A 59886-nucleotide genomic window follows, 5' to 3' on the forward strand; every position below is an offset into this window, starting at 1 on the left:
ACCGAAAACCCGACACAACCCAACAACAATGAACAATCAATAATGAGTTAGTGATAATAATGATAATAATAATAATAATAATAATAGTAATAATAATAATAATAAAGGTAAGGAAATATATAACTCATCTGACAACTGTCAGACTATCTACATGTCTGACTAGGCAGACAACCAATCACTATCATCCTCGCCCACACACCAATTCTGTCTGCCTAGACAGACATGTAGATGGTCTGACAGGTGTCAGATGAGCTATGTATCCCCCTATCCCTACTATTATGACTCACTTATTATTGGTTGTTCATTGATGTTGGATTGTGCCGGGTTTTGATGTGGAAATATATTTACATCGTGGTCAGACTAACCACATGTCCTTGATCTGAGTTGTTTTGAAGTCCTGTGGAATAGACAATGGGAGAAGATAATGTAAAAGTGGCTCTGCAACAGTTTTTAACTTCTTATAGAATTACACTGAGTCCAAACTGTCAAGACGAGAAATCACCAGCCGAAACAATGTTTGGCCGACTTATTAGGACATTTTTTGATATTTTGAACCCTAAAGAAAGAATGAGGGGACTACAAAAAAATAAGGAGGGGGATTGCTCGAGTACTCGAGAATTCAAAGCAGATGCCTCAGTCTGCGCATGTGATATCCGGCCTGACGATCCACCACCACAGAGTGAAATGAGGAAAAATGGGCTGAAATCAGAAGTTAAACGAAGATCACCCAGGGAACGAAAACAAACGAAATTTCTTCAAATAAATCCAAAACTGAAGTCATACGATCAAAACTACGTTGTTTAATACATAAACAAGCCTGGTGTAGTCACGACACTTACGTGATTATTAAATTTAAATGTTTATATGTGTCTGTATTCACTCAACAGTCTACTCAAGGTCGTTGTAACTATTTCTAACCGACAAAACAATATCTAGTTTTCCTCGTGATGCGAAGTGGTCATGTTAGGATTCTAATTTATCATCACATGCGTATGCATGCTTGTAGATATTTATGTTAGAAAAGAAAACAAATATTTTTTACCCGGTCTTATATGTCAATGGCATACAAAAACTCACCTGTCGACTTTAATGCGTATACTTAATTGATAAGGCACCTACATAGTCGGTTTGCTATAAAGCCATATGAAGACGTGAGAATAATTGGTAGTAAATATATTTTCTGTTTCCAGTATTTTCGAATCAAAATAAGTGTTTTGAGAATTCAACTGGCAAAAGAAACTGCCGAGAAGTCCCATACTAGAGTGGAACGTAAGTCCATAGTCAATAGCGGAATTAAATAAGTCAAATAACGAAAATGGACTTTTGAATACATATATTTTGTATATGCAGCGAATAGAATAGAGAGAAGCGAAACGACGCTCAGTGGAGATGGTGGGTAAGCCAACCTCCCTTTAGTCAAGCCTTAATCAATATTTATAGGCACGCAAAAATAAGTTACAGACATGTGATGAGTAATGGGATTAAGAAGTGTACGCACACCTACGCGCTCATATAAAAACAGTCAAGATTGATAAGCGAATGATTAACAAGGTCAGAACGTGACTCGAGTAGAATGAACAGATTGAGCTGTCCGAAAGCTAGAATAAGGTATATGGGCTTAACATAATAACCGACACTACAAAGCTCTTAAAGTAAACTTGTTAATTAGTTGTAAAAGAGGTACACTATGCGAACTCAGAAATATAACGCAGTTGAATTACTATAGTACTTTAGTTTCAGTCACATTTCATCAATAAATTTCGCATTTAACTAGGTAGTGATACAAATTGAATCAATAAATCACTCAAATCAATCGAATGCTTTAGAAATCAGTGATTTGAGATAGCAACTTCTTTTGTTACATAATAACGATTCAGTTCCATTGATTGTCACTTCATTTTCATCATAGCACCACGTATTAAATTTAACTAGTGCAAAACCATCCAACCTTTGGATCCTTTTAATTTTAAAAAACTATAGGTTGACTCAGATAGAAGGCATCACTGAGGATTTTATAAATGTTTTCTACGAATTAGAATGTTGAGCCTCATTTCTTTGAAAACCGTTAACATTATAACCTTAGCAATATCACATGTGATCCTTACTTTAACCGACAGGCTCTTTATCAAAATTACTGACCTCTTAACAATGTGAAGTTATAATGTTTTGAATTATTTGGATTGTAGAATGAACTAGGAATCTCAGAATTAACGCAATTAAATTAAGAAGTAAGACACAAGCACAAGCGAATGTATTGTATTTGGAATTCGAAATCAAACATTCAACCAGTACGAAGGTATCATTAGTCCATTCAAACACCACATCCGCCACAGCTTAAATAGAAGTATAAGTGTTTGTAATCGGTTGTACGTCTTCTTGTTAAGTTCATCCTGAATCTGTCCGACATTGTATAAGATAAAAACTTTGTAGTATCTAGAAAGTGCTCATTAGTATTGGAATTAACAAACGAAATCGGAACAGACTCACCTGGAATTGTATACAATCAGCATGTCGGTTTTGTAATGAAATCATTAATATCTAGAATTCGAACCATAGATTTTTCAACACTATCCTCCCCCACGAAATAATGTTGGATCTTTATATCCCCAAATTATGAATAATGTAGCTTCATTTAAAACATATTTCTCACATTGTTTAGAGTAAACATTAGAACTGTTTTTGTGATAAGGGTAAACAGCAGTTGATATGAAATCATCCGAAATGTAATCAAACTCGAGGTCACTTAGTACTCGTGCTTCGCATTGAGCAGGTTTTTCACAAGGATCAAATGCATTATGAGGATAAGTAATGTATGATATGACATCAGGATTTGATTTTTCTGGAATATTCTCATGAAATTCATTAGGACTGTCATTGCAGAGCGTAGGATCGTTAGAAAAATCAGCATCTATCCAAACCACATCAGGTTTCCGATCATGATTAGGTTCATTTAACATATTTTCCTCAATATTGCAAGTAATTTCATTAGAAATATGTGAATCATTAGGAAAAGTCATACCTGGTACAATAGCATGAGAATTCTGATAAATCGGTTGATTAGGAACTGTTGTCTCACAAGAATTCTGGATTTCATCTAACTCTGAACTGCCATATGACTCTGCACTGTTTTTTGAAATCGTTGATAAAGATAAATGATCATTAGAAACATCCGAATTATTGAAATTTAAATTACAAGATTTAGTACAGCTTGAAGCAAAATGGACATTAGCTTTGCATACTGACTGAATGTGTCCTACCTTACCACATTTAAAACATTTAGCATTACGAAATACACATGAATTGCGAGCATGAAACTTTCCACATGATAAACATTTACCAAACTTCATCTCACCTTTGTGATTTGCTTTGTAATTCGTCGTTGAAACACCTTTCATATTTACACGAGAATAGGAATCACTGTTAAATGAACGCAAGTTTGATTGACCCTGAGATTGTAGTTCATCACGACGACTAAGCAAAGTATTAGAAATCTTCATCGACTGGATATCAAGTTCATTGACTGCTTCGTAGTTAATACACGCAGTTCTAGCATCTTGAAAGGAACAGTTTGGCATTTTTAACAGCTCTCTTTCCAAACTCGGTATGTTAATTCCTGCAATTAATCGATCTCTCAGTTGCACATGAAGTTGATCACCGAAATTACACTTGGCAGCTTGTTTCTGTAATTCAAGGATGAATTCCCGAGCCTTTTGGTCGTTTTGACGAACCAACTTATGAAACTTCACCCTTTCACGGCATTCAAAACTGGTGCATTTTACATGACTTAATAATAGCTCTTTAAGAGTTGCATAAGGGAGTGAGATAGGTTTTTCTGGATATGCTAAAGTTTTTAATAAGCTGTACGCTTCTCTCCCAATGAATGTGAGGAAGTGTGCCACAATTTTATCACCTTTAACATCTTTCTTGGTCATGCTCCAAATTTCGAACCTTTCCAAGTAATCCTCATAAGCTTCAGGAGTTGAATGAATATCTAACTTTTCCATTGCAGGCTCCATCGCGACGCCAATATAATGTTTTGAATTATTTGAATTGTAGAATGAACTAGGAATCTCAGAATTAACGCAATTAAATTAAGAAGTAAGACACAAGCACAAGCGAATGTATTGTATTTGGAATTCGAAATCGAGAATTCAACAACTACAAAGGTATTATTAGTTCGTTCAAACACCACAGAAGTATGTAGTTTAACTGAGTATAATAGCGTGTTATCCGAAGCTTTCTTCCAATAATGATTGTAAAGCGTAAAATATTCTTGATTATTAACTGAGCTGAACTCTACTTTCAAGATTGATAATGGGATCATGTGATTCTGTATAATTTTGAAGGAAATAAATACAGTCTCTATTTAAAGTATAGTATCATTAGTGAAACTCTCCATTATTATATTATTCAGCTTCTAGACCTCATGAGATGGTGAGCTTCAGTTGTTGCAGTATATGTCTATAAGCATAAATTACGCCATTAAAAATTTGCTTTTTTAAAAAGGTTTCTTCTTCAAGCAACTTAAACGAAATTAAAAACAATTGTAACAGTAAAACGTAGGATAATAATTTATTACCAGAATGAGTTTTGTGGAGATTTTAGTAAATTTCACAGGTTGACATAATGAGTCAGTTGAAGCTAGACCACCATTGATAACCTGGAAGCACTGGACGGCCGTCTCGTCCTAGTACGGGACTCCTCAGCAGTGCGCATCCACGAACCCGCCCCCTGCGGGATTCGAACCCAGGACCTACTGGGTTCGCGCGCAAGCACTTAACCATTAGACCACTAAGCCGGCATCCAACGGTGTTAATGTCTAAATTCAACCAATCCACGAAGTTGCGCCATCGAACACCAATGTCTTCAGTGAGCTGATATCTCACAACAGAACTGGTTGAACTCCACTGGTGACGGCTTCTCACTAGAACTCCAGGAGGTTCTCCTGAAGTCAGAGTCTCCAACCATTGGTTACGACAATCGCACGAACCCCAACCAAGTGGTCTGCATCTACCAACATGGTTCAAGCTAGGAGTTAGTGACTTCAAGGACTGATGCCACAGTTTACTAGAGTTTATTTTATCAGTCTCTTGTTGGCATTTGTTCATCCTGTGCGGGTAGCCCCGATACTGTCTTATTGGTTTATTTTCCGGGCCTGTGTGATTGGACCATACTACAGGAGAGAGATTGTATTGATCTTCTCCTAGTATTGATTAGTTCTCATAGACTTTCTCTCTAATACCAAATGACTTTCGACTACCACTGACACAATGATAGTGTGATCACAATCGAGAGTAACTCTAAATGACTATTGTTCAGAATCCAGTTTCCAAGCCCGATCTATGGCAAAAACAATATACTACGCAACACAGTTGTTTATCCATTCATCGCCAGACTTAGGCTTGTTTTCTTTAACCAATTAAAATGCCATTGCTTAAAAATTGACTGAATAAAAAAGAATAAGTATAAGTAGTCATACCTCATTTATTCGATCACAAATAATGAACAAACATTTTTTGCCTGTAATGATTTTCTAATTGACAGATAATTCTCATTTCAACATTAAAAACACGAAGTTCAGCTAAGAGATCTTTCAATGAATTTATTAACAAGCTGTATATATATATATATATATATATATATATACAAGTTTTTTGTTAAAGTACTAGTTCCGTAAGGAAATTTGAACAAGGGATAACCAAGGTGATGTAATAGAAATATTATAATACTATATTACGTAATACGGATAATAACAATAGACTTAATAAGTTAGTAACGAATCACAACGTGAATGTAGTAGGATGTTTTGTCACAATAATTGTAGGTAATTAGAGGTAATAGAGGTGCGAAATAAATGAAGTGATATCATGAGCAATTGTGGACAAAATAATGAGAATATGAGACATAAGTAAAGGGGAAACACAGTTATTATAATAATAATTAAGGCCCAGGTAACGACAACTATAGGACGTACTTCATTTGTACGCATAGTTCTAGCTTGAACTTATGGATGGTAAGAGCTTCGGCTACTTTTAGGGGTCGGATACGAAGAAATGTGGGTAGATTTAGTATATATAACCTTAAAATCAAACTGTGGATCAGTAGAATGATTACAGTCGATTAGATGTTCAAGTTGGAAACTACTAACTGATTTCCTCTTACCCTTGTAGGACCACACTGGTACATGTTCGCATATCCGAGTTGAAAGTGAGCACCGGCTACGGCTAATGTACCTTGCTCTACAAGAGCAAGCAAACTAGCAGATGCAACTGGAGGCAACCAGACCGGGAAGCTTATCTTTTATGGATACAGAAAACAAGTTCTTACTAGTGAATGTTATTCGCAGTTTTGCCGAAGTGAAGGTTCTTTTTATCTCTCTTGTTAAACGATTTTTGATTACATCAGATGTTCGATCACCTTAAAATTCCAAACTTATATAAAGATTTTTCTTCGGAATGGAACAACCGGATTCCTTGTCACAACTACTTCTCTTCATATTGTTATCAATGAAGCGGTCTCTATAGCCATTTTTTGTCAGAGTTTTCCTGAAGAATGTGAGTTCTTCATCAATGCACTCCGTACTACATATCCGATGTATTTGGTAACATAAAGAGTGAATAAGGTTTCTCTTTCTGCTTAATGGGATCCAGTTATAGAAGTTGATCCGCTGGTTATTCCATGTTTGTTTTCTGAAAATGGATCTTTTTAAGGAACCGTTACTCCTTCTCATCAGACGCACATTGAGAAAGGAAATTGACTGATCTCGCTCACTTTCTAACATGAAGTCTACGGAAGGGTGACATGTGTCGAAAGAGTGTAAGATATCCTCCAGTTCAATATTGTCGTCACAAATGTCAAGTGTGTTGTCTATGTATCTTACGTATAGATGGGATCGATTAATCATCGAACTAAGTTACTCGTTTTCCAGGTTTGCCATAAAGTAGTCTGCTGAAATTGGATCCGATGGAGACCACATTGCGATCCAATGTCTTTGTCTATATATTTCGTTGTTGAAACTGAACTGGACATTAAAGGTACAACGTAACAATAGTTCTTTCAAGTGGTCAATCGGCAGACCTAGATCTATGTTGTTGCGTTCTAGTTAAACTAATCGAGATTTAATAGTATCGATACAATTAAATGCATGACGTTTGAACGTTTCTGGATTAGGATGAATATAGCTTGATAATAAATTCGTTGAAAAGAGGTCTCTTCTCTGAACTTCATGTTTTTTATATACTTAATTGGCTGTCCACTGTGCATCTTTGTAATCTGATTAATTCAAATCAAAATAGCGTAAACTGGTTTGATTGGATGTGAAAATTTATATTGTTACATTTGAACTCTGTCTGACTGTTTTATCCGAGTTTTCATAAAAATTTGTAATTTCTGAAAAAAGCAGACCTCAGTTCTATTCGACTGCCCTACTATATTCCTGGCTGTGATTAGATAGTGGGATAAGAAGTTTAGTTGAATTTATTTTCGATCAAATAGAAATATAACTGAAGTCGTTAGGTATCGTAACAAGAGAAATACTATGCACGTCACTAAACTGGGGAAAAACTGATAACTGTTTTTAATAAGTGAACTTGAAAGCTAATAAAATGTTTAATGCTCAAGTAGTATTTCCGTGATTTATTTTAACACCGAGTTTAATCTTGTAATAATCGTTATGTACGTGTAAACATATAAGCATATAATTGTGATAAGATAATGAATATGGTATGTAATAATCACACTAAACGTCAAAGATCGGTGAATGAATAAACATTTACGCTTTCTTAAGTTAATAATAATTTCTAAGAAAGAAGCAAATAATATTTATGATTAGGTGATTTTGCTAACCATAATTCTTAATATAATATGACAGTAGTCCAGTTTAGTTTAATGAGTAGTTGTTGCGTAATTTTGCAAATACATTAAAAGTAAAAATTGTTTTGAACTATTATACATTGTCCATTTTATGTAGTTGAACAGTTTCTAATTAAGATAAAAATCTTCTCTGTGTATGCAGTAATATAAATCAGTTATTGTGCTTGGGAACTGAGCGGTAAGTTATTTCATATAATGTCAATAGTGAATGTTTTGTAAATATGCAATAGGACAAAATCATTATCTTGATTTTTCTACGTCATTTGTAAATGAGATCGCATACGTTACTTATTTAAAAAGTATGGGATCATTTTTCAAATAATCAGCTTTATTTGTTAAATATATTAGAAGGACACTAACAAATTCCATGTACATATTCATCATACCTGAATATGTTAATGTTAAACCTTAAACAGCTTAACGTTACAAAAACGGCCATTTTTGACGAGCATTTGAAATATTAGTTGTATTAAGTATAAATTAACAGGCGTACATCTCTGATAAAATAAATTTTTATGTCGATTTTACTGCTAAATACGAATAAGGTCAATTGTATCAACTGACATTTAGCTATACCAATGTTTCATTTCGATGTAATAAATAAAGTCCTGAATTTGTTTAGCTGAACAATGTAAAAACCATTTAAAAAATTCTTATCAGTTTAGGGGTTGTGAAGATTGTTTAGTTTTTGATTGAGATCATGAACCGATTGATGTTAAACCACCATTGAAAACCTGGAAGCACTGGATGGCCGTTTCGTCCTATTATCTTCACAATCCCTAAACTGATAATTACCATGTGCTCACTAGTGACTAGTTTCGTGAGGAAATTCTCGGAGTTCTAGTGAGAAGCCGTTACCAGATAGAAACAGGTGTCTACCTCAGTGCGATGGAGGATGGTCGCGCAATTTCGTGGATCAGTTGAAGTTAGACATTAACACCAATGGATGCCGGCTCAGTGGTTCGGCAGGCTGGGCGTTTGCGCGGGAGACTGGTGGCCCTGGGTTCGAACCCCGTGGGTGGGGTCGTGGATGCGCACCATCGAGGAGTCCCACAATAGGACAAAACCGCCGTCCAGTGCTCGTAGGTTTCCAATGGTGGTCTAACATCAATCGGTTCATGATCTCAATCAGGAAGAAATTCTTATTAAAATTTGCATGTACTAATGTTAGTACAGTGTTCATTAGGTGATATAGACATTTGAAAACCCATAAAAAGATATAATCACATTATTAATACTATTCCCTATTAACTATATAGAGCCCCAGAGTGAATATTGATATGATGGGAAGAAAAATCAATTTTCGATTGATTTACTGATTATGATTCTTACTCAACATGAATTCCATTTTCATTCAATATAATGATTACTCAATGTAGTAATTGTTTTTCTTTTCTCTTATGATATTTTATTATGTAATAACATACGATATTCTTGTATTAAATTGACATGAACTATACTCAGTAAGTGATTCGTTATAACTCTAAGTATTTTTTCATATATGTGAATTACATTCTAATTATTAATCAGAACTGAGTGTAAAATCAATATTTAAGTGAGTTTATTTTCGACTAGAATCGTCGTCGTATTTTGGGTGGTCAATAAATCTTCACTTATACCAGTCTTTGTGTTCTTACTTTCGCGTCGTGTGAATTGCAGAGGTTCCTCGTTCCGAGTATATGTGATAAGCGTTTCCAAAATAACAATCAGAGACGATCAGATACAAAAAGTAGCATTAAAAGAGCCAAGACATTAAGCATTCAAACGGCAAGTTATAACAAACATCAACTCTGAGATGCAGGTACATCTAGCTGACGAGTCCAAAATAGGACTAAACGTACGTCCTCCATTCCACTGCTAGCCACTATCTATGTTTGCTTAGAATGCTTGTGAATTATGGTAATATCGAGGCAATCCTCACAGGATTCACATATGTCAATAAGAGACTGATCAATAGAAGTGCTAAACATCAATGTGAATTTATATAGCTTATTCACTAGGGCTTGATTAGAATTTATCGGTGTTAGTTCAGCTGACTTTCCTCGTGGAAATAATGCTATTGTACCGATGAACTGATCTTAGTACATAATTTCCAACTTATTGTACAGTAAATCAACGTTGATGCTAACTTAAACTTATTCATACTACTTTTCAGTAAGCATTTGAGGGTCAAACAACATTTTTTTGTTAATTTTGACTGAATTGTATCACGTAGGAAAGAAATTGGTAAAGAGTAGAATGATTGTTTCATTTAATTCACAGTTATTATAATGACATATACCAGGACATTAAATATTGCTTATCGATGAACACATACAAATTAGCTTTAGCGAAGACAACAAAAATTTCGTTACTGCATAACTGAACTTTTTCTTATGCTATCGTACGTGAAGCGCACACGGCCTAGTGAATTTCTAACCGAAATAATACGAAACGCACTAGATGAAACTGTTAAACTAGTTCACTGATAACTAACGCTAAACACAGTGATGGCCGAGCTGTCATTGAAAATAAAGAAAACGTATGTGGAATGCGAGTGATGGAAATTTATTGATACAATTTACAACAAATAGAAAAAAACGAGTTTAAATCAAATTATGCGCGGCCTTAAAAAGGGTCTTTACTCGGTCTATTCACATTTCCGTTTGTCATGAACAGTCACCTCATAGAAAGAAAGAAAAAAGATTTTCCATCAGTAAATTAAATATGAACATAACACTTTTTGTGTGACATGAAGTTGGTTTTGTAGGTCCCGTCAAAACCAATAACATCAAGAAAACGCATGTCAAATTAATCGGACCAGTATTTGCGAAGAAGTACGAAATACAATCTTCTTCATCAATCACATACTCACAAAACCCACCAAGTGGCATGATGTGCGGTTTCAATTTGGTGTACTCAACTACCATTCACAATATAAATAGGAACACTGCTTACCTGGAAGGCTAGCCTGCGAGAACAATTTGTGGCGCATGTTAAAAACATCTTGCGAATTCAGGCGCTTTCCACACGACTGGTAAACGAATTATACAATACTGAATGCTGCTGTCTCCAAAATCATTAGAGGTCGCACTGTCTCACATTCCGCGTCACTTAACCAGTGCATTTAAAAATTGCTGTCGTACTCCAGGGAATTGCACCCATGATTATGATGCACAGTCCCATAAACAAGTGTCCGTTGACCTTCAATAAACTTAAGGTAGATGAAGGCCGGACATTGAATGTTCGATGCAGATTTTCATGAAAAACATAATAGCACTATTTAACTTACCTCCATCTAATCGACTGTGCGGATCCGCTAGGTATTCTATGGCCATTTCTCCAACATACAAATTTAATATACGGCTTCTGATTCTTATAGAAATGAGAATAATAAAATGCATAATGACAGACGTCGCCCTTTCATAGGCTGTGATGGTACTCTTTAACGCTTCAACTGATTGGAATGCTACCAGATACAACGTATTGAAGAACACATTATCCGTGCCTGTAACAACATACGAAATGATAGAGGTTGCACATTGTACGTTGTTAACGTTCATAATTTGGAGAAAATGTGATCTATCGAGAAGTATTTACCTTTCTTTATCCATTTTTACGAATAAATAACGAATTATTACCAATTTAAAACTGATCATTTAATTAGACGAAACAGAATGAAAAAATTTTCAAAATGGTGTCAAGTCTGTTTTGCATTCTCTGTTTTTATTCACTACCCTTCGACTCTTTTGCGTATTGCTTTATACTACTTATTAATATTCAGTAAATAGTTATATCCCAAGCAATTTTTACGCTTATGTTGTAACGCAAGTTTGTCGTTTAATATTCTGAAATATTTACATATAATTATAACATTTATTGTATTTATCATTATAATTATTTTATTTCAATCATTGTAGCAGTTATTCACAGTTTTTCGTATTCGTCTAACCATTGTTTAAACTCAACGGTTTCCATATTGTTTGGTCCTGGTTCTGTTTTTGCTTGTTGATAAACTGTTACCAATTTCAGACACAGCTAACAGTTGTCTTTTGCACTATCGTATGTTGTAATTATTCTTTATGTTACTATTGCAGGCACCATTTCAGACAAAAAGATACAGTGAAAAAGGTTTGTGACTAAATTTTGCGTATTATTCAATAAAGAACCGTTGTTTTAGACAAATCGTTGTTTTGTGAACTTCGATTTTGCTCGTATCTCAATTAGGTGATTTAGACGCTTCGATAGACTCAACAAATGGGATGAAAAAACTTCATTAAAACAAGACACAAAGACCACAGTGCATTGAATGATACTCTAAGTAATGGGTTCAAAGTAAAGCAACTATATTTTAGGAAGCGTACAACACATAACAAGTTTGTGAATCATAGAAAACTTGCAAGTAGGAGAATACAAATATACAATGGCTAAAGTATTCTATACTTATACAGCAAAACTATAAACAGTAACTTCAGATGGGACCGTTTTGAAAGTTCAGTTTTGCCTAACATTTATCATAATGTAGCAGAAGATTTTGAATAAATAATTTTAAACATATTACGAAGCTTAAACCTAGCTTCTTTACGTTTCATTCATAGTGTAGATAATAGTAGAGGATTTATGTTCACTAAAACAAAGGCGGGGCTGAAAACTATATTTTTTAAATACTGATGATATGTTATCTTTAGTATTGATCATACAGTCTCCCAGCAAATATATGAACTATTAATTTTATGGATTTCTGATGTAGAACAATTCCGGTCATAAATGTTGAAGTTTATCACAACGAGGACGTTGACACAAAAGATGTTATTGATCTACACGGTGTATTCAAGTCGGTCTAAAAAAGAGGTTATACAGAATTAACATGTGATAGTGGGAAAAAAATCGATAAAGAGAAAAAAAAATTGATGGAAATATGATAACGGCAATATTGAATTATCAGAAGAGATTCAAGGTCATAATACTACCTGATGATAAAATATATAGAGAGTGGTAAACGTTTCTATTGAGTATGTTCTCACTAGCAATTTTTCCCTAACAGTTCCGATAAGATGATTCTAATGCCATTTTGTGATAGATCATATAATCCGTTACACATATATACAGCTTCTGATAAACGATGGTTTTTTATACAACATTCTATTTGATAAATATTATTTTAAACAAATTTAACACTGTCTTAGAGGATAAGAATGATAATTTTCAAAACCTGTTTGAGAAATTCTACTTACAGATAAGTTTATTTCACTCTTTAATATTGATTGTAAAGATTATATTCGTAGTATACAAATAATCCCAACGTTACATCAAGTGATCTTCTTTGGGCCTCTTCAAGGTAATGATCAAAATTACTTAATATTACTTTCAATATTTTAAGTAGTATGAATTATAACTCATCATGGTGGTAATTACCGAAAACTCGGACATGGCCAAATAAGACAGTACTACTTTATAAGTATCCTTTAAGGCGAAAACCCAAATTCAACATGTAAGGGGAAGATAATGATAAGGTGAAAAGCAGGTTGAGCTCATATGCAGAACTAGCTTGATGTGAAACCCCTAAAATTCCCAAGTAAAGAGGACAAACGTTCCACGGTTGGTCGAGGCATGATTTTTGTACAGCTGATTGACCAAAAGCCTTTAGCTAGAAGGTACCCAGAAAAACTGGAGTGACCACCATTCATGTTGAACAGTTACGAAACTATTTACTTTTGTGGATTATTCATCTCTTCTTCACGAATTATCTGTGTTTATTAAACATTTTATCGCTAGGTTACAATGTTCAGTATATAATAAATAAATCCCTTTGTACTATTTAAACTTATGTTAATTTAATGTCGGTTATTTATCTACTCTGAAGAAGTCGCGTACGTTAAGTGACGTAACGTCGAAATACAATTTTTCTCCTTATTTCGATATAATAAAAATGTATTTATTGATAACTCTCTACCCAATTCTCAGTTTATTTGAAACTATCAAATGTTCAATAAAATTGCCTGTTTGAATTCATCGACATATGAATTTGGAAGCATTTTCGAATCACCCACAGTACATTAAATCAGATAGTTTGAATATTCAAGTCTGATTAGAAAATTGTTACCAAATAATCACAAATTTGTTAAGTGATGAAAAACAAATGGGATAAATGAAATAGAAAATATCCACCCTGTCTTTTGTTGAGAATGTCCTATGTATTTCCTACACACAGGTTTAAACATGTGAGTAAGATCATAAAAAAGGTTTCACTACCATTTAGACTCCATGGATTAGGAATCGGAGTTAAGATTTATAAGTAGTCAAGAAATAAATCCTGAAAAATCATTGATTACATGTCAAATATTAGTTCGTTATTATTATAGTCCATAATGATGTCCAGAACTGCCTTGTTTTTCAGAGGCTCATCAAATGATTTCATTTCGCGACGTAAACTACTTTCTAGTTGAATTATTCCTAACAAAATATCTAGCTAAACAGTTGAATACTATTAATTTTCTGCATATAAAAGCATTTTGATCTTTACAGCAACAATAATTTCAAAATACTATTTGCGTTTCGGACAAAAGACCTCATGAATAACGGTGCCCTGATCAAACAAGTCGCTTGAGTTGATAATCAAGCGGAAAAATGGATGTATTGTGTTGAACCTTTATTTGATCGTCACCTCATTACATAATTACCTACTCCTGTTACTCCTCGTGAAGGAGCATCAGTTTACTCTGGCAAACGACTAATATCCTATTTGAGTTGTCATTATTTTTATTTCAGGTTATAAATGACGGAGAGCGTTCAACGATAATTATGGGTTTAAAACATTGCTCAATATTCGATGGTGATTTAACTTATTTGATTTTCTATATGATAGGGCGTCGTAGATAATGCTATTTTGAGTTTCGAATGATATATATATATATATCAAACTAAATTGTGATATTCAACGCCCAATATGATCACCAGATAGAATAGTTTTGAATTTCGTTCATAAAAGGGAGTTTTTTTATTTATTATTTAGTGATTTGATGAACATTTATTTTGTATTCTGATCATGCACTGTTAGGAGAAAGTCATTTTTTAGCTTAATTTAGTAATAAGTATATCCGAAATTGTTGTAGTTTACATTTTACTTTAGAAGCGAGAGATTTCACTTCTCCAAAGGATGTTATATTGCAGTGTTGTTTCATTTGTTGATTTAGAAGAGTTATATTGTGGATAGATACACTCACTAATTTCTTATTCCAATTATCTATTGAATTGTTGAAGTGTTTGTTAATTCAAGATATTGCTAAACAGTCTACGTATGATTATAATGCCTTTATGAGGTACTGTACAGATAGAAGTAGTAATTTATAATGTGAAACTGAACAGAACACAAAGATTTCCTGTTAACTGAATGACTAGTATTCTTGAACTAACTAGCTTAATTTGTTCCAAAGAATTAATATCATTTCTGTTTTAAACTAGTCATGTAGTGAACGAATCCTCAGAGGGGGACAACCAATTTATTACTTGACACAAATTTACGGAGTTCCTTTGCATGATGAGAAAACAATACATTCAATACTTTATTTGCAAATCCCTCCTCACTTGTCTCAAACTTCATTGTTCCTTCATTTCTATTACAATTACTGTCTATCGCCGTTCTCTTCGACTCGATCTTCCCAACCTTCTGCTGCGAGGCATTCCACTTCTGATTGGTGTTATATGCTACTTATGTCTGTAGACATAAATAGCATACACGACAGTCTCGCTGGCTGTAAGTGTGTCTAATAACTTTATCTAAACGAATAGTAAAGAAACAACTTATACAACTAACTTCAACTTTCATCGCTGTTATATTTCACGTCGGTTGGCCTATGTTAGGTGTAACCATTCGACAAGAATTTCGAAGAAAACTACCTAACATATCGTATCGTCAAGTTCGATTGAAGATGTAACAATTTATCAAAACAAATGGATATTTGTTAAACTATTATTTGTTATTTAAAATTATTACTGTTAAATATTAATTAAGTAATATTTATATCTATCCGTGAACTATAGTTACATATGGCTATATATTGCTAAGAAATGGATTTTAGTGATTTTAAACCGTTTCAATGTTCTTTAAGAAAGCTTTGACTTAAAATTTAACGTCGCAAGTGTTGTTGTACAACGTTGTTATTGAGATATGAAACACCATATTTCCAGATGATGTATAAAAATCGTGGTAATCGATTACATTAGTGGTAACTTTGATTGAATCAATCTTTTGATAACACTACAAGAATAAGGCTATATTTTAAAAATAATTATTCTGACAATGATAGGCTATAAACCTTTTTGAAGTGTTATTAATATTTCATGAAGATATTAAAAATGAATGTGATTCGCATAATTGAACAGTGTAAAGGAAAAAGATTGGAAGCTTCTGAGAAAACATTTGAAAGTTCACTCGTACTCTATAATAGATAATGTTGTTTAATAAGCTTCATGCTCTTTTCAGTTATACGATTTTGACTTATTTGAAGTTAAAGCAAATATCTGACTGACACTATCACCATTGGATGCTGGATCAGTGGTCCAGTAGGTTGGGCGTTCGCGAGCGAGGCCGAGGGCCCTGGGTTCGAATCCTGCGAGCGGGATAGTGGATACGCACTGCTGAGGAGTCCCACAATAGGACGAAACGGCCGTCCAGTGCTTCCAGGTTTCCAAAGGTGGTCTAACATCAATCGGTTCATGATCTCAATCAAAGAAACTTAATAATCTCCACAACTCCTATACTACTAATGAACCACTATTTGTTTCTTTTGCTCTTTTTTGTAATGTGGATAATAAACATTTTGCAAAACTGCTATACATACATTAGAATTATTTTTTCTTCTACTTGTGTCCTATTTAGACCAATGTTCGTGGTTTCAGTATCTTCTTTTTTTTAAAATGTTTTTCATTTTCACGAAATTATATGAGTAGGCTGTATCAAATTGATCTATTTCATTCTGTTTTCGTTATCCCCCCCAAAATATATCCTAATTAATAGGAGTTCGTTATCTTCATAAAAATTTGGAACCAGTCCACATTATTCCAAATAATCAGAGCTCTTTGCATCAGGTTACTGAATTAACATAAATTAGTTTCAGAAGGCGTTTTGTGGATATTATGGTAATTTTAATAGTTGAGATCATGAGTCAATTGAAGCTAGACCACCATGGAAAATCTGGAAGCACTGGACGGCCGTTTCGTTCTATCGTGAGACTCCTCAGCAGCAAGCATCCACGATCCCACACCGTGAGACTCGGATAAGCACTTGTTGCAGCATTGTTTGGGGGTATTTAGATTCTGTAAGTAAAATGTGACGTTTATGCTTACTTTTTTTACGTGACAAAATAAGCATTGAACGAAGCTATTTTGACATAACTAATAACTACTTTTTGTTTGGAAAAAATATCGACTGTGTTAAAAGATTTACTAAAATGATTTCATATCATTGTTCCAACATGCAAGTTATAACATTAGAACATTTATTCTGATGATAGTTCGAGTATTATTGAGATTTGTCAAAATGTTCCACACGTTTTTAGAATGATATTCAGAAGTTGAATTTCTGTCTTACTAATATACTGAAAACAATATCGCTTTTAGTATTAGAAAAGGGTTGAGGGAAAATGGTGCCATTCCATTTCTAAAGACGGTGTATTTAAAACTGTTAATTATGTGTATCAAAATAATTATGACAAAATAAAGATGTTTGAAACTTCTTCCCTTATTTGAATAAAACGTTAACAGAAAGAAATGTGTTGTAAACATTATCTCCGAAATTATAAATTATATACAAAATCGGTCAAATGTTAAAATTAGTGTTGTATTGAGGCATATTTATTAGTTATCGAATATTAACCTAAGTGGTAATATCTCAAGTCAACCGTTTAGAAACACAGATTCATGTATTTATAGGTTATTAAATAATTACGAAATGTTAGATTACATATATGTGAGGAATTGGATTTCCCTTTTAGGATCATGAAGGGTTAGACAATTTAAAGTTAGTCTTTGATGCTAAACATTTAAGATCTTTTAAAGACCTTCGACGGTTTTTAATTATGCTGGACTTGTCAGTCTGCTTTTTAAAAACTAAACTGTTTCCGTATTCATTTTATAGTTCGACTAGTTACCATTTTTGGTGAAACAATTAGTTTCATTAAATATTTTCGATATTGAGTGGTCATGAAGTATTTTCCAGTCCTTAAGATGAACAGTAGACATTAAGCCTCTATTCATCAATCGAATGAGATTTATCTTAATCAGTCAACTATTTTAAGACCAGGAAATATCCCACTGTATGTATCCGAAATTCACACGATCCATCACAATAAGAGAAAACAACAATATAAATGAACTTTAAAATGGATAGTTTGTTCACTTGTCAAAATAATTTTTTTTGCATTTCAATCAAACCAGTTATAAATAGCTGATATTAGATTTTTTTCAATATAATTAACTAATGGCAATAGAGAGGCTAATTATTCATGAGTAACATTTATCCAAAAAAAATGAAGACTACAAGTACCGGTGACCTGATACAAATTTGACACGCAAAAGTGATATTGAATATGGTGGATTTTCAAAACAAAAATGAATGATTTAACCATAATTTGTAATCAAATGTATTATGATCTGAACTACAAAATATATCATGTCTCACTTTATCCAGTAAAAATCTGTAGAATATAAATGATAATTCCATGTTCTGATTGCAGTAATGTTGAATAGCTCATTTTTCGGTATAATTTACTGTTAGTGCCTTTAAATATACAGGTCTACCAAGCATTTTAACGGAAACAAGTGAACTTTAAAGTAAACATAAATAGGAAGGGTAACTGAACACTCTTTAATGTAATATGGCCAATATAAGTTGTTGCTGTGCCTAGTTCTCAAAACAAACGGTCAATTTAATGTCATCATTATGTTGGTAGATCTAAAGCAAATTTAAACTTATCTTCGTGGATTGATTGAAATTAGACATTAACGCAGTTGAATGCCGACACAGCGATTTAAAGGTTAAGTGTTAACATGGTAGATCGAAGGTCCTGGATTCGCTTCTCGCGTGTGGGATCGTGGATGCGCACTGCTAGAGTCCCATACTACAACGAAACAGCCGTCGGCTGCTTCCTGGTATTTAATGGTGGTCTAAATTATATCAATTCACGATCTCAATGAAATCCAAACTTGCCCCGTTAGAGCCTGTCCACTTTGTGTTTCGATTTATTGAAACTCTAATTATAGTATCAACAATTCTTACTTCACGGTCCTACTAAACTTACGAAATGGGTTTTAGAAATACATTCTGTAGTATGTATGATGATTTCTATGTTGACTACCTTTTAATATTGTTACCCTTCAACATAAAAAGGTCATTTACCAGAAATCTCCGAGTAACTAGTTCTTGAACTCATGTTTCTGGTTGTTACCAGGTTGTATTCATGATATTAATGTCTATCTCTGTCATTTGCCTTGGGGATTGCTTTGTAATGCAATGTTTTGGTTTTCTGTGCAAGCTGTAGAATGCCCTCACATAACCAAGGAAGTTGATTCATAGTGATGAGTTCCATGCAGCGGATTATTCGATAATGATCAGCAGCATTACAATTTGGTCGGGTCATGACCGGTCCTTACGAAAGCTAGCTTATTGATCTCGAAGTTAGACATCAATTACATTTCACTTAGTTCGGGAGAACCCTACTAAAATATGTTTCGTACTAGAACTAATGTGTTCTCTCTGTATTTTCAACATTTAATAAGATCTCTACTGAGTATTTTGATGGAATATCCCTCTTCCTAGTCTTTTGATGCTTGTTCTTCATTCAAAACTCTTCTTAAGTGAGAATGGAGCATCTTTAAATTTGGTTCTATATACGAATTCGGTGCTTCAGGTAATATGCTGTCCGGTCTTGATTCCTGGTGAGCTCAGGTCGACTGGTCTATTGTAGGGCTCTTCAATGTGCTATACGCACCTGTACCTTCGTTCCTGTTCCTTATTGCATTTTTATGTTCATTACTGACTGGTGGCTCTGCCACTAAGTTTCATGGTATCCCAATTGGTTGTACCATATAGTTTTCTATTTCCTTCTCTTGTAGCTTTTCCTGGTGTGATTACCAGGTCTTCTACATGTTACCTCTTGTCATCTCTAATACTCTTCTCCACTTGTTTGTTTACTCTTGTAGTCTTATTCTGTGCCTTGAGTTTCCTTGCTTGGTTATTTTTCAAACCAAGATATTATTAAGTAGGTTACAACGAACTCAAGCGAATTTGTGAATGACTCTGTTGAGCTGCTAATATATTCGGCCAATCAGGTTACAGCAAGTGTGAAGGAGAGATTCATGATGCTATGACTAGTGTTCAGGCTTAGTACTTAGGATTAAGATATGGATTTATTATTAGGATTAGAATACACAATTCAGGTTACAGAGTGAAAACTAAGATCAACTGTTTAGGATTTGTTGTTGAGTATTTATGAATTAGCGGTGGGTTTTACGTTTTTCTAACCCTGAATTTTTCATCATTTTTCTTTATATTTACAGAGAATATATGAACTTTATGTCATTACTGAACTTCTGTATATTACTAACGGAATACTTTGGATTGAAATACGAAAAAAACCCTCTGCAAGAACTTATCCATATGACTCCAAAACAGTCTGCCTTGGGGACTTTACTAAGGAAATAGAGAAACTTTCTACGAAATCCACATTGGCTGAACTTTATTAGGGGAAACTGTTTTAGTTGGGTACACAAAGTAACGCTTAAAAACAACTGTTATTGCGGGTATAATAATCTGAAGGACACATAAGCCCGTCGATCATTCGTGTATATTGTTGATCCAGGTAACGCCTATTTTTAAATAAATAGTAGAATTGTATCAGCTGAACGACCTGGGACTTTCTGAAAAATATCTTTTAGTCAGATTTCGATCGCAGAATCAAAATACTTACTATATGTTAAATAAATCATCCACTTACCCAGTCTTTTGTATTTCTTTCTACATATACAACATTCATGCATTTCAAAAATTTTCCCGACACAACCAAAACCACAAGTCTCTCGCAACAATTTCTTCGGACAAATACCCTTGCAATATTCGTATAATATAATGACAGACTTTTCTGAAATAGTAACTTGACCTACAACTGTTCTAGCTTAAGTTTCTAACTTCGAATGCATAACTAAAAACATTATTCATCTCAGTGGTGAATAAGTAAAAGCTGACCAGATCCCGGATTCTCAGAGAGAAAGAAATGAAGATCGTAGGATCGAACATGTGAATTTACACAACAATGTTGATTTCAACATTTGAAAAATTCCCATATTGTGATTTAGGACAGCATATATCAGCTAACAATATTGTTTTCGGTTATATCCTCATCAAGATTTCTAATTGTTGATTTATTTCCCATTATGTAACACTGATTCAAGCTTTTATTATTCCTATCACAACTAGTACACTTGTCATCACACTACCAATTTTTACTTTTCACTTATTATGCTTATTTATGTAATCTATGCACTGTTATCACTGATTCATAAACTATCTTGATTGGTTTAATAATTTCGAATATGCATATAAATATTACTGTACATTAGAGTAAAGCATGATGAGGATCCAATCGAAAACAATATTGGTCGCCTATATATACCGTTCTAAAACAAGCTGATTGCCGTAAAATTACTCACAAAATGTTGGAATTTCAATTTTATTTAAGTCTTACAACTATTTATAGCGTAAAAATGCCTTAATTACACAACATAACCCCTATGCTGGAGACTCGTGACTTAAATATTGTAACTTACAATCGTCTGGAATATCCTAATAGTTGAATATTAAAAGGTTTGCATGATTTGAAATGCTTGTACATATCTACATCCCAATAATCGCAACTTATGAAAATAAAGACTTTATTCATAGACTGTATCCTTACAGGATATATATATCCCACCTAAATATTACATCCAGGTTTCACTAAATATTATACTTCATACACGTTGCATTAAATAATTAATTCCCATCGTACTGAACAAGAACACCAATGGGGACAATCGAATGTATTCGACTCAAAATTACAGGACTTGTTAATAAAATCTAACAATCATAAAGTAAATGCATAATTTGCAAAATGTTCACCAATTGTCTCAAAATGACCCAGGCTTCATTGTTCTTGCACTTTCATACAAATTGCATCCTGTTTCCATTCTTTACTGTTCGATCCTCTTGTCTCTCTGCTTCCAGACCTTCTGTCTACGACTAACATCATATACTACTTATGTCAATATAAGTAGAACACATCACACCATCAGCCCAATTATATATTGATGTATACAGATGATAGTCTTGTGCTTAATAATTTAGTAATTCTAGAATATACCAAGGTAATTTCACTTCATGTATAGGTTAATGCATTCGTGTATATCATTCGTCCATTGATTGTTAATGAATAAAACACCAAGTCACGTATCATAAATACACCCCAAATGAAGTTCAATTCATAAAATATGTACAGTGATTAAAATGAAGTATTAAAGGTTTTTGTTTTATTTTGATTGATTATAATTTTTCTTCACCTTTATGTGGTCTAAACAATAAATAACTCATGGGCGAACATTTCATTGACCGATAAAATAAGTCAGTCAGCCAAACAAAAAATATATTTCACAATAAAAAACGTAAAAATATTCTTTTCATGAGTTTAAAAAAATGACGTTTAAGTGATCTTTTGTTTAAGTTACCTCAAATTGATGAAAAAAATAATCCGGATCGGTGTGTAGAACTTGATATAGAATGTATTCACCTGTTACCACTATGTAAGAATTGACTAAAATTTCATTTCACAATATTGTTACCGGTTCTGAATGAAATGTATAGTAACCCTAATATGCTATATGATACAGAGTGTTTTTCGATAGCCTATATAATACCTATGAATTTTTTTTGGATGGAATCACTGAATTTTATGACACTGACTTATCAAATACAATGTTTCTGGAAGGGTTAAAATCTTTTAATACTAATTTAGTCGAAATACTATACCAAGTTATATATTTTCTACGTGTATCACATCGTTTCTTATAAGCTAATTTAATTTCAAGTTATTCTTTTATAGACTTTATCTTGATTACGATGTGTGAGACGATAATGTTTCTCACATAAGATATATTTATACTCGGCTTAACAACAAAATGAATCTAACTTGGGATTACCCAAATTGATGACATCATTAAAAATGTCTTCAACAACTTTGTATTTTATACCATCAGGCACTTTTGATTTTATTGCCGTTTAGGACAATATAAACACCATTGATTTTTATTCAGACTCAATTTCTTGTGTTTTTTAGATATTAAATTGTGGTTATGTAGTTGAAACTCTGAGATGGCTTCCTGTTGTGAAATTTGACTGTTTTCTAGTAACTTATGGTCTGTAATTGTCATCGTTGACGGAAGTAGAAAACACCTAATCTTAATCGGCGAATCATGAAGTTACGCTGTTGATTAGTGTTATACATAAGGAGTGCTTTTGTATGGGCACAAGAAAACTAAATATTCGTGTGGTGAAACGTTTTAGTAGGCTCATATCAGTAAATCATCAGGAAACGACTTCAAGTTTCGAATGTATCAGTGTAACACTGAGTGGTACGAGTTGAAATTCACTACACCACTGAATTCTCAACGATATTTACTACATAATCCATGGCTCACGAGTATATGGTAAACGATGACTTTGATCTAACATTAATTTCTATTTCACAAAGACTGTGGCTCTTAACCGAGTACATGCACCCCTACCAGGCTACTGAATTATCTTTTCATAATACTCTTTGTAGTTGTAGTAATATTATTACCTACTATTATGATATTTATCTATAAACTCTCAGTACTTTAAAAATGTATGATGTTTTCCAATGGTCACTGTAATTCACTGGAGATCAAGAAGCCTCTCTTTAAACTCAAAGTCATTGTAAAATAAACCAAGTACTTTCTTAAGCAAAGATGGTTAGTGGCTAGTAGTGGAATCCAGGACGCGCGTTTCGTCCTATTTGGGAATCGTCAGCTGGATGTACCTGCATGCCAGATTTTATGTTCACTCCGCGTGTCTTAATGACAAAAATAGAATCTAATGGTCAACTGAAAAGAAAATCTATTGGTAATTTTGTATTATTCTTCAAGCCACCTAACACTGAAGTTTCCTCATCTCATAAGGATATAGGTGACTAATTAACATGCTTTTTTAACAATCAGTTGTAAATAAACTTTAGTAGTCTAACTTGTAATGATAATGAAAATAATCTATTTTACTCCACCAATAGAATCCTCTGCCTTCTATCTGGTTAAATAAGATAGAAATAGAAAAGTGACTGTTTTTACTTTTACAGGAGGAAGAATGTCCAAATGATCAACTAATAAAATACATATATAAACATGAGCAGCCACTAAACTTCACTTTCAGAATAATCGAATCAAGCCACCGGAAGAGTCTTGGATACAGTTGTGTGAGATAACGTTTTGATTAAATTTATTTGTAGTCCTCTACATAAATCAATAGCCATTTTGGAAAAATTAGTATTATAAGGAGAAAAAACTCCCTTCACATAAGTTGTATATATTATTAGATATTAGAGGAGTTAATCAGTCACAAAGCTTTGTAAAATAATACAAATATGAAATTTCAAAATAATGCTTGAAAAGTGGGTAAAAGGTTAATTAAGGACACTGTGATAAAAATAAGTTACTTTTTATAGCTTTGTTTCCCCTTTCTCATTTCTTTACACATACCTTAGAGATAATATTATTGATTATCATGGGCTAAAATAGAGGGATACAATAATTCAATGACTTTTATGGGAATATATTAAATGAATACCACTTTTCTGTCCATTATTAATAATTACAAAAGATGCATGTATAATTGTTTTCCATACTGTACGGCGCGTTATTTTAAAGTAAACCAAAAATCTGGACGTGAACCACACTGTGAAATTATTTTCCAAAATGATGACAAGAATGTACTTCATAAGATAAATTTAATGTTTCTTTGCTACAACATTTTCCTATATGAGCTTGACAATATAGATTAGTACAGAAAAGTATTAGCTTCATACGTAGTAGGTCAGTATGTAATGGAAGATATAAGCAGTTGGATTATAAACCATGTTCATGGGATGAATGGACCAACTTCTTAATAAACACAGAACATGAAATGTGATACTCTATACAACGTCATCATCTTATACGTACATATATACTCAGATAATCACTAAAAAATTTATATAAACAAACGTAGTTCCTTAATTAAACACTGAAGTATAGGACAATCTAAAACCCTAGCAAATTTCGTATATTTCCAGGCTAATGAAAGATGATAAAAAACCTCTTTCAGCCATCAAGTCTCCAAGAACATTAAAATATGATCTGTGTAAGCCAAAAGAAAGTCTACTATTTACAAAGAGATTTTGTTGGATTTAATATGCTACATTTAATTACATAAACAAATGTTATTGGTATCATCATTTACATACTATGTTTCGTGAGTTTTTTTAGATAACTTTAAAAAGTCCAAATTTTAAAGTGGTCATTATGAATTTATAGGGCTAGCTTCCAAGTTTATTGACAGTAATTAATGGTAGATCATCGACTGTCAAATTTAGTACATCCTTATGTTGAGCTATTCGAACTAACGTGAAAATAATCATTAGAAAGTATAGATGACTTCGATCAGTCAGTAGGATATTAATTAGTCTAAATTTTGTTACTCAGCCGGAGGAAGAAATCACGAAGAAGCGCTGGAATTAGATAGGACACACAATCAGGAAAGCACCCAACTGCGTCACAAAGCGAGCCCTTACTTGGAATCCTCAAGGCCAACGGAGAAGAGGAAGACCAAAGAACACATTACGCTAAGGAAGGGAGACAGACATGAGGAGAATGATCAACTAGAACTAGAAAGGAAGAACCAGGACAGAGTGGGTTGGTCGGCGGCTTATGCTCCTCTGGGGGGGGTAACAAGCGTAAGTAAGTAAGTTGCTACTCATTGAGACACATGAAACAATATTCACATTCATACTTCACGTACCAAATAATTTGATAATTCATTTGTAAAACTCCATTTGTATTTGAAAAATTAACACTACTGGATTAGGGTAGAATGATAAATTATTATAATGCAAATAATCTACACTTGAAGCGATAATTAACAAATTATCATTAGTAGACACCTTTAAGGAATTATTCGCTTAATATTCTGCACTGATAAGTTATTTGAGGATTTTTCAAAATCATTTTCAGCAATTGCTTAAGTCACTTGATTTCTCGTTCTTAGTGTTTGAAATTTTTTTTTGTTATAATGAATTGAGTCGTATGAATGTAGGAATCAAAGTATACGAACATTCCTTACGAAAATCTTATTCATAAATTTATACGAATATTCGTCAAGATTAGAACAAATAGTGTGACAAAAATTGGACGCCGAATATAGAGAAGTCATTATATGCGTGAATTATATTTGAAATAATCTCGGTGATTGAAATTTAAATAATTTCAATGTTTTGTCCAACTAACTTGTCTGGACATCTTCAGGGTAATAATCAAAATCGTCAAATAAATATATAGCGTTTTAACAATCAAATCAGATCGAATAGCAATGAGTTCACCAGTTTCTCTGATTATCAAGCATCTGTTCATGCATTCCCTAGAAACCAGTGCAATCGCGGGGATCGTATGTCCACCAAAGGTCTGGTTATGGTATGTAGACGACATTTTTATTATGATTAAACGGTATGGTTCAGAAGATTTGTTTGAAAATGTAAACAACTTTTCGGAGAGCATTAAGCTAACGAAGGAAATAGAATACGTTGACCACAAATTGGCGTTTCTCGATTGTTTGGTTGAACGAAGACATAATAATAATAATAAGTTGAAAATAAAGGTATTCAGGAAATCAACACGTCCTGAGAGATACTTAGATTTTGGTTCGGCTCATGCTCTGTGTACGAAAGTCACTATTGTAAAAAATTTAATTAACAGAATCATTAAGCTCGTTACAGATAAGGTAGACCAACAAGTTGAATTAAATAGAGTTTTGTCTACACTTATGGGTAACAACTAACCAAAGAAGATTATTAGAAATGAAATAAAAATTAAACTAGAATGTATACTGAAAGATTGGAAGTACGTCGTGGTCATTCCATACCGTAGTGAAACATCGGAAGAAATCAAGCAAGCATGATGTAAGAGTGTAGTTTCGGGCATGTGACATCATAAGATCGGCATTATTGTCAGTTAAGGATAGGTTCCCAAAGGAAGAACAACAAAATATTGTCTGTGAGATCAACTGTCATGATTGTAATGCAACTTGTGTGGGAGAAAAATCTTGACAATTGGATGTAAGGTTGAAGAACCACAAAGTGTTTGAGAAATGTTCCGAAATCCTCGGTAGGCCTAATGAAACTTGAAAATAAGTCTGCGACATCGTTACATGCGTTAGAAATAGGACACAAGATTAATTTTGAAGAGACCAAAATACTTCAGAAAGGTTGTAACACTCATAACTAAAGATTGACAGCAGAAGCGTTGTATATATAGGCGAACAAGAACAGTCTGAACCGAAAGGATGGTATTCAACTAGCGACTACTTGGCAAATATTCGTTAATAAGTAATTGAACCCATTCTTTATTCAACCTGTTTCTTTCACATGCATCGTTATTTTGATTGGAATTAATGTGAGTTAATTTTAGCAATGCAATTATGTGTTTCCTGATTCTCATTTTTATTTGCACTTCAATGATTCAGATACAATTTTTTTCAAACTTCAACTTGCCCCTTTAGTTTTCCTTCATATAAAAAAATAATAACACCGAATATCGTTCATTAATAACTTGATCTTACACATACATACATACATACACATACACACAGACAATTCGTTTCAGTCATTTATTTTGATAAATAAGAACTTTCTTCTAAATTTAAACGAATAGTTTCACAATATCTCAATGTGTTCCATTTCACCGAAGATTTGGTTAAGATACGTAGACGACACTATTTTCATTATAAAAGGAGATGGTTTAGACGAACTATTTCAACGTGTCAACAAGATTTATGACAAAATCGAGTTCGCTAAAGAGTTAGGATCTCCTGAACCCAAATTACCGTTTCTAGATTGCTTAGTTGAAAGGAAGTGCAATGATTGTTTAAAAATTAGTATTTTCCGAAAGCCGACATACTCAGGGAAATTTCTAGATTTTAAGTCTTCGCATCCACACTCTACCAAAGTGACAGTAGCCAAAAATCTGATCACCAGAGTCAAAAAACTTGTCACTGAACCAAATGATATAAAAATGGAAATGAATTTAATTGTATCCACACTAATGATGAATAATTATCCGAAGGGTTTTATTAAAAGAACAATTAAGAATGAAAAACAAAATGATATTATTAAGAAAAGAGTTAAGCAAAAAGAATGGATTAACACAGTGGTGATCCCATATCGTAAAGGTATTTCAAAAGAGATCAGAAGGATTCTAACTCTTCAAAATATAAGAGTATTCTTTCGAACAAACAATACTCTAAGATCAAAGATGCAATTCACAAGGAAGAACAACAGAAATGTGTTTATGAAACCAAATGTAATGACTGTAATGCAACTTATGTAGGTGAGACGTCAAGGCAACTGAGTGTGAGGGTAAAGGAACACAAACTGTGCTAAAAGCACATTCCTAAATCCTCAGATGATGTAAGAAAACTTGAGAACAAATCAGCGATAGCATTACACTCGATAGAATCGGGTCATACGATTGATTTCAATGGCGCAAGAGTCATTCAGAAAGGCTTTAATTCTTACAAAGAACGACTAACAGCCGAAGCCCTACATATATGGGCTAATCCAAACAGTATTAATAGGAGAGATGGAGTACAACTAGCTGTCCCATGGTAGCTAATAATTAATAAGTAAACCTGAACTCCTTATTCCATTCTAGCTATCTACATCATATTAACTAGTCGATAGATAATACATTTAACGGTTCAAATCAGTTACCTTATCTAAATATGTTAAACAATTGACTGGAACATTAAAATAACACAAACTTTCAATTACAAATACATTCCTCTCTGAATTCAATCTTTTACCTTGTTTATTAATCTTTTTTATTTATCTTTATTTGATGCATGCTGTGACATTTTTGGTTCATATTATATATAAAATGATGTTTTTGTTGATAGACACAGACCGAAGACGATATATAGTGAATGAAATTTCTTTTCAGATCACTTACGTCTACACACAATCTGTTATCTTACCACTTTTTGTTTCATACCACATGTCTCTTACACACTAATGTAAATACCTACATTAAACATTGTTGACGTTGATTGGATGACTTATTCAGTATACAGTAAACCAGAGAGCCATGTACCTATTTATACTCGATAATTTTGTTGTTTGATTATATTTTCCTTGAAAAAGCTTGGACCAGATTGCCAGGAGAAACGTTGGATATACTTCAAATTCTTTCTCTGAGATTTTACAAATACATTCTTCCTATTTATTTTGATATCGTGAACTTTTCACGTTTCGCATTTAACTGATTCATGTTATCCTATTTATTAAAAATCAACATTGACACGGTATAGATTTGATTGATAAAACGCTATATATTTCATTGATGATTTTGATTATTACCCTGAAGATGTTCAGACAAGTTTGTTAGACGAAATGTTGGAATTATTTAAATTTAAATCGCTGAGATTATTTCAAATATAATTTTCACACATATAATGACTTATTCATGAAACTAAAATCAATAAACTTTAATAGTTAATACTTTCTAATGAAATTTACATGTAGAGGAATTTAAAGGGTGTAACGGATTAAAATGTTAGCTGAGCAATATAAACGTTGTTAAAACAGATTGTTTTAGATTGAGATTTCTGCCAACTACGCTCTTAACTTAAAAAATAATTTCATAGGTTCTGATTTATTAATTTTTAAAAAAAAATTATTCATACCATATTAGTTTGGCTGTATTAAGATATCAAGTGAAATGAATTCTTATTTTCTTATTTAGAGAATAAGGCATTCCATTTTGGAACTTCGTGTTACTTGTCGACGTCTTGGAGTGCTAGTATTTTTAAATATATATTGTAATTTGAAGATAGTTACCATCATAGAATGATGTGAGTCCAACAATCATTGGAAGTCAAAAGACAGTGAACAATTTTATCAGGATCTAGTTTTTCTTTTCATAAAACAGAGATCTTCACAGAAGTATTCAATAATTAAGTAGAGTGATATGAATGCAGATATCTAACGAGTGTATTACATTCATTCGTACTTTAAACAGATGACTGATTATAAGTGGAACGTCAGCCCATTCATATTTATACAGATTGCTTTGTTGTATAATGAAAAATTCAGTAATTGATAGTATTTATGCACTATATCTATTTGGCTAACTTTTTTAAACCAAGAGTAATGGGATTTGGCAGAGCGACGATGCATACAAAAGATACATAGCAGAAGCTATATGGTGTTATTATTATACTTATCCAGAAAGTAGGGCCGCTAGAATTTAATATCTCTAAAGGAATAATGAAATTACCACCCCTTATATTATTTATCCAGTTTGTTTCTCAACAATGTAAACCTGTGGTGGATAATTCCACTATACTATTCCAAAATATCTCGTTAACTGTGTATTTTAGTAGGCCAATTCTCCCAGTATCACTACGACTCTACTTGAGAATACTTGGAAGCCAGAACACTAGCTGTTGGTGCAGAGTGTATTGTTAATAATTAATAGAATCAAAAGATATGCAATAGGCAAGCACACTAGAAGAGGTGAGAAGTGTAAGCATCAATGATAAGGTTCACACCAAAAAGGGTGCGAGCAAAAGGGTGTACGCTAATAAGGACAACTATCAAAAGGGCGCGTATTTATGATGTTGATAACTGAAAGGGGGGAATATCATTTTTAACGGTGTGAAATGTGTTCGACTTACCCTTTATCCGTTTGCCCTATGACCAATCAAAAACGTATATTTTTAAACGTATGATGGACAGTCTATTTTCAATAAATGTTGTGATTAAAAGCAAAGATGAATGGTGGCTAGCAGCGGAATCCAGGACGCGCGTTTCGTCCTATTCGAGGCTCGTCAGATGGATGTACCTACAGATCACGAGTTTGTTAAACAATTTCAGGTGAACGAAAATGTAAAGATCATAGGCTTAATTACTTAAATATTTGCAGCGAAAAATGTAATAATATGTAGAATAAATTTATCTATTAGCTTTGAAAATCAATAGGGTTCCAAATGAAACGATTGTACATGAAGTAGACTAATTACATTCTAGGTTATAGTTTTTACACATCATTAGAATGGATTCGGAGTACGTGGAGAGCGTTAAGGCGGAGTACATGTCTTAATTCAGTTGCTGTTATCATATCTTAGACTTCGTAAATTTTCATCTCCGTTTCGGCAGTTCTACTAATGAGCATTATACTATATCGAAACTGAGAGACGTTATGTTATGAACATACCATAATGGTATCACGTTGCAGACATTGATTTTACAGCAGTTCCTTAAAATTATAATATAAACCAAAAGAGATTTCAGCTCATTAACAATTTACATAAAGAAACAACTGTTTCATGGATAAACTACTGCAAATGTTCTTTGTTTGGATGTTGTGTTACACCTAACAGAATTATGTACTATGCGGACTTATGAATAGCTGAGACCCTGATGATTTTAGTGTCGGTTTACGAAGCAAGTTAACTAGTAAACCATCAGTTCATTTCTATAAATTATTCAAATTATGTCGAGCATCTACGTATCTTGTAAAATTTCTCAACCAGATAAATACTGATTATCGATCTTCTATTAGGTCATGAACAACAAATAATGGTATTTACTGTATTTACGTTGTTTCCTACCTTTATTGTGGCTAATTGATATAATAATCTGTTTTGTAAATTGCAACTTGAATACTTTAGTTAACTTTAAACATATGCCAGGTTCGAAATGATAAGTTCACATTTTGTTTATCAACCTCTATTTCAGTGTTTTTATATGAGTCACTTAAGTCATAATAAAAACAAAGATGTTATCATGAAATATTCAACGGAAACTATTTATGAAAACGTTTCTCTGACCTCATTTACCAATGTAAGATTGTCAGTATTGGTTATTATTCATCCATTCTAATTCATCTGAAAGAAGAAAAAGCCTTCAAATATCCCACTGATTTTGTTAAGAAATTCACATTTTAGTTTAAAGAAGTAATAATATGTTGTCATATATTTTAAATGGCATCACAGAAAACAGTAGTATCATTTCAAAGTCAGCAAAATTATAAACTAGTCCGAAACTTGATTATCTAGACCCTAGTCAAAAACTGAAATACCTCAAAAGACATTTTTACTTTAGATCACCTTTAAAACGATGAATACTAAATTTCAGCTCCCATAAATGACGGTTCCAGGTACTAAGCTTTTTTCTGATTAACTAAAATACCTTTTTTAAAATCATAAAACATTTTTATAAGGGTGATGATATCGAAACAATTTACCATCCAGCTCATTATTATATAATTGGTTTCATCTAAGATATCATATACTTCAGTGTATGTAAATCATGTCTTACATTACACCTATCCATATTCGTGGGGATCTAATCACACCAACTGTGCTGCAACTATGCTGTTACATAATTCCTTTGAGATTTCCTTGGTAACTAACATTTAAAACAAAATGGGAGTAACAGAGAAAAGTTTGTACTACTGATGGGTTCAAATCCCGCGAGGCGAGATCGTGGATGCGTACTGCTGAGGAGTTCCACAATAGGACGAAACGGCCGTCCAATGCTTCCAGGTTTTCCATAGTGGTCTAGCTTCAATTGACTCATGATCTCAACAACTGAAATTTACGCGAACTATTTTATCGTAAAGATGCTAACTCACTGGATTTGATTTTTTGTGTATATAAGCAAATAGTGTCATTTATAATATAACAATATATTTCTTACTTCAGTATGAAAATGTTCGCTAATGTATATTGCGAATGAATCACACATTAATCAATTAAAACATAAAGCATTAGATTCAAATTAGCAATAACAGTGATTTTTGAATTATTCCCAGTTAAAGAAAAAAATAAGGAAGTAAAGCATAAAAACGAGAAAATTAAAAAAAGATTATCCATTGACAAACACAGTTTCAAATGAAAACATAGATGGTATAAACATGACATATTTATGTATACTTGAAAGTGCGTTATTTTCCTGCCTATTTAAGAGTCGTTTTATAAATCTGATGGTTTTTAGAAGAAAAAAAATGTTCTGTATATCATAAAATTCACATAGACAATTTGGTAAACTCAATAATTTCTGTAGTAAACATAACGAAGGAAAAAAAGAACAAAACGATTGATGGTTGTTGAGCAGGAAAAGATTATTCATGTTTTCAAAGAACCTAAGTTAACTATAGCTTAGTTTATTAAAATAATCATATTAGCATTGTTTTTTTTCGAGTGTTTCTTTAATTGTTTGGATTAGCTTGATTCAGTCTTTCGAGTTCTTCAGCAGTTACACTAATAGGCTGAGGTATTCTTAAACTTCGACAGGTATCAGTACACAGTTGACAACGGTTGACCTTTTCAGGCATCTTTTGATCTTTAATCCATAAGGCAAGAAAGAATGCTATTAACAATGAAGAAAAAAAAAACAAAATTAAGCGTGAGAAATGACCAGCAAGTTACTTCATCATATTAAAATATTTGTATATCATTTAACAAAAGGTAAAACTTTAAAGCAACATTATTTTTACTCAGAAAATCTGTAACAGTCGTACCGTAGAATCGAATAGGTAAGAAGGAAAATAAATTATAGTGTAATAGTTAATCCATCCATGGGACTCATCATCAAACAAACTGTCATATATTTGAAAAAAATTTCCTCTGCTTACGATAAGTGTTTAGTATAGCCAAACAAGACTGTTGATCGCATCTTAAGAAATGGTTTTCCAAGATTCTTTATGAACAAATCATTACGTTGAACATTTTTCGGGTTGACTGCAGTTACCTCTTTTCTTTTATTTAAATTTTTATGTATCAAAAACTTAGTAAACCTTTTCTTGGACAATAAAAAGGAATTTAAATGACCATTTTTAGTAGTTATTTACAAACGTCTTGTTAAACTAAGCTGTCAGACTATATCCCAGCTAAATGTTCAAGCATAATTTACATCTAACGATTACATATTTTAAAACTATTGAGTGGATAATATTCACAAGAATGAATTTCACTATACATTTTCTTAGTATCTAAATCCCAACAATTTTAAATCCCAAGAACAGTCTGTTTATGAATATTTTTAACTTTTCTAGAGCTATCTCAATAAATAACAGAAAAAACGAAAGAAATTACATAATTTAGTTGTTGTTTAGAAAGCAAATTCTACGAGCTACTACTGATACATCGAAACGTGGACGTGATATTTTGTGACATACGGTGCTTAAGTTATTTTTCAAGGTGACATCGTACAATATTTCAGTTCATTTACTGATAAAAATCAAATAAGCCAACTTGATCTGAGAGGAATAGGATACCATGTACAATCATGGTTTAAACGGATTCTAAATAGATAATTTCAGAAATACAAGAAAACAATTGTCCGAACACTAAGGTCACTAAAGGTTGTATGTTAATTAGTAACGTGATCTTTTATTAGTTAATAGGCCTTGTTTTTGTTAATCTCTTAGTTTACAGATACTCTAACTGTTATATGAATTATTGCTACAACAGTAGGTTTGATGCTCCTGATATATTAAAACCTGATAAATTATCCAATTTACTCACATGATAATTTATCAAAATACGTCTAACAATATATCAGAATTCGCCTACTAAATTCCACTAAAGTATAATTTTTCAGGGCTCTGGTGTTTCAGAAGTATTTTTAATTAGAATTCACATATAATAAGTACATTTTGTTATGGATGTGAGAATAGGATTATGCTTATTTTAATAGCTTTAAATTTGCTCAGTTGTGTTGTAACTTATAACTGCTAGGTCTTATTTATTTTGAATATTTTCTAGGTAAACCTCAGCACTGCTAAATTTCACAACATACCCTTAAAAGTATTTTACTAAGGTAACAGATCAGTAATGTTTAAGCTCTAATCTTAATTTTGATGATGAAAACCTGTCAGAATCTTGTCACTATATGGTTTCATTATTAAAACTATTCGACATTGAAATTGGACTGTGTTACTTACCGAACAAGCATACAAAACCACAGCCAGTAAACTGAACTATATATGCATTTTGATAGCTCACTAATGTCGTAACCGTTGCACATAAAACACTTCCTGCAGTCTTAAAAAAATACATAAAACATAAATTAAATTACATGTTATATTCAGTGAGATTTATTAAATTTATGTTCACTTAAATAGATAAACAGGTCTCATGGTAGTTGTAGTGTCTGTTATTCAATTAAGTTATTAGTTTCAATCTTATTATTTTTTTTACTGTCTTGTGATTTTAGTATTGTGTGTATTTTTCAAGTTATTTTACACTTTCGGTGATCGTATTTGATTTATATTACACTTCAAATTTTAATAAAAACTACCGAAACAGTGATGACTTATTACATATTAGGTATGTAATTGTATTTACATGTTTGTAAAAAGCAATCTTCTTCTAAAACATAAATTTGGTGTCGACTCATGCTTGTGATTACCAGATCTCATATTTCTCTTCTTAATTTTCTATTGCTTTTAGCTCTATGGAAAATACGCCGTACGTATTGTAAATTTCCCGTTTAGTTTCACTGCAGAGGGATGTAGCAATTGGAATGGCGCGTATTTATACTGGATATTATATTTACTGTGAATGACTGGCTAGCGTCTTTTGAGCAAGGTTGTTTTTTACGGTGAAACTAAGACTAAAAAAGCACTGGAGAACAAGACAAACAACATTAAAAAGGTTTAACACAACTTTCCTTCGAGACACGGGCATACTCTACGAATTTAAAATAGCACTCAGCAGCAGGATCCTAGCCTTACAAGATTTATTGAAAGAAGAAAAAACTACTGTGGAGAACAACTGGAAATGGATTAAGGAAGCAACAGCTGCAACACGTCAGGAGGTGCTGAGTTGCAAGAAGCATGACCATGAGGAATGGATTTCTATCGAAACACTGTGCATGACTCAAGGAAGAAAAAGAAGACATCGTTTAACAACAGCCGAACAAGAACAGAGAAAGTCAAGGCACAGGCTGAATACATTGAAGCAGACAAGCAGGTGAAGAAGAGCATTAGGGCCGAAAGGCAGAAATATGGGGAAGAGCTGGCAACGACAGTGGGAAAAGCTGTAAGAGGACGAAATATAAAACGACTGTATGAAGTGATGAAGAAACTGGTAAGGAAGTATTGTAAATCAGAGAGAATAGTCAAAGACAAACACAGCAAGCTAATAACTGAAATTCAGTGACAGAGGTACAAATGGGTAGAACAATTTGAGGAACTCTCTAATAGACCAGCTTCATTGAATCCATCGGATATCAAAGCAGCACCTACAGACTTTCCCGTCGATGTCACTCCACCAATGATCGAAGAAATCAGAATGGCCATCAGACAGATCAAGAGTGGGAAAGCATCAGAACCTGATAATATACCACCTGAATTATGAAGTCTGACATAGAAGCAACTGCAAACATACTCCACGTTCTATTCAGGAAGATTTGAGAAGAAGAACAAGTGTCGGCAGATTGGGAAGAAGGATATCTTATCAGGTTACCAAAGAAAGGAGATCTGAGCAAATGTGAGAAATAAAGAGGCACCACACTACTATCGGTACCAGGAAACGTTTCCAACAGTGTTGCTAAACCGGATAAAAAATTCAGTAGATGTACAGCCTTGAGATCAACAGGCTGGATTCCGTAAGGATCGGTCGTGCACGGATCAAATCACAACACTATGGATCATCGTTGAACAATCAATTGAATGGGACTCGACACTATACGCAAACTTCCTTGACTACGATAAAGCGTTTGGCAGGATGGATAGGCAAGTTTTGTGGGACCTTCTTCGACACTATGGTGTACTTGAGAAGATCTTCAACACCATACGGAATTCATACGACGTACTACACTGCAAAGTTGTGCAAAGAGGACAGCTGATAGACGCATTGCAAATGAGGACCGGAGTTAGACAAGGTTGCTTACTCTCCTTTTTTTTCTGGTGGTTGACTGGATGATTATGAAGACCTCCACAAGCACGGAATATAATGGACATTAATTTGAATAAAGCCAGAACAAGCATTGATGCAGAATATTGTGAATCCATTATATTTCGTCGTTTCTCATCAGCTGCTTACAAACATAAATGTATTGAAAGCCAAAATTCAGGTGAGGTACAATGTGAAACAGTTGATATATATATATATATATATATATATATATATATATATATTCAAGAACATGTTAGAGGTCATATGGAGTCGGAATTAAAAACATAAGAAGAGGGTGATGGATTAATCAAATAAGGTCCGTAGACAGGTAAAATAGATTGTGTGATAATTTTAGATGTTATGAAGGGTTGAAATAAGATTACTGGAATTAAAGATTGATAAGTTACGTAATAACTGAACAGGATTTGAAGAGTTAATCAAGTGAACGAAAACGTATGCGTGAAGTAATGGTTTTGGTTTACATAAAATGAGACCATATAACAAAATTGACACCAACAAAATAATGATAATGACAAAAATAATTTACTAAGGTTATTATCATCTTTTTCTGGATACATAAATTAGGTTTAAGTTTTTTATTGCTATTGTCTCTGCAAACCAAACAGACTATGGGTTCTTTTGTCTGCTAATAATTTTAAAAGTTTGTGGCGTGTCAATGGTATGCCCGGTGTCAAGTAAATGCCGAGCTATTGGACTCTTTACAGCCATTTCGTATTTCAGTCTCACTTTTTTTGAAACATGCTCGGAAATGTGAACATGTACTAATCTCTTTGTTCTCCCAATGTATGTGCTTTGGTACGTACGTCAATGCAGTAGGAGGTACAGAGAAAAGAGGACCTGTCAATTTCATACAACGTCGTCGGTCTCACTGATGGATAAGCAACCTCCAACGCGGCATTTATCCTGTGGTTGATTATTCCAGTAATGTCATCTCCTTTGAAGAGCAGATATAAGAAGCAGATTTTCTTTGATACTGTATAGTATTTAACACGGACGTTGGTTATGAAACACTTCTCTATGAATCTCGCCAGATATGCATTTTCTTGTAGGTAATTTGTAATGAAAGCAAGTTCTTCTACCAGGCTTTCCGTAGAGCAAAGTTTACGAGCGTGGTCAAAAAGGGTCCGTACAAATCTCTTTTTGTAACTCATTGGACAGAAACTGTTGTGTTTTGCAGTGAATGTGTCTTTGTAATATGCCGTTTGAGGCTCGTTTGATTCCAATACCTAAGAAATGGAATTTATCTTCTGCTTCATATCCCATAGTAAAATGGATATCCTTGTGTGCTTTGTTAATCAGATCGAGTAGGTACAAAGAATGCTTATGAATGTTGCAGACAAGAAATGTGTCATCAATATATCTACAGAAGAGTGGTTTCTTTGATAGAATACTTTAACTTTCTCTGTTCCAGGTTTCCCATAAGTATATCAGCCAAAGGGATCTTTATGAAGAGAGATGAGACATCAAAAGATATCATGAATTCATCAGAAGCATTTAGACTGTCCAAACTTTGTACGAATTCGAAACTATCCTTCAGACTGTAGGGAGCTACTTTCTTATGGATTAGTTCTAAACACCTAGTCAATCAATAGACGAGTTTGTGGAAAGGTGGACGGACAGCTTGGATGCAACTAGACGATTTGGACTTCACGTAGCTCTTCTATCTCATACACAGCAACAAATACAGGTGAAGACAGCCAGTGTAGAAGCAGCCTCTACAGCAGTAGGTCACAGCACTCACAAGGGAAAAAGCAGGATCCTGAAATACAACACAGTGAACCCCAACCCAGTCACGCTCGATGGAGATGCTCTGGAAAAGGTGGAAAGTTTCACAAACCTGGGTAGCATCATTGATAAACAAGGAGAATCTGATACAGATGTAAAGGCAAGGATTGGCAAAGCAAGGACAGTATACTAACAATTGGTTAGCATATGGAACTACAAATAACCGCCATTCAACACATCAGAGTTAGAATTTTCAATACAAACGTCAAGACAGTTCTATTGTACGGTATTGAAACATGGAGTACCACTACAACCGTCATCATAAAAGTACAGGCATTTATAAACAATTGTCTACGTAAGATACTCAATGTCCGTTGGCCAGGTACCATCAGCAACAACTTACTATAGTAGAGAAGAAACCAGCTTCCAGCTGAAGAAATAATTAGGGAAAGACGCTGGAGGTGGATAGGACATATATTGCGGAAATCATCAAACTGGATCACGAGTCAAGCCCTAACTTGGAATCCTGAAGGGAAAAGGAAAAGAGGAGGACCAACGAATATATTGAGTCGGGAATCAGAAGCAAACATTGAAATAATGAATGGCAACTGAAAAGGATTGTCAAGGGTAGAGTTGGATGGATGATCCTGGTGGGCAGCCTATGCTCCTCTACGAAGGGTAACAAACATAAGTAAAAATGACGATGGATATATGCAGTTAGTTTTGGTTATTAATATTGAGGACTGAATTTTCTGAGACAATCTTGGATACCTGGGAAGTTTTTCCTGAGAATTTATGGTAAGCAAAGTGGGTTGAAATTAATAATGCGTTAGGCGCATTTAGTGAATGGCTTAAGATTAAGGCACTTAGATTAGCTGAAGAAAGCCATTCGAATATTCAATGTCAATCATTTTCCATGTAGTGAAGTAGTAAAATATGTGTTTGAACGGACAAAAAGATGTATTTCTCTTATTGAATTAGAAGTCACAGGTTATGTCTCAGATGTTTTAGATATAAACGAAAGCCAGTTTCTTGTTGAACAAAATATTTTAGTGTACAGAAGACCGAACAGGGCATTCATTGTTCATGGGTTGTGAAATAACACACGGTCCAAGCCTAAGAAAACATTAACTATGGTAAAATATAAAAGATGTGATGCTCACATTATACTCATAAATAAGTCAGTCAGTCAGCTACAACGTTGGACCAGGCACATATATGCATCAGTCCAAGTTGCCACATCTCATTAGCACAACAAGATGAACACCAAATTCGTAGAAGCAGTTGCTTCAATGGTAGTAAAAGAAACATTTCATATAAGGTTATGACACAGGGAGAACGAATTAGTTGGTAGAAAGAAGGGTATAAAGCAATTTTAATCTCGCAGTTTAATGGAAGACGAAGAGAGTATACATCTATGCCATTGTGATCGACTGTAAGCTATATCACTCTGAGTCTCCGACCACTGGTTACAATAGTTGCGTGGACGTCAAACAAATTGTTAACGAGAACAACCAAACGTATTTAAGTACATAATTACAGAATCTCTTGGCAAAATCTGAAAACCATACAGTAAATTCTTCATTTGCGAAATGTCAATAAATCGTTTCAGACTTCATTGCTATTTCATTTCCACACCATTAATTTTCTGTTCTAATTCTCTTTCATTCGATCTTTTTAACATTGTGCTGCCAGACATTTCACTCTTGATTTATGAAACACACTACTTATACCTATCGAAATCAGTAGCACACACTACACTAACCATCCACAACACTAGTCAGCATTGCGCGTCGTGGTAATCGGTGTTCAGGCACACGTAACGCGCAGCCAAGCCATCTCAGTCGATGAAGATTTACAACCTCATCAACTGGTTTACCATCTTTCCCTAATACCCTGCATGTAACCTCACCATTACTTACCCGGTGATCCCAGCAGATGCGATCAATATTCCTAAGACATCTGTGGTTAATTGCTAGTAACTTAAGAGTATCTTCTACACTTAATGGCCTCGTTTCGCGGCCGTAAAGTAAAATAGGACGAACTGCCGCACAGAATGCTCGTCCTTTTGTTGACATTCGGATATATCATCTACGCCATAGTTGATATGAGTTGTCAAAAGCCAAACTATCTTCCTGATTTTGTGCAGAGATTTAGTCACATACTAACACATTAGGACTGATTAGACTCCGAAGATAAGTGAAGTTGTCGACGCGTTTGACCCCTTCACTCCTTACCCTTAGTCCAGGCGTTGACGCAGACCAGTCCTGAAGCAACAACTTGCATTTGGAGGAGGAGAAACGCATCCCAAACATCCTCGCGTTGTTGCTCAGCACTACCATAACACTGCATTTTATCAGTGTCTTCAACAAACACAACTATTTCATCTGTGTATCATAAGACAATAAGTGGACCTCCTGATAGGAGATCAGCGCCCAAAAATTCAATCGACAAGAGCGTTATTTTCATCAGTGTGTCTATGATGAGCTTAAACAAAATTGGAGATAATGGACAGCCTTGCCGGACACCATTTGAGGTTGCGAAATCAGATGACACTTCATCATAAGCTTTGACTCGACTGGTGATGTTCGACTAAAGAGCCTTCACAAGGTTTGTGTACTTCTGAGGTACACCTTCCAATGACAGACACTGTCACAGAACCTCTCGGTATACAGATTGAAATGATGCTTTTAGGTCAAGAAAAACTGTCATTGTCGGACGCCGATAAGCAAGCCTGTGTTCTAAAATCTGACAAATGGTGAATATGTGGTCGATGCAGCCACGACAAGGTCTGAAGCCAACCTGATTTTCTTGTGTTTGCATTTCACGAGTCTTTGTTAGGAATTTCATAATTATTGAGGCTAGTATTTTAGATGTTATGTTAGTCAGACTAATCCCTCTGTGGTTACCACAGGATGATTTTGATCATATCCTATATATTGGGACGACCAGAGATTGCGACCAGTCAGATAGGATTACATTCAGTTCCCATAATTTAGCTAAAATATTGGTCAACTTAATCTCTAAAACTGGACCAGCACACTTGAAGACCTCTGGAATTAATCCATATGGACCAGTTGCTCTTCCTCGTTTTAGATTAACTATATCATTTTAAACTTCAATTGGAGTAAAGGGGCCTATTTCAATGTTTCATTCAGACTATCTGGAAATGTTGGGTAGCCGAAGGCCAGCTGAACTGCTCCTTGAGGTGTTCCACTCATTGTTGTAAACTTCTGGACTGAGAGCGGATAAGAGTGTCGTCTTTTTCCGAGATTGTTTTACCTATACTCGACTTCATAATTCCGGTGCCTTTCATAAGTCTGAAAAGCTGTCTAATGTTACCTACAGACGCTGCCTGTTCCTTCTCTTCTGTTTCGTTGCTCACCACTGCCCACGGTCATTCCGCAGACTTCTGGTTAACATATAACTGACTTATTTATGCTCTTCATCGTGTTCGAAGCCTGCTGGGTTAAGGTTACAACAATCTACCGGTGCAATAGATGTCGCAGAAATCCACTGGTTTTTCATAACCATTTGGTTCATATCACTAATAGATGTCGCTGCTTCTTCCACATCTGCTCGTATTTCTTTCCAAGCAATATCTGAGTCAGCCTCGTTTTCAAGATTACCTAAGTGTGACTTCTGTTGTTCATGGAATCTACTTTTGGCTTTCACATCGTTGAGTTCAACTCTAATGAGTCTTCTTAATGTGGTTTTTCTGCGTCCAGTGAGGCGCAAGCAAATGCCTGCTCTTATTAGAGCATGGTCACAGTCTAAGCATATATTCTAGAACGAGCGTCAGGCTTCTATCGATTCTCTCCGACGGTGACTGATGGCAATATGGTCTATTTTAGTTCATCGTTGGTTTGGTGCGGGAGGTCGCCATGTTAGACGACGTCTCTCCTTATGCTCACAATTAGTGCTTGTCAAAAATAAACGATTGTCTGAGCACAGTTGAGGCAGACGGTCACCATGATCTGTTCTCTGATCCGGAATACCGAAATACCCGCCTAAATGTCTTTCTGTTTGGTTTAAGCTACTTACTTGTGCATTGAACTGACCTGCTACGAGTACCATGTCTGAGTGTATAGCTTTTTGAAGAATTTCAGAAAACTTTCTGTAAAAGTCATCCTTCACTTCATTCGGGCTGTGGTCAGTGGTAGCGTGGGCAGAAATGACGAAAAGGCAATGACTTGTGTTCCTATCCTTCCCAGCTCTATTGGAGCCGTTTAGCGAACAACACATATGCAGCTATTAACAGGGATCCATTCTAGAAGTGCATCTCCTTCCCTCATATTTAGTGCTATGCCTACGCCCTACAGTCCACGAGAACTAGCCATCGGGTCGTCAGATAAACAGAGAGTTTCCTATTTTGGCGAGATTAGGTCACCTGAATGACCAAACCAGGATCCTGTATGCATGTTCCGGAGATACAGTGTATATTAATCGTATGAGATTCTGCGGTCCTAGCTAAGGAGGCAAGTCTTTCGATTTGACACACGGTAGGTACTTCGAAGGCTCCAACGCGTAGTATGGACCAAGCTTCTAGTAGACTTGGGACAGTATTTCGCGCACTAGAATCGTCGGCCGTGGTAACACGTGGGGAAGAAGTCAAAGGAGGACGTTTAGAATTGAAAGTCAAGGTAGGAGGAATTATGGAAACTTAAGAGGGAAATTGATTATGAAAAGAGTGAACGTGAGTGCTGTTAAAGGTATGAGGATCGCTATTACTTCTCAGTTTCCCACACCGTGGAAGAGTTCTTCTAGAGGTACCTCCAAAGGAAATCGGGTTAGAGTTGGTCTTAGTGACCCGAGAGCGTGGCCGCAGTGACCGAGGGACAACTGCTTGAGGCCGGCCACACACGACCAGTAATTCTTGTGTTTGCTCCGTGCTTGTTGAGATCTTACCACCGGGGATGGAAATCAGTGGAGTAAGGCGAGATGTGTATTTTCAGGGTACACAGTTTGTAACCCCACCCCTCCTTGTGGGAAGGCAACATCGCTGTTATGCTGGTTGTCGGAAGGAAACACCTTACAGCCGTCACACCTCTGTACACTCAGCAGTACGACTTCGCCCTCGGACTTTGGATTTACTGCTTTTACTCTTACCGCTCCTCAACTGACCTGTTTGGCATGGTAGGACCTTGAGGAACGATCGTTTCAGCCAGTATAGCTCGACTGGTTCATTATAACAGACGAGCCTGACCACCACGTCAAGGTAGCAGCAACAACCGGGCAAAAATAAGTTCACAATATAGAACCAGGGATATATTTACTCTACTGCACACAGATGAATTTAAAAATAGTATATTATTAACTGGATAAAAAAATAATAGCGACATAGATAACAACGGAAGATCATGAAACCTAAAAATATGTATTAGGGTAAAGTAAACTTCAATATATAAATTAGGATAAATAATAGTTATGTGTACACTGAAGTATCTAATACTGAATTCTATTTGACGTTATAAGAATCCACTAATCGAAATGCTTACGCCTTCCAAAACTCTCACAAACTTGAAATCAATGACTTTATAACTAGTTCAATTTTCGATTGTATCGATTCTAAAGCTCATATTACGGCCGAATTTAAAGATAGTTATAACTGGGTTGCATAATGAATATACTAAAAGTGAAAAAAACTTGTTAACTTACAAATGCACTAAATATTAAGCCATAATTAACAGCCATATGAACAGGACCAAACAGAGTTCCAGTTGCCGCAGGCTGAATAACAAATGTACCGCTCAATGTGAAAAATAAGAGTAGTACCCATATAGTGTAAAAAACTTTTAATGTTGTCCCCGTCAACAGAGAGATATGCGGAAATGTTATCAGAATTACGCTCCAGGTAAGTAACATTGTGCACATTGGTAACTGCAATTTTATTAAAGTAGTCAGTTATTAATAATCGATTATACTATACAATTTAAGTAAAAAAATGTTTTTTTTCACTGTTCGTAAATAAATAAAAAAATTAATAAGTTCTTAACTGGTTCAGGTGCTAATATGAATTTTGATGTATATTAAATTTTTGAATTTTGTCAAACGTCTTCATAATATCCAAGAAGTACCCTTCATTATTAAACTAATTTTCACTAGTTTCGAACGGTAATAATGTTTCCAGATATTCTACCAGGTTATTTTTGAACGAACATACATTAAAGCTAGATTTTTAAAATAACATATTTCCATGTGACTAATTAGTATGATTAATTTATTTCCAGTCATTTGGTTTTATTTACTTTTTTAAAATTTTTAACTAAATGTCTTCTATGGTACTTTAAGAACGTAAAAGTTAGTTCGCAGTTTTATAGCATCTATAAAAAAGATTTAGAGATACTTTAGTTTAAATCAATTCTCATATCATCCTTCAAACTACCTTGAACGAGACGCGATCAACAATTTCACCCCAGATAATACGTCCTGCACAGTTGAACAATGATGAAGCTGTAGCCACAGCTGACAAAAATCTGTCATCGCTAATAAATGTTTGACCAAATAGCTGAAATAAATATACAATAAACCATACTTAATCAACTTTAATCAGTGATCGTGATAGTTGTTTAAAGTATAAAAAAAAACGCAAACAGCCGAATGTTTGGGACATCATCTGTATTTTTAAATCAAATTTTTATGAACAGTTGAAGCAGTTTCCTTTAGTTACTAAGAGATAATGAAAATATGACTACAACATGATTTTTCATTAAAAATTGAATATTAACAACAAATTAGTATGAAACTAAATCTGATAAGTAATTATTCTACTACTTCTGCTTCTAAGAACAAATAATTGTTTTATAACTTGTTCAGTATGTGAGAAGTTGAGCAGTGTGATGCAGTGAGGATTTAGATAAAATGAAATTTCATTTCTTCGAACTTAAAATATAAATAGTTGATTTTGTACACCTATTTTACAGATTGAGTGACGTTGACGTACCCATGGGAAATATCATGAGTTCTTATCAATATTTTCTCAATTAAATACTCTGACTTATTGAACGAATCGGAATGAAATCAAGGTATATTAGAGTTAGATTGTGTATTTTCTACAAACATTCAACGAGACAAATACATATCTGTTGAAATTGAATATTTGATCATTTTCTTTTATGAACTTAAATTATTATTATTACTGTTAATCGGAAATAGGAGTATAAAGTTTGTTTTAGTCATATAAACACGATTACTTCTGCTGATGGTACAGCGACCAAATCAATAAACATTTGATTCATTTCAATTAACAGGCACCACTATTCTCATAGTTATTCGATCAAACAACAATAACATTTCTTCAATGTAACTGCCAAAGGCATAATACTGAATAGTTTGATTTACTAACTGGTCTACAAATATAGATATATTTGTTATGGAGTATTTATCAAAAATACTTACGAGTAGTTTAATGTCATTTAAATGAATGGAATGTAAATGTGACTCTTACTTTGTACGCAGAAGTAATGATGGTGATTGGTATTATATCACAGAACATTATGCACCATAATAGATAAAAATCAATATAACGAAAAACTTGTTTTGGACTGATATTGATTTCCCTGGAAAATAAAATATTTACCAATGGTTAATACACGAGTTGAAGTTAAAACAGTTTAAAAAAAGATTATAACTTAATTAATTTTTTGTAAACTAATTCAGGAGTAGTGATATTACTTGGTTGACCAAACCAACGTAAGATGGGAAAACTTTAAACCTGCAATCGATTGGCCTAAAGCTAGCACTTTAACCATTATCTAATACCATCAGTAATGACTGTCTCACTGTCTGTGCGATTTAATCCACCTGTCGAAGCATTTAACGAGAATTTTAAAAATCCGTCTCCACATTAGTCATTGTTAGGTACATGATTAATATTAAGACAAAAGATCTGTACAGATTGTCAAACGTGAAGTTAGTTTTTAGTATGGGCTATACGGCAACTTCGACCACAGTAGGTTGAGGTGCATTTCAGTCTATAACTAGGTCGTTGAAATCAAATAATTTAACTAATAAAAAAGTACTACAAAATATTAAAATACCTGAAAGTTAAATTACTTTTTACCAAATAACGGGTAAACTAAGTGCAGTCATTGTATTTTTTAAAGGGCAGTAATGTTATAATTTATTGTAATTACATACTACTAAATTCTTCCTCAAATTCTATTTATTTATAATAAAGTCTACTTTATACTTGTTACTAATGTGATAATGTGTCGAATATATGATGATAAATTATTTCAAAATTTTATAAAATATATCGATTTTTATCATTGAATTATATACGATCATTAGAACTTACTCCGTTATCAATGAACAATAAAAAATTTATTGGTAATGTAAGGGAATATAACATCCGTTTGTTATAGTCTCTTCGAATACCAATAACCTTTGTATGGTTAATTTATTTCTGATTGGTGTAAAGCATGATGAATTATAAAAACGATTTTACTTATGAGGTAGCCCTTTAGTTAATACAGATTTAATTTACCCTGTGAACTAACATTTATTTCCGCTCATAAACAGCATGCTGTTAGTGGGGGTAAGTAGTTAAAATCAGTAGCTCTACTTAGCCATAGAAACTGAGACTCACCTGGATAAGCTCGATTTGTCATTCTAGAGTAACAGAAAGTAATTAAATAAGCAAGTTAATGTATGTATTTAAAAGCGAATGGTAAAGAGACAAACTTTTAAGTGATTAGCCTGACTAGAACGTAAATATATTTCCACACCAAGAACAAACAACACACAATAAATAAAAAGGGTCATTTACTTGCTCACGCCTGTTACTCATCGTGAAGGAGTATAGGCCGCTCACCAGCATCCCCCATCCAACCCTGTCCTAGGCAATCGTTTCTAACTCCTTCCAGTTGTCATTCATCCTTTTCATATCTGCTTCTATTTCCCGACGTAACGTGTTCTTTGGCGTTCCTCTTTTCCGCCTCCCTTCAGGATTCCAAGTCAGGGCTTGCCTCGTGATGCAATTTGATGATTCACCTAATGTATGTCCTATCCGTTTCCATCGTCTTTTAATAATTTCCTCCTCAGCTGGAAGCTGGCTTGTTCTCTCCCACAGTAGGCTATTACTGATGGCATCATGCCAATGGGTGTTGAGTATCTTACGTAGACAATTATTTATAAATACTTGTACCTTCTTGATGATGGTTGTATTAATTTTCAAAGTTTCAGCTCCGGACAATAGAACTGCCTTGACGTTCGTATTGAAGATTCTGACTTTGATATTGGTTGAAAGTTGTTTTGAGTTTCATATGTTCTTCAATTGTAGGAATGCGGCCCTTGCTTTGCCAATCCTTGCCTTAACGTCTGTATCCGAACCTCCTTGTTCATCGATGATGCTTCCCAGGTATGTGAAAGACTCTACATCTTCCAGAGTTTCGCCATCAAGAGTGATTGAACTGCTGTTCTCCGTTTTGAAGTTGAGGACCCTGGTTTTCCCCTTGTGTATGTTGAGGCCTACTGATGCAGAGACTGCTGCTACACTGGCTGTCTTTATCTGCATTTGTTCGTGTGTATTGGATACGAGGGCTAGGTCATCTGCGAAATCCAAATCGTCTAATTGCTTCTGATCTGTCCGTTGTATGCCGTGTTTTCCCTCAGATGTCGAGGTCTTCATAATCCAGGGTAGGAGAATAAATAACTCATCTATTACCTGTCAGATTATCTACTAGTTTGACTAAACAAACGACTAATCATTATCTTCCTCACCCATACATCGTTTCAGAAGAACTATTATAAATAACCTGCGTATTTTATAGTATAGAAGTCAGAAGTATAGATTTATTTATTTGGAGATGGGGATACTCAATCGTTTTCCCGGATGACACTTGCCTAGTGCGATGTATGATCTATTCAAACTAACAGTGATAGGGGTTACCCCAGATTTATTTGTAGGGCCATTGAAATGTCACTGAGCCCTAGCCAGATCATCTGGCAGTTGGATTACTGAATATCAAACAGATCATCAATTTTCGTCAGGGTCAAGGACAACTAACACGCATCAGTTAACCGTACGCCATGGACTAGCTCTTGCGGTGGTGGTCGCACTTTCGCTTGTACTTATTCTTACTAATATACTTCCGTAATAACGTCCTATGTGTTGTACGGTCTTTAAAGCAGTCCTAGTACTTTGATACGTCGAAGGGGTAACCCACGTTAGATGCTGACCGCGAGGTGTGAGCTCAAAGTTAACTGTTGATTACACCATTACCATCTAACCCGAGTAGTCTCCCAATCACTCGACAGAGATCATCTACGTTGATGATCTACATATCTATGTCCTTCCACATAAATCGTAGGACTACATGTCCAACACTGCCTTGTAGCAAGCAGTACAAAGCAGTTGACTTGGATAGATAGGATGCTTACGAAAATCAGTTTCGAGTACGAGCGTTGATGACTCTATAGCTTGTTTTAGTGAAAATCACTTCGTGAAGTTTTTTTTAAAATAAAACCTTTTACACGAACCTACGACACTGTGAGATCAAATAAGTTATCCATTTATAATAACTTTGATCAGTTAACTAATCTCGCTACTTTAATTTATAAAACTAGACAATGTAGTAAAAGAAGTTAAGACGGAAAATAGCATATTGTATTTAACTTACAAGTGAGGATGATGCCTTTGGGCTGTAATTCGGATTACTTGTGTTTGAACTACTTGCCTAGAACAGGAATTAGAGATACATGTTGAATGGAATATCTATGGCACAAAATAAATATTTACCATGCAAATGTACTCATTAGGATTTACAATTATGAGTTCAGTTAGCTAAAAATATCACATCATATAAAGTTTAGTAATTATTCAGTAAACTTTCTGCCTACCCCCCCAAAAAAACACATCTCAAAGATCAATAAATATGAGGTCATTTATGGAGATGAAACAGTCTTTCTTACGATGCTTTTCATTTCATGACTTGATAACACATCGTTATATTTAGGATAATTTACAATATTTTAACAAAAAAGAAATATCAAATATTATGGGTGATACAGCTACACTTCAACCGGTCATAGTTGACTGAGTCATGTTAATTACATTTTTTATTTTGTTTTGTGATCCTATAAGTCTTTGAGAATAGTTAAAGGTATCAAGGCTTGAAATATAAGAGTTTAGTCAAAAAATATTTGTTCAAATTAACATGTCGTATTCCGTGGAAAGTTAAATTTTGTTTGGTAACGACTAGAGAATACAGTGATGCAACCTCGCTCAGGAATGTAAAACGGAACTCACGATCTAGAATGTAATAATACTGTAGTTTTCAGTCAACTCATTAATTATGGACTTGAAAATCCAAAAAAAACAAAAACAATTCGCTTGATTTTTAAACTTTTGAAAATAAGCAGCTGAAAGAATTTTGGAGCAATAAAACTGATGTCATTTTGTGAGGATTATTATTACAATTAGAGAGCAATTAATTTTCAGCTACATAATGAAATCATGTTCACAGAATCCCGTAATTTTACTGACTACTGAGAGTCGGAGATTACTTATTTGGTTAATTTAACATAGTTATATTCATTTAAATTGATTTCAAGTAGAAATTTTTTAACGTATAAAAAATTAGATAACTTCTAATAATTTATTTTGCAAGGAAAAAGCAGCAAAATACCTGTTCAATTGAGTAGTTATGGATAAATATTATATAGACCAGCCTATGGCTTGATTACTCTGCCAATTACAGTCTTTTATTTTTATCTTGCTAAATTCAAATGGGACCCCATATAATCGGTGCAAATTATCCTAATATGTTTGCAGCATAGGAATCATTATATTCTAAAATATTTAACTTACACGTTTTGAAGTAGGTTTAGGACGTAATAATCCAAATCCAATAACTTGAATAAACAGCAAAATACCACCAAGTATGAGAAACGCTGACGGTAAACGGTCCAAGACATCAGGATCGGTAAATCGTCTATCAATGTAAAACAAAACTGTATACCTACATATTACGTAGAAGTTGAAACTTTTGAGTATTCACATAAAATGAAAGATAACTTGTGCTTATGATCCAAAACATTACCGTTGACACTTTTAAAGTTACCATAGTTGAACATACTCAGTTTTTCTTTTTACAAAAGCTGAACGCCTTCGTTATTTAGAGTATGTATATAATTACGTGATCATAAACTGCTTTTATTACAGAACTGAGCAATTAGAAAAATGTTTTTCACTCAAAGTACGTTTAATGAAACTGAAATGCTCCAAGTTTTTTAGTTCACCGCAAAATACCACAAATTAAAAAGGAATACGGTAAATTATATAATGTACTACTCTAAAACCAAGGTATTTTATTCAAATAAAAGTGCCCAATTTGTTGGGAAACGTTGTTCGAAACAGTCGAAACGTCCAACGCACTACCGATGAACACATTAGAGACTAATTACTACTTTTTGCATCTGTTAGTACCATCCAGAAATCAAAGTGAGGTTTATTTTGTGTTATAATGTTTAGGGTCGTTAGCCTACTAAGCCACACCCCTTAACCTATCAAAAGCTGTTATGTGAGTTAAAAGCCCCAGCAGTAAATTTTAAATAGGACATTTGTTCAAGTTTCTAAACAAAGTATTTTGATTATTTTTTCTTGTTTTAATCAAATGGACTAGTTTATATGCAAAAACGTTTATAGTTTTGAAGGCATAATTATAAATACAACAATATTATTCTTCAGTTTCACAAGCATTTTTATCAATTTCGAAAACTCTACTTAATTTGTAACTTTGTTTAACCCAACTTTAAACAATAAAATAAATTATTTATGGACAAACTGTTTAATGTAAAGCTATAATTTAACAGATAAAACAGGATAAGCTCTCCTTAGGTAGATTATTCAGTATCAGTGGATAAAATGGAGCTGTATGTGAGGTCACTCTTCAGTTTCAGTTTTTGTGATTGCTGTTGAATACTTCTAGTGTAAAAAAGCTGTATAAAAGATTTTTTATGTCTATCTAACATACGATTTTCCTACCTTGTAACATTATTCACCTTTACATTATTGGGATTGATTAGTGCTGTTTGAATTGGCGTGAAAACCAATGCTCCAAGACCGAACCCACCGGCCACCATTCCGACAATCAGGCCGCGATGATCTGGGAACCACTATAACGAGACGAGATAATACTAATAATTATATATATGTGATAAGTGCTAATAACTCTAATAACACAAAATCTCTTCCTGGCAAAAAATTGTCAGCTGGATTATTCAGTTAATCATAAGTAACAAAGGTCACCTAAATAATACGCCTAAGCTTTTTGTCATAGATAGCAAAAACTCTAAGTAATAAAAAACTGTAAGTAAGAATATTATCCGCCAGCTAAAACCTTGTAATTTCCAGATCCGGCTTGTTATTATGTGACCAAAATAGTAAACTGTTAAGCAAAATATGTCGTACGCAAAAAATTCAAATGTACAATTTCATCAGAAAAATATATGCAGTGGTTTGGCAATCAGTTCGTAAGTTAGGATACTAATATTCTTATTTTTATCAGGCCCACTGCAGCTTCAAGATATATTCGTTTGGATGGAAGGCATATACTTTCACAACTAAATTCAGCAAAATAATATTTCAGTCAGTCAGTCAGTTAGTCAGCTGTAACGTAGGACCAGGCACATATATGCATCGGTCCAAGTTGCCATACCTCATCAGCACAACGAGATGAGCACCAAATTCGTAGAAGCAGTTGCTTCAATGGTAGTAAAAGAAACATTTCATATAAGGTTATGACACAGGGAGAACGAATTAGTTGGTAGAAAGAAGGGTATAAAGCAATTTTAATCTCGCAGTTTAATGGAAGACGAAGAGAGTATACATCTATGCCATTGTGATCGACTGTAAGCTATATCACTCTGAGTCTCCGACCACTGGTTACAATAGTTGCGCGGACCACAACCAAATAGTCTGCATCTACCAACATGGCTAAGACTAGAAGTTAGTGACTTAAAGCACTGACGCCTTGTTTTGGTTTGACCGTTCAGTACTACCATAACACTGCATTTTATCAGTGTCTTCAACAAACACAACTATTTCATCTGTGTATCATAAGACAATAAGTGGACCTCCTGATAGGAGATCAGCGCCCAAAAATTCAATCGACAAGAGCGTTATTTTCATCAGTGTGTCTATGATGAGCTTAAACAAAATTGGAGATAATGGACAGCCTTGCCGGACACCATTTGAGGTTGCGAAATCAGATGACACTTCATCATAAGCTTTGACTCGACTGGTGATGTTCGACTAAAGAGCCTTCACAAGGTTTGTGTACTTCTGAGGTACACCTTCCAATGACAGACACTGTCACAGAACCTCTCGGTATACAGATTGAAATGATGCTTTTAGGTCAAGAAAAACTGTCATTGTCGGACGCCGATAAGCAAGCCTGTGTTCTAAAATCTGACAAATGGTGAATATGTGGTCGATGCAGCCACGACAAGGTCTGAAGCCAACCTGATTTTCTTGTGTTTGCATTTCACGAGTCTTTGTTAGGAATTTCATAATTATTGAGGCTAGTATTTTAGATGTTATGTTAGTCAGACTAATCCCTCTGTGGTTACCACAGGATGATTTTGATCATATCCTATATATTGGGACGACCAGAGATTGCGACCAGTCAGATAGGATTACATTCAGTTCCCATAATTTAGCTAAAATATTGGTCAACTTAATCTCTAAAACTGGACCAGCACACTTGAAGACCTCTGGAATTAATCCATATGGACCAGTTGCTCTTCCTCGTTTTAGATTAACTATATCATTTTAAACTTCAATTGGAGTAAAGGGGCCTATTTCAATGTTTCATTCAGACTATCTGGAAATGTTGGGTAGCCGAAGGCCAGCTGAACTGCTCCTTGAGGTGTTCCACTCATTGTTGTAAACTTCTGGACTGAGAGCGGATAAGAGTGTCGTCTTTTTCCGAGATTGTTTTACCTATACTCGACTTCATAATTCCGGTGCCTTTCATAAGTCTGAAAAGCTGTCTAATGTTACCTACCGGAGACGGATATTCTTAGAATAAGACGAGGTGTGCACTTTTAGGGTCCAGCGTTTCTAACCACATCCCTACTCGTGGGAAGACAACATCGCTGTTATGCTGGCTGTGTGGAGGAAATACCCTACTGCCGTCACAGCTCTATACAGTCAACAGTACGACTTCGCGTTCGGTCTTTGGGTTTGGTGCTTTTACTCTTACCGCTCTTCAACCGACCTGTCTGGCATGCAGGACATCGAGAAACAATTTTTCCAGTCAATATATCTCGGTTTTTTTATTCTTAATGACAGCTCGACTACCACCTAAAGGTAGCATTAACGGTCGGCCAAAATAATACTTGATTTGATATCATGTAATGATGATGTTTTTTACGACTATACTGAGAAAACTCAAGACTAGTATTGCTAGAACTAAATGAAAGATTTGAGTTAGTATGTTAAACTTCAGCTGATTATACTCTCTACATTTAATTTATCTCCTGTAAAACAATGTAACAAGCCACTACTGACTCACAGAAACAAAATTAACACAAAATGTCTTATCATTTACTCAACAAATTACAGCTTTTTTGAAGGTTATTATCTTGGTGGTAACTCATTTAAACTTTAATGAATATTACAGGATGAGATCACTAACATAACAATAACATTTCAAATACACAGAATGATAGAGAACCACCAAACATTCAATGTATTTTTTGAACTTCCCGTCCAACTCAAATATTCTCGGTAAGTCATCTAAATTTGGTTTAGCAAATTATGCAGTTAGCAAAAATTTAGCGCATATTCATCGTATAACTTTCTATACAACTGCGACAAGTGATAAACCCAAAAGAGTTGGAAACATAACCAATAGATTGACGTACATATATCATCTCACCGAAGCAAAAATGATTCAACACGAAGTAAGCCTTTGCTTTTAACTTCATAAGATGTACGGTGTAGTTTCATAATTCCTAGGCAAAATATAGCTTAAGGATTATGTGGAATCATCGGACAAATATTCTGATACTTTTTATAGAAAAGTTTATATTTGTTAAAAACTTATCTCATACAAAACTTCTTACCGAAGCTGCAACTGTTAGTACTACTGAGTATCCAAGTCCCAAACCAGAACCCATTAAGACTGCATAGGTTATAACCACGCCAACATAAGTTGTTCGAATTGTGAAGTAAGTCAAAAGAACTCCACCGCTACAGAAAATAAGCAATTCAATGAGTATTAAAACTGTAAGAACTTTTTTTTAGTTTAAACAATCCTACTTCTATTAGAGTCCTATGTAAAATTTAGTTAGCAAGCTAAATATCCATGAGAGTATTTATAGGTACATTACAACACAGAATGTAAATCATATGAGGCATAAAACCCAAAACGTTGTAGGCAAAACCTCTGACAACATACCTCATTGTAAGACAGCTCACTGCAACCACCACTCTAAATCCCAATTTATCAGCTATTATGCCACCGACAGGCATTGAAATCCCTTGAACTGCTAAAGCAATAGCTGATAGCCATATGGAAGCTTGATTGGATACATAAGGATCTATTGCTGTTTGTACATATCCCATTATGTAGGGTACCATATTAGCTGGTAAATAAGAAGACGTATTCAAAGGACTCACCAACAGTGTAGAAGTAACCGAAAGTCAAATTAATCAAAATTCCCCCGGTAACAGCGATACAACCAAATATTAAGTTTTTTCTTTCTTCTTTCTAAATCAAAATAAGTGCATATATTAGTCCCACATTCCTACCATCTTCCAAAACCAATAATCAACTGGAACTCAACACAAGTAAACCTCCAGTCGAATTCGTACTCGTAAGAGTTATGAAGATGTGATAAATTTAAACAATTTTTAACTGCTTTTTTCATCAAAGCTAAACGCTGTGCGTATATCTCCAAAATTGTGTGTTGATTAGTTCGGGTTCTTAGTTTATTATCCACTTCTTAAATCTTCACTATATTCCCTTGAAAGTCAGCTCATCAATAGTTTTTTTAAAGTCATAATACATTTGTTTACTCTCTTAAGTATATCAAGAACTGGATGCTGGGCCGCTTTTGTTAGTATTGGTGATGATAGTTATTTAGCTGATTTATTACTCTAGTAGGTGATTTGACAGATTGAGTTTCAAACATGTGTTGAGGTAAATAGTGAGCAACAACTACTAAATTTTAAACCACTCAGACAATATCCGCGGCTGAAAACTGTCATCTCTATCATGTGGGGCTTTTCACATATATATGTATATCGTTGGCACATAAGAAGGTTGATAATGATAGGACACTAGGCGTGTTATCTACATATAAGAAAAAAACATACAAGAAACATTAGGGTCTATACTATTCTTTGGACTACTCCGTCAAACACTTTTCCAGAGTTTTGTTGATAAAACTTTCCTCTATATGGCCTAATTTAGGTATTAATCCACTTCGTGAAACTCTATCAAACGTTTTTACCGGGGAAAATACAATGTGTTTCAGGTGAAGATGGCACAGGTACTCAGTGTTTGACAACGCTTTTACCAGTAACACCTTCTAATATAACTCGTACCCATCAAGAGAAATCAAAAGACAGAATCGAGGAGATCAGAGGTTGTATTTGACGACTGTCAATATATCGGAATTGTGTTATCTAGTCTGGCTAGCAATTGCAGTAGATGTTGAGCATGGCGTTCCCACACGTCATCTGGTGCGGATGCATGACCGAGTGCCTTCAGCTAGGTGAGTCCATTAAAACATGTGGTCAGCATCCAATATCGAAAACTTACAGAGATATTTATTTTGAGGATTTATTTACCGCTACACAGGGTATGCCAACGTTCTTATGACACGAAAATATTGGAGACATTCTAGTAAAGTTATTTTCTTAGGGGAGAGTCAGGTTCCATTTCGATGCTTAAACAACATTTCGTGAACGATGTCTTCCAAAATCCTTGAAGTTACACTGAGTAAAAGTACAGATGAATGTTTTTTGAGTTATTACCCAGTACCTACGTTTAAGATAGAGCTGATTTAGTTAAACATAACCGATACGTTAATCAGATTTAATTCCAGGAACCGAAAGAGTCTGTTCGAATTTCGGTTTTTTATTCTAATACTAGTGAGTACATTCTAGATCATACAAGATCTAAATGGTTCAAATGGTTCAAATGGTTGTGGACGGAATAGAAGAAGCTTTCGCTTAACAGGCTTCCGTGTCTAGTAGCAGGGGATCACCAAATCCTCCAGGCAGGAACCTAGGTATGTTAACAATAAAAGAGGAAAAGAAATTGGTAAATCATAGTGTGATGCTGACCTTGGTCCTTAAGAACAAATCAAGTTGCCTCTTAAAGGACTCCTGAGAAGTCGCTTGGATTAGCTCGGCCGGCAGCGAATTCCAGCATTTGACAACTCTTAAGGAGTAGAAGTTGTGTCTACATTCCGTCTTGCTATGTTGTGTCTCCAGTTTCTGGGTGTTACCCCTTAGGTTATTATTAGAACTAAGCTTAAGTAGGTGTTTAAGAGAATGTCCAGAAGTGTTAAGAATACTATAAGCCATTAATAAATCGCCTCTAAGACGCCTATACTCTAATGGGTAAAGGTCTAGTGAATGGAGGCGCTCTTCGTCAGGTTTAGATTTGAGTCCTCGAACTGACTTCGTGGCTCGCCGTTGGATACGCTCCAAAGTGACCTTGTCCTTTTGGAGTGAGGGGGGAAATACTGTGTTTCCGTACTCTCAATGAGGACGGATAAAACTATTGAAGATTATATGGAAAGTTCTTCCGTCGAACTGTCCAAAAATGCGCTTCAATATTACCAGTACAAGGTTTGCTCGGAAGGCATTTTTGTCACAGTTAGCATAAGACTTTAAATCATGGGGCACCAGGAATCTTAAATCTTTTTCCACTTGGGATACTACCAGAGAGGAGTTTCCTAAGTTATAACTGTGGTCTGCGACATGTCGAAAATGGACTACTTTACACTTTGAAGTGTTAAAGGCAAGACCGTTATCGTCTGCTCACCTTTGAAGTCGAGTCAGATCCTCCTGAAGTGCCTGTATATCGTCTTGGTTGCGTATCTCTCTCCAAAGTTTCACGTCATCGGCAAAAAGTAATAAGTCTGACGTCACCTGTTGAGGAAGATCACTTATGTAGATCAAGAAGAAGAGAGGTCCTAGTACTGAGCCATGGGGGACCCCACTAGGACGTTCCATAGCCTGAGATAAAGTGAAATTAACCCTGACCTTAAAATGTCGATTTTTCTGGTGTGACGTGAGCCAATCGATTAGAGGTGGTCCGATACCCAATCGTTTGAGCTTATTGATAAGACATGTATGGTTAACCTTATCAAAAGCTTTTGAGAAATCTAGGTAGATGATATCAACCTTCCCATTGTGATCAAGGATGCTTGTCCATCTGTCCACCTCAGTCAGCAGGTTGGTAATACAAGAGTAACCCTTCCTGAAACCATGCTGTTGGGGTGAGAAGAAGTTTAAGGACAGTAAATAGTCATTTATACCATCTCATATCAGGGACTCCATGATTTTTGAAGGTATTAAGGGAAGAGCCACCGGTCGGTAACTTGAAGGTTCGCTGCGTCGACCTCCTTTGTAAATTGGTGTGATGTGAGCCAGCCTCCAATTTTCTGGTAGTTTGCCTCGACTTAGCGAGTGTGAGAACATCACGCTAAGCGGCGTTGCCAGGATTGAGGCTGCCTCACTTTGTATGGCAGGATGAACCATATCCGGGCCAGGAGAAGTATCTAGTCTTAAGTGCTGCAATTTCCGGAACACCAAGTCAGCGCTTAGGTCCACTTCAGAAAGTCCTGTGGAATTGCAGATGAAACTGTCGTCAGTAAAGTTGATGTCAGCCGGTTGAAATGTTTGAGAGTAATGTGCCGCCAGAAGGTTACCGGCGTCGCCATCGTTGTTAGTCGGGCCGTTAAGACCGATACACAGCCGGACAGATATATGATGGATCCAAGGCGAAGCGCAGTTGATTAAAGAAATTCGGAAATAGAGGGGGCTTTGAAAGAGAATGTATTTTGTGATCATTAGTTGCTGTTGGTTCGTAAAATAAAACCCACCTTCAATAAAGAAGTTTTCCCTTCGAGTTTTTTGCTCGGTGCTTCAGTTTTCCAACATTTAGGAGAGTGACTTCCATCACTTCTTCAGAATCAGTTTGTTATATAAATCTATAGCTCACCCCACGTCACTCCAGAGCTAATTTCGTTCGCTGAGCTCTAGTTTTTCCATATTTTGTGAGAGAAACTACAGTATCATTCAAGCCTCAGCTTTTGACAACGTTTGGGAATATCTTTATTTTTTTTAGCATATCAGGCTATTACCGATCATTTTCAATTATTTTTCTTCAATGTTGATTTCTGTTCAATTGAGGATTCCAAAACGTTTGCCAGGCTTCTGGGTAGATAGGCATCAGTGATTTTTGTCTTCTCAGTATGAATCACGCTTGTCTCTCAAAGTAGATTTACTTAGGACCATCCAGATCCTGGTACGTGGAAGAGCAACCAATGAAACACTCTCCAGTACTCACTGTCTTTGATTTTTTGTAATGGAAAAATTTATAGTCAGTTTTTTATTTCCTTCCTGACCAAATGAGCTTATCACTCTCAAAAGTGAATGGGAAGTTTGGTTGTTAATTTTTCGGCATCCGGAGCTCTAGTTTTGTTTCACAATTCGCCACCTAATAATATCGATATGGATATGAGTAGCTTAGTTCTTTTTAGCCACATTCATTAAGTTGGTAGCTTTTCATAAAAACCAGTCACGTCCGAGGAACAGTGATGATAGAACCGCAATGAAAGTAAATGAGAATAATGAAAACTTCCTGTAGATGAATCCTCAGTACTAGAAATATTATTTTTTTTTTGGTAAATTTATTTGTAGAACTTTAACATGGAGTAATGCCATATGAACTTACGCACTTGCGAAAATAGTACGTCTCTTTGTATTTGACAGAAAATATTTTAAGCAAACTTAAACACTGGCGTACCCACGTTCTTGTCACAAATGAAATCCAGTGTGATTACTT

General features: G+C 34.5%; 2 protein-coding genes across 3 annotated transcripts; one reads left to right on the forward strand and one right to left on the reverse strand.

Annotated features, from left to right (window-relative positions):
- The first annotated feature begins 383 nt into the window (after positions 1–383).
- MS3_00003080 (uncharacterized protein) lies at positions 384–1151 on the forward strand. The gene has a single exon (XM_051210768.1). The coding sequence runs from the start codon at positions 412–414 to the stop codon at positions 802–804; it is 393 nt and encodes a 130-aa protein (XP_051070786.1). The 5' UTR covers positions 384–411; the 3' UTR covers positions 805–1151.
- Positions 1152–32870: 31719 nt separating this feature from the next.
- Positions 32871–55684, reverse strand: MS3_00003081 (uncharacterized protein). Of its 2 annotated transcripts, none has more exons than XM_051210769.1 (13): positions 55611–55684; positions 55479–55569; positions 55258–55444; positions 54923–55049; positions 51837–51967; positions 50661–50784; positions 49471–49527; positions 47439–47461; positions 46296–46407; positions 45234–45356; positions 44507–44728; positions 35146–35245; positions 32871–33569 (listed from the first exon to the last, which is right to left on the reverse strand). In XM_051210769.1, the coding sequence occupies exons 1-13, from the start codon at positions 55611–55613 to the stop codon at positions 33409–33411; spliced, it is 1461 nt and encodes a 486-aa protein (XP_051070787.1). In that variant the 5' UTR covers positions 55614–55684; the 3' UTR covers positions 32871–33408. The 2 variants fall into 2 exon arrangements, with proteins under 2 accessions (XP_051070787.1, XP_051070788.1); XM_051210770.1 differs by adding an exon at positions 39252–39374 and having other exon boundaries at positions 55479–55684.
- Positions 55685–59886: the final 4202 nt, after the last annotated feature.

Source organism: Schistosoma haematobium, chromosome ZW, assembly GCF_000699445.3.
Source record: "Schistosoma haematobium chromosome ZW, whole genome shotgun sequence".
Lineage (NCBI taxonomy): Eukaryota > Metazoa > Platyhelminthes > Trematoda > Strigeidida > Schistosomatidae > Schistosoma > Schistosoma haematobium.

Bases quoted from the DNA above. Each gene is read 5' to 3' on its own strand.
- MS3_00003080 (XM_051210768.1), top strand. From the start codon at position 412: ATGGGAGAAGATAATGTAAAAGTGGCTCTGCAACAGTTTTTAACTTCT.
- MS3_00003081 (XM_051210769.1), bottom strand. The intron at 55,445-55,478 runs GTGAGTCCTTTG...CTTATTTACCAG, and splicing joins CGGTTACTTCTACACTGTTG to CTAATATGGTACCCTACATA. The intron at 35,246-44,506 runs GTAAGTTAACAA...TATTTTTTTAAG, and splicing joins GCTTAATATTTAGTGCATTT to ACTGCAGGAAGTGTTTTATG.